We start from the raw sequence: 72,089 nt of genomic DNA on the forward strand, positions 1-72,089 counted from the left end.
AACTTAGAATGAACTTTAATCAAATGTACTTTTTTACATTTTTTTTCTAAGGCAAGCTAAAAGTAACAGCTGATAACTGACAGAAGAAAGAATGCAATTACAGAGTCACAAGCTGTGAAAAAATTTGTCAACGCCGACTATATGAAAAATCCGCAATTACTTTTTGGGCAACCCAATAACTTTCATATCTATAATCGTCCGATTTAAAATAATATTGCACAGGGGTTTCCGTTAAGATTTTTGGCATTATTAGTGAATTTGATAGAAATTAGTTCAGACTAATTTAAGTCCCGCTTTCAACATTTAAGGCCTTTACAAATGCTCTTGTCAATTGATCCTTCCAAAATTTTGCACAACGATGTCCTCTATGACTCCTTCACTATGTTTGGATTTTGGTCGAAAATCAAAAATTTTAATTTCCATGACTTACTCCACAAACTCCAATGTTGTGTAGAGTATCATAAGGTAGGCTTTGCCCGACTTTAGCCCGTCCGTACTTGTTTTTCTTTTTTCGTTTTCTTTTTTTCATTAATTGTTAATATTTATGTTTAATTTTAATGGTACAACAATATTTTCACGATTTCCACATTTCGAATTCAACGTTTAATGACAGTGATTTTCGTTTAACAAGCAGTGCTGATTATAATGAGGTATTAATGTCGAAAATTGAATATGCTGCAATTTTTATGCAACTTGGAAAAATTGTTTCTAAATTAAACAACAACAACAACAGCAGCATGAAAACAATAAGAAAACATCAAACAAAATGATATTTCCAATTGGGCGAGGTCTTAACTTGTGTAGACCATGTCAGGTACATTCAATTAAATAAAAAATATGTTTGCAACAAATACAATTGTTGCAAGGAGGCATAAGCTGTTATTGAAGTTTATCAATTAACTTTGAGCTATTGCATTGCTGTATTTAAGGAGTGAGTCATAACAGTGCAACCGTAAGACAGGTCTAACCTTATGTTCTCATTACAAAGCTGATTATGTTTCTACCGTTGATATTGACTTGTGGGATAATGTGAAAGATTGTAAATAGACAAGTTTTACAGTCTATTGTATCTATGAAACTGTCGAAGATGTATTTTTTTCAATACAATAACAGATTGGTTGAAAAATCAAAGGTTCTATACTTCTGGACTAGCAAAAGTTTCAAAGCGATTACTAAAGGGTGATTTTTTTGCCATTAACTTTTCGTGGTTTTTTTTTCACTGTCAAACATCTACAGTTTCGTCTACAAACGAACAATGCTTGCAAACTAACTGAATTTTATTACCAAAATCCATGCTCTGTTAAGAAAGTTCATCGCGCGCTTCTTCCATTCCATCGACGAAGCTCATCTTTGGCTCAATGGGTACGTAAATAAGCAGAATTGTCCATTTTGGAGTGAAGATCACCAAGAAGCATTACAAGAGCTACAGATGCATCCAGAAAAACTCACAGTTTGGTGCGGTTTATGGGCTGGTGGCATCATTGGATCGTACTTCTTCAAAAATGATGCGAATCGTAACTGTGAAAGGTGAACGCTGTGAGATGATATCCAACTTTTCTTTGCCCAAAATGCAAAAGCTTGACTTGTATGACATGTGGTCTCAACAAGACGGTGCCACATGCCACACAGCACGCCTAACAATGGATTTAGTGAGTGGCAAGTGTTTTTTTTCCAATTTTTCTCATTTTCGCGGTTTATAGGCCGTTGGCATCATTGGACAGTGCTTCTTCAATGATGATGCGAATCGTAACGTAAATGTGAATGATGAGCGCTATCGTGGAATGATACCCAATTTGTTTTGCCCAAAATGCAAGAGCTTGACTTGCACGACATGTGGTTTCAACAAGTAGGTGGACGTGCTACACAGCACGTGTAACAAGAGATTCATTTAGAGGAGAGTTCGGTGAACATTTTATTTCACGTTCGTGACCTGTCAATTGGCCGCCTAGATCGTGCGATTTAACGCCTTTAGTCTATTTTTTGTGGGACTATGTTATAGCTCATGTCTATACAGACAAGACCGCTTCAATTGACGAATTGGAAGACAACCTTGAAACAGTTATTCGTGAGATACCCGCCGAAATGTTGGAAAGAGTATGTCAAAATTGAACTAAGCGGATAGACCATTTGAGGCGCAGTCAGGGTCAACATTGCATGAAGTTATCTTCAAACATTAAATTATATGGGCTGTACTATCGATTCAAATAAAGATTTCATGCATTTTTCTGAATTTTAATTGTTTTATTTTTAATTTTCTTATAGCTCTTAAAAAATCACCCTTTATAATACCTTAAGTTCGCTTGAGGTTAGTTTTAAGTGGCAGACGAGCTTCAAACCATTTAAGTCCTCGGGCCTGTTACAATATTTCCATACCATGATTAAGGGGAGGACAACCGGCGATCTCCTCAAATACAAACAGCATGCCTATGTCGAGGTAAGTTAGGTGAAGCCTGATCTGCCCGAAGTTCTAAATAAAATACTAGAATCATTGGAACCAAAAAGTACACTTTAGCGATTTGCATTGACATCAAAGGGGGGTTTTAACAATGTACAGACCGACATATTTATCCAATCCTTAGACCAGTACCACGTGGACCGATTACTTTGAGATTGGATAAATCATATGATAAAGAGCAGGTGGATAAATAGCGAGTCCCATGATACGCCACTGGAAAAGGCCTTTTATTGCCACTCCTTTGGGTGACCAATAGAAATAAAATATTACGGTTGCTAACTAAGGAGGAATTTGAACCCGTCTGCTACGCTGACGATGTTATACGGGTACAGAATCGAATCAGCTATACAAAAGGGCCGAAAGGGTGTTGCAGATGGCACACGGCTGAGCCAGACCCATCGGTGTCAATATTAACCCAGAGAAGACATAAATCTGCCTATTCACGAGAAAGACGAAGGTGGACCAATTTGACGTAGCGCAGCTAACTTCTGCTCTAACCTCATGTCCACCTATGATGCTAAACGCATGGGTTCGAATCCTGGCGGGATCATCAGAAAAATTTTCAATGGTGCTTCTCCCCTCCTAATGCATTTGTGAGGTATTATGCTATGCAAAAATTTTTCTCCAAAGAGGTCTCGCACTCCGGCAGCCCTTTCGGACTCAGCTTTAACAAGTAGGCCCTTCTATCAATGAGCTTAAACTGGAATCGGGCAGCACTCAGTGATATATTAGAAGTATGCAACTGTCCCTTAATGGAATGTACATGGGCAAAATTTGCTTGTGCCAATTTGACGCACAACGTTTTCTCAGTAGAGCGATTTCGACATCTGACAAGGTCAAATATTTAGGGGGGATCTTGGACAGTAAACTTAATTGGAAGTGTCACATTCAGGCGCGTACTGAGAAAGCTCACAGGTGAGGGGGCTATGCAGAAATGTGAAATACAGGATCGTGTTTAGAATAATACAACAGGTTCAGATAACATGTTGCCTTGCCAAAGGCGGAGCGGCGTGGACCACGACCGCTAGAGCACTGGAGACTCGATAACTGATCCATATACATATAGATTAAGTGTGAGGCAGCCACTGCGGCTATAAAACTTAAGGCGATGGGGAGGAGTTTGGATAGAGGATAGAAGTAGGTCATATCATCGCGATATAATCAAGGTGACGATAGAAAACCCGACTGGATTAGAAGAGGTTTCCGATCGGATAACTGAGATGAACCTTGCGGTCAAGTGCACTGCTGCCACTGGCAGCAGTGCCTCGATTGACGGAACTCTAGTATTGCCATCTTCAAGATCGTGTTACACGGATGGATGAAAGCTAGAGGACAGAGTGGGCCTGGGACGGTAAGGTCACGAGGGGTCTTGCAGTATAAGAAGGAGATTAACGCCTTCTCTGAGGATGGCAAAATACGCATCGTTTGGGTGCCGGGCCATAACGGAGTAAGGGGAAATGAAAGGGCAGACGGTCGATAGGACAGCGAAAATCCTATGGGTGGATCCAGATCGTGAGAATACGAGTTTATTATTGAAAGGAAGTAAGAAAAGTAAGAAGGATGTCAGTGCACAAAGGACTAAGAGATCACTTATGTAAAATCGGTGCGGCAAGTGATAGCTTGTGTAGGGCATGCGAGGAAGATGATGAGACGTTGGAGAATTTCTTTTGTCATTGCCCGGCTTTCGCGTCTAACTGATACCGGCACTTAGGTGGATATACTATATCAGACATGAACCAACTTAGGGGAGTGGTATGGAAAACAATTAAGGATTTTGTAAGTAGCAAGGAATTCCTAAGTTAAAATTTTCTTTTTTGTATGTCCATAGTGGCATGGGGCGGATTAATATCTGCACCCTCTTTTCAACCTAACCTAACTTAACCTAAACATACGAATCAGCCATGCAGAAAGGCCAAAAGCGTCTTGCATATAGGCATACGACAGAGCCAGTCCCAGGGTTTTGAATGTTAACCCAGAGAAGACTGAAATGTGCCTATTCACGAGATAGACGATGGTGGGTCAATTTGACGTAGCGCAGAGGTTAGTATGTCCGCCTATGGTGCTGAATGCCTGGGTTCGAATGCTGGCGAAACCATCAGAAAAAATTTTCAGCAGTTGTTATCATCTTCTAATGCTGGCAACACTTGTGAGGTACTATGCCATGTAAAACTTCTCTCCAAAGAGGTGTCGCACTGCGGCACGCCGTTCGGACTCGGCTATAAAAAGGAGGCCCCTTATCATTGAGATTAAACTTGAATCGGACTGCACTCATAGATATAGGAGAAGTTTGCAACTGTTCCTTAATGGAATGTTCATGGGCAAAATTTGCGTTGCTGCTTGGGCCAATTTGACCAATATGCTCGAAATGGGACTTAAATCCGGATAGTCTACTGGAGCGTTATTAGACCAATACTTATTTACTCCCCAAGTGGATTGCGATGAAAAAAAGTTGCAAAAGAAAATACAGCAAGTTCAGCGAACTTGTGGGCTTGGAAGGACGGGGCGATGAGGACCACGCCTACCCGGACACTGAAAGATATCCCACATAGATTGATGGTACTCTGGTATTGCGATCTGAAAGTTTATGGAGTAAAGTATTGGATCAAAACTAAATGACGGCGTGGGCCTGGGGGTCGGCATTGATAACCCAGGATCTGAAATCAGTTTTCGACTTCCTGACTACAATGCGGTCTTTCTGGCAGAGATTCGGGCGATCACAGAATGCTTAAGGTTGTATGGTGTAAACGCAAGGATGTAGAGTGTGAAAGTAAAAAGGGCTTAATAAGGCGGGAGGATTATCAACAGTCTTGGAGTTTAAGAAGATAATATCCTGTTCTGTAACAGCAAAGTGGGCTACCGAAAGTGGTCTGGGTATAAATCCGTGTAAGACAAATGTAGTTCTTTTGAGCAGGAGATACAAGTTGCCTACAGTGGAACCTGTCTCCTTGGGTGGAGAGAATGTTCCATTTACAGAAAGCGTTTTGCTGGACAGGAAATTGAACTTTAAATCCAACATTTTAGAAAGGGCAAGAAAGGTCACTCTTGCCCTATACACCTGCAAGAGAGCCATTGGCAAAAGTTGGGGATTTAGACCGCATGTCATGCATTGGGTATATACTGCAGTTGTCAAACCTATTTTGCTATATGGTGTTGTGGTCCGGTGGCCGGCGCTTCAAAAATCCACCTACTGCTCAGTATTTAACCGGATCGAAAGGATGGCTTGTTTGTGCATTACAGCCGCACTAAGGACGACACGATGTGATGCACTGAATTCAATGCTACATCTTATGACTCTGGGCATTGTGGCTACCCAAATTGCAGCGACCACCGTCGTGAGGGACACTGTGTTATACTTGATACAATATCCGATGTTCCAGACAATGTGGATTACACCCTACCTGAACCGCTTTTTGGTAAAAAGTACTGTACCACTATTACTGATAGAACCGATTGGAGCTACGATATCCCTGGTAACAGAAGTTACATAAACTTCTATACGGATGGTTTCAAACTAAACGACCAGGTGGGCTTTGGGTTGTACTCTAAAGATCTAGAACTAGTCATATCGAAGAGGTTATCCAACCACTGCAGTGTGTATCAAGCGGAGATCCTTGCAATTAAGGAAGTGGTGGAATGGCTAAGATATAATGTCATTACGACGATTGGCATACATATCTTCTCAGGCAGCCATTAAATCCCTGGAAAACGTATTTCTGAACACAAAAACCGCCCTCGACTGCCTCTCAACAAGATGGCTGAACAGTTCAAAATTCATCTGTTCTAAGTGACGGGACACAGAGGTATCCCAGGGAATTGTAAAGCGGACGAGCTTGCGAGACTAGGAACTACCTTCCACCAGGGAAAGTGGAATCTGTGGATATGCCTCTAGCGACATGTAAGCTAAGCTTTCAGGACTAGGCCCAAAGGACAACGAATGATAAATGGTCATAAAGAGGGGGCTGTGAGCATTCCAAAACTGTGTGGCCTAATCTAGATTTGAAGAGGTCTACCGCTTTGCTTTCCTTGGCTAGAACAGAAGTCTCAGTCATTGTGTCCGTCATGTCAGGTGACTGTCTGATAGGAAATCATGCTAATAGACTGAAGATTGTCAGCAACGACTATTACAGATGCGGTGAGGACATCGAAGAAGAAGAGACTATAGAACACCTTCTGTGTGTGTGTCCCGCACTGGTAGTCAAAAGGAGTTCTACTTTAGGTTTTCAGTTCTTTGAGAACCTGTCTGATTTAGCAGATGTGAACATTCGCAAGTTACTGGGCTTTTTAAAGCGATCTGGATGGTTCAACGGTAGGAACTAGAAGGCATCTTCCTTCTTCTGTTCCTGTGGTATTACAATGGACAAAAACGTCTAAGTGAGTCTGATGGCAGACTGCCACTTAAACCTAACCTAACCTACCCTGCTCTGAGGATGGCAAGATCCGCATTGTTTGGTTGCAGGACCATAGAACAGTAAGGGGGAATGAACGAGCAAACGATTTGACCGTGAAGGTCAGAGCAGAGCACTGCCGTCAATAAACTTGGTTTATCCAAAGCCTTTCGGGGCAACGCTGTCTCATTAAAGGGCATGGGCATCGAGCACGCATATAGTACTTTAGAACAGTTCTTATTGTTAAAGCTATTCGAGGTAAAATTTTGTACTTGAAGCACATTTTGCTCTCGCACATCAATTTAACGCGGATCACCTTGGTGTTGCCATATGGCAACTCAAAAATTTTTTCAGTTTTTACAGCAGCAGAAGTTGGCATGTCAGCCTATGACGCTGAACGCCTGGGTTCGAATCCTGGCGGCACCATCAGAAAAAATATTCAGCGGTGGTTTTCCCCTCCTAATGCTGGCAACATTTGTGACGTACTATGCCCTGTGAAACTTCTCTCCAATGAGGTGTCACACTGCGGCACGCCGTTCGGACTCGGCTAAAAAAAAGGGGCCCCTTATAAATGAGCTTAAACTTGAATTGGACTACACTCATTGATATGTGGGAAGTTTGGCCACCGTTCCTTAGTGGAGTGTCCATGGGCAAAATTTGATTTCTCGCACCTGTTGTTACCGCAACTTTTTTCAGATTTGGATGAAATTTATTATGTGATATATATTTATGATGGGTCCAAAAATAAATATAACCCTAAATCTCCGGGCTTGGAATTACGCAACCCAATTTTTTTTCAGCTACAATAACATTCAAATATTTAGAAAAAATTTTTTTTTTCATTGTATTGGTTTTTTGTTCTTAAATTTCATGTAATGTGATTGTTGATGTTATGTTTGTGTAGTCTGGTGTTGTGTTTGCAACGGAGGCGTTAAGCAATTAATCATAAAAGTACTTTTTTTTCTCAACTTATTACAAATGCCATAAAAATCTCTAACACCACAGTGAATTGGTGGAGCAGTGCAAAACACATGTCTCTATGGTCTAAACATAAACCCAAAGGCGGCTGGCTATACACTTTACCTATTGAGTAGTAGAGCAGTAGAGCACAGGAACAGAATACCATAAAATCAATGGCTGGCGAGAAACAAGAGGAAAATGGCCATAAAAAAGATAACCAAGCTGCTATTAGCCAATGTTTGAAGATATCAAAAGCTACTGCGCTCCATCAAGAGGCATCGGCAACTTTAGCAGTGCAATACTACAACCTGGATAATATTGCTGCCATGCCTGTAAGAAGTTAGATGAGTCTTATGGCACATAAAAAATGTAACTAATAGAGAAAAATGCTGTTAAAAAGGTTAAAAAATAAAAGCTAATAATATTTATAATTGCCATAGAACATAGTGTAGGAACATTAACGAGAATGTTAAAATTGCTAAAGTCAGCAAGGACTAAGAGTCAGATCTTCACAAAGTATTTCTTAACATGTGTTATGGAACGTGGAATTCTGCGTAGCGATACCATTCATTAGAAAGATGTTTAACAAATTTAAAACATATTGTGCATAAGTATACGTATTTTCTTGTTTATATTCTATGCCTCATGTGAACAATGATAGATGTGAATGATGATATTGGGTTGCCCAAAAAGTAATTGCGGATTTTTCATATAGTCGGCGTTGACAAATTTTTTCACAGCTTGTGACTCTGTAATTGCATTCTTTCTTCTGTCAGTTATCAGCTGTTACTTTTAGCTTGCTTTAGAAAAAAGTATATTAAAGTTCATTCTAAGTTTTATTAAAAATGCATTTACTTTGTTTTAAAAAATCCGCAATTACTTTTTGGGCAACCCAATAGATGTGTTTGTTACAAAAATATCACATGAGAAGGAGATCAGTATAGCTTTAGGGCTCACTTTTACAAAATATATGCCGCAAGTGATAGAGCGTGTGTAGAGCAAGTGAGGAAGATGATGAGACGTTAGGGTATTTGCTATGTCATTGCGCCAAATTGGATAAGAATTGCGCCCTCTAGAGGTTTAAGAAGTATAATCGGGAGATCGGTTTATACGAGGGTTGCCTTTTATATTCAGCTCTATCGTAAAGCTTGAAATTTTTTAAGGTTATACGTACTTAGAACGTTTTGTCATACGAGCGCTTTTTGCGTTGTTTACATTAAATTGAAAGATTAATCTCGCCCAAAAAATAGAATTGAATCGTGAACATTTTCGTGCGATTTTTTTACAACTTTCGACGTGGATTAACCCTACAACAGTGCATCGATTAACTAAATTAAAATTTTGGCGATGAAGCGATGAAGATGGTATGTTGAACTCAACTGAGGTCGTAGTTCACTTCAAGACGAATTTCGTGAAGGTCGTCCAAAATCAGTTGTTCTTACAAACTGAACTAGGTATAACAAGTAAAAGCGTGCAAAGTTCGGCCGGGCCGAATCTTATATACCCTCCACCATTGATCGCATTTGTCGAGTTTTTTTTCCGGTATCTCTTTTTAGACATACAAAAGAATAAAAGAAAAGAATTGCTATGCTAATTGAGGAGGTCAAAAAGTAAAATAGGGTGATCGGTTTGTAGGGGAGCTTTATCAGGCTTAATACCGACTCAGACCATATATGACAAGTATATTGAAGGTCTAGGGAGAAGCCGTTGTACAAATTTTCAGCCAAATCGGATAATAATTATGCCCTTTTGAGGCTCAAGAAGCCAAGATCCCACATCGGTTTATATGGCAGCTACATAAGGTTATGGACCGATTTAACCTTACTTTTTGGGTTTCCCAAAAAGTAATTGCGGATTTTTCATATAGTCGGCGTTGACAAATTTTTTCACAGCCTGTGACTCTGTAATTGTACTCTTTCTTCTGTCAGTTATCAGCTGTTACTTTTAGCTTGCTTTAGAAAAAAAGTGTAAAAAAGTATATTTGATTAAAGTTCATTCTAAGTTTTATTAAAAATACATTTACTTTCTTTTAAAAAATCCGCATACTTTTTGGGCAACCCAATAATAACCATTGACCGTCATGTGACCTATCGTGAGATTAAGACATCTTACGTACCGATTTGAATCATACTTAGCACAGTTATTAGAAGTCATAACAAAACACTTCAGGCAAAATTTCAGCCAAATTGGATAGGAGTTGCGCTTTTTAATGTCTCAATAAGTCAGGATCTAAGATTGGTTTGTATGGCAGCGATATCAGGTTATGCACAGATTTGAACTATGCACAAATGTTGGAAGTCATACCAAAACACCTCATGCAAAATTTGCGCCCTATAGAGGCTTAAGAAGTCACGATCCCAGATCGGTTTACACGGCAGCCGTAACAGGTTATGCATCGATCTGAACAATACTAAGCATAGTTGTTAGAAGACCGAGCAAAACACATCATGTAAAATTTCAGCCAAATCGGACAAAAATTACGGCTTGTAAGGACTCAAGAATTCAAATCGGGAGATAGGTTTATATGGGAGCTGTATCAGGTTATATACCAATTTGGACAGTGCTTAGCACAGAATTTGGAAGTATTTCGATAAAACTATGAGCAAAATTTAAGCCAAATCGGACAAAACTTGCGGCTTGTAAGGGCTCAAGGGAGACCGGCCGGACGGATCATGTCCGTCTAGATCGACTCAGAATGTCGAGACGATCCAGAATATATATACTTTATGGGGTCGCAGATCAATATTTCGAGTTGGTACAAACGGAATTACTGGATTAGTACACCCCCATCCTATGGTAGTGGTTATAAAAGCGACTGAATCGATTTTGTTGAAATTTTGACAAACGATGTATTGGATTGCGCAAAAAGTAATTGCGGATTTTTCATATAGTCGGCGTTGACAAATTTTTTCACAGCTTGTGACTCTGTAATTGCATTCTTTCTTCTGTCAGTTGTCAGCTGTTACTTTTAGCTTGCTTTAGAAAAAAAGTGTAAAAAACGTATATTTGATTAAAGTTCATTCTTAGTTTTATTAAAAATGCATTTACTTTCTTTTAAAAAATCCGCAATTACTTTTTGGGCAACCCAATAGAAAGGGTACTCAATTTTTTTGATATCCGAAGATAAGCCGACGCTCCCGCTTGTCATAATAGCCACATCTTGAAATGGCAAAAAGTTAAAAGATGATCGAAAATGTCATTAATATAAAGAAATAAATTATATTTCACCTAAACATTCAATTTTTCAAGCCTATAACGTAAAATTTTTTCCAATTTTTTTTCATAGTTAGATAATTTTTTAACGAATTTAAATAACAGCAAATAAAATAACAAATTTTTATTTCATATATAGCAATGCCTCATTTGTTGTTAAAAAGTTGAAAAATGTTGTATGCATTCAGTCAAAAGTTTAAAATTTAGTATCAGCAGACAGTGTTTGCTGATATAAGCAGACAAATTTTTTCTGGGTGTATATATTCCCAATAAATAATGTTACATTTATGTTTACAACTCTGAATTCATGGATGTTAACCTCATCAAGATAATTAGGCGTTAACTTAAAAAAAAATCTTTCCACTTGTTTGAAAAATCACCGCTAAAGAAATTTTAAGCTGAAAATACAAAACAATTATCCGTTTGTGGACACACGCCCCAAGTCGTTTGTACCAAAGTTGGCCATTAGCTGTTAATAGACTTTAAATAATAAATGCAAATGGCAGTTAAGAATGCATGGGCATGAAGACACTCAGTCAGTCTGCCAACTGCCAAGAATTACTTAACCATAGATGCTGGCCACCAACAACACATCAGGAGAGTTGGAAAAAAACCAAAGAATTTTCCTACCGCTACAGGTGAGTAATGACTTAAGGGGTCATTTATGTCAGTGCTGGCAATTGTCATTAATTTCCTTAAAAGGCTTTTTACCTTGTCCGCAGTTGTGGTACCACGGCCATCACCATGTGCATATGTGCCGTAGTATCGTTGGGTGGTAGCCGGCATTTAAATAAGGATCCTGCTGTCATAACTTTTATAGATTTTTATTACTAATACGAGCAACAAACATTTTTTGCTCCACTCAGGTATGCATTAAGGGTTTTACCCACAGCGCAAGTTGAAAACGAATTACAATTAGAGTGTTTCTTCGGTATACTCCAAATATGGCAAACATTGATCATCTACATGCATCTGGGTGATCCTCTAGATATATGCAAATGCAAATCTAACCATAAAAATTCCATTAAAGAACAGGGCCAACTTCACATATATCAATGAGTGCTGTGCGATTAAATTAAAAGCTTACTGATAAGGGGCCTACTTTTATGGCCCAGTCTGAACGGTGTGCCGCGTTGTGAGAACCTTTTGAAGTGATGTTTTTGCATGGCATAGTAGCCATGGTTCTGATGTTCTCGCCAGGATTCGAACCCAGGCGTTCAGCGTCTTAGATTGACATGCTAACCTTTGCGCTAAGATAGCCTCCAGGTATGCAAATGCAAATTATGCCCATGAACATTCCACTAAGGAACAGGGGCAAACTTCTCACATATCAATGAGTGCAGTCCGATTCAATTTTAAGCTCAATGATAAGGGGCCTCCTTTTTTCATAGCCAAGACCGAACACCATATCGTAGTGCGACACCTCTCTGGAGAGAAGTTTTACATGGCATAGTACCTCACAAATGTTGCCAGCATTAGGAGGGGAAGACTACCGCTGAAAATGTTTTCTGATGGTCTCACCAGGATTCGAACCCAGACGTTCAGCGTGATAGAGGAACATTCTAACCTCCGTGCTACGGAGGCCTCCAGATATATGACACCGAATATTAATACCATATTCACTCTATATTCATTCATAATAACTCATCCCTATCCGAGGATTGCCCGCCTCATGGTTTTTCATTGGCCGGCCATCAGAATCTTGGCACCTTATTTTGATATAAGATTCGTATTTTTCTTACAAATTCTTTCAATTTGAACCCTATACATTACGAATGGCCCCATATGTCCGCTTTATGCATTTTTGGGGGTGGGGCTGACCCCAACCACTTGGTCGCAACTACTATCAGATTAGTACTCTTCTGCCAAAGTCCTTCCATTAGAAAATTCTTTGAAGCATAACAGATTGATCTTACTTTACGTACTTCAATTGGCAATGACAGAACGTTTGTCCCATTAGCCAAACTCAAAATAGCCTTCCAAGCACCTCGATCTTCTGCGCTCCTTCTATAATCTATGACACCAATTTTCGAAGTGTCTCCCACCACTTGATCTTTCCATCGGGCTTTTGGTCGTCCCGGTTTGCTTGCACCACCGTGTTTGCCTTCAAACGACTTCTCAGCTGGAGTTTCTTCATCCATTCTGACAATATGACCCAGCCAAAGCAGGTCATGTTGTCAGATACGTGTAACTATGCTATCGTCGTCATACAGCTCGTGACTCATACAAACTAATCCATATATCCTACGAAGAATCCTTCTCTCAAACACTCCAAGAACTTCATCGTATGTCTTCACAACTACCCATGTTTCGGAATCATATAGCAACACGGGTAATAGCAGTGCCTTGTATAGTGTTATCCTCGACTGGCGAGAGGTGGCCCTGTTTCTAAACTGCTTACTTAATCCACAGTAGCATTCGTTTGCCAGTATTATTCTTCGTTTAATCTCAAAACCGGAGTAGTTCGTCTCGGTCACGACGGTGCCGAGGAAGTTGAAGTCCTAACTTTCTCCACTTTCCTTATCGGATCGGTTGTACAAGGCGTTTTGGGAGTTGATATCGTCCATTTCGTCTTATCTCCACTTACTGCCAGACCCATTTTCACTGACTCTCTTTCGATTCTTTCAAAGGCTGCAGTTACTACTTCCCGTGAAGGACCTATGATGACGATGTCGTCGGCATAGGCGAGTAACATGTGTTCTCTTGTGATTAATGTGCCATATTTATTCACATCTGCATCTCGTATAATCTCCTCCACATGATAAGCTGTCTCTTTGTCTGAGTCCGAGCCTGGTATTGAATGGTTCGGAGAGATTTTTCCTATTCTTATTGAGGAACGCGCATCAGCAAGTGTCAGCCTGCAGAGTCGTACAAGATGCCAAACCCAGACATGGCTTGAAATACCTTTTGATCTGTCGAATGTGGCTTTGTCGTCAATAAAGAGATGGTGGTGTTGATTTGTCCTTCTTGGGTCTTTTCAGGGATATGACGCAGTGTCAATATCTATTGGGTTGCCCAAAAAGTAATTGTCGGTAATATAGTAGTAATATAGTCGGCGTTGACAAATTTTTTCAACGGCTTGTGACTCTGTAATTGCATTCTTTCTTCTGTCAGTTATCAGCTGTTACTTTTAGCTTGCTTTAGAAAAAAAGTGCGCGAAATTTTGTTTACATTTGTTTGTTTGGCGTCAATTTTAATATGGGTACCACATGTATTGAAAGAAATTCATTTAACAAACCAAATCAACACTTGTGATATGCACCTTAAACGCAATGAATTCGATCCGTTTTTAAAACGAAAAATGGATTGTTTACAACATCGTTAGTCGAAAACGATCATGGTCCAAGCATGGTGAACCAGCTCAAACCACTTCAAAGGCTGATATCCACCAAAAGAAGGTTATGCTGTCTGTTTGGTGGGATTGGAAGGGTGTGGTATATTTTGAGCTGCTTCCAAGAAACCAAACGATTAATTCGGATGTTTACTGTCAACAATTGGACAAATTGAATACAGCCATCAAGGAGAAGCGACCAGAATTGGTCAATCGTAAAGGTGTCATATTCCACCAGGACAACGCTAGACCGCACACATCTTTGGTCACTCGCCAAAAACTGAGTGAGCTTGGCTGGGAATTTTTGATGCATCCACCATATAGCCCTGACCTTGCACCATCAGACTACCATTTATTTCGATCTTTGCAGAACTCCTTAAATGGTAAAACTTTCGGCAATGATGAGGCTATAAAATCGCACTTGGTTCAGTTTTTTTTGCAGATAAAGGCCAGAAGTTCTATGAGCGAGGAATACTTATTTTCCCAGGAAGATGGCAAAAGGTTATCGAACAAAATGGCAATTATATATTTGATTAAAGCTCATTCTAAGTTTTATTAAAAATGCATTTACTTTCTTTTAAAAAATCCGCAATAACTTTTTGGGCAACCCAATAGTCTAGGGATTCAAAGCCGCATTGATAGGGCCCAATTATCTCATTGACTTTAGGTTTTAATCTTTCACACAGTATGCTCGAGAGGATATTGTATGCGATGGTGAGGAGACTTATCTTGTATAGTAGGCATATACTGTTTTGACTTTTTTTTTACTCCCGCACAATATGCTGAGGTTCCAATCATCGGATATACATTCTTCAAGCCATATAAGCTGATGCATACGCATTATCAACGTGTCGCCTACGGTCTTAAATAGTTCAGCGGGCAACCTATCGGCTCCTGCTGCCTTGTTGTTCTTCAGACGGGTCACTGCTACTTGGACCTCATTATGACTAGGAGGTAAACATTATATACCATCATCAGGGATGGGTTCTGTGGTATCCTCTTCGCCGACAACGTCGGATGCTATCAGTTGGGTAAAATTTTCATTCCATATCCTCAGCACACTATCTGTATCAGTTATCAGATTTCCTTTTTTGTCTCTGCAGGAGGATGTGCCTGCCCCAAAGCCATCGGTTTGATGTTTAATTCTTTGGTAGAATTTTCGGACTTCATTCTGACTCCTGTACATCTCAAGTCGCTCAAACTCACGTCTTTCCATTTCCGTATTCTTTCAACGGAATATACGTTTCTCCTCTATCCTTTTCTCTCAACCTGTCTTTCATCTCGCGCGTTGCTACTGATGGCAGGTCTGCTCTGGTTTCAGTAGTTTCCCGACTCTCTTGGTTGTACCATGGATTTCTTGGGGGAGGTATCCGGTACCCAAGTATGGAATTCGCGGCACAAAGGTGGACAAAGGTTTGACACTGCGCCATTATATCATCGGAACAAGGAGTGCTTTCATCAAGCAGTTGGGTCAGTCGAGTGGAGTATGCCGTTGCCATATGTTGTATTTGCAGCTTTTCAATGTCCAGCTTCCGTGCTGTGTCAGAACGTACTTTGCTCGCGATGTTCAAATGGGTGCGAGCCTTTCCTGCAACAAGAAAATGATCCGAATCTATATTCGTTCCTCGGATCGATCGTACATCTAACACGCTGGAAGAATGCCGTCCATCTATTACAACGTGATCAATAAGGTTTCTTGAGTTGTGATCGAGTGACAGCCTTGTTGCCGTTTGAATCCTTCGATGTTGAAATCTGGTGCTGCTAAGTACCATGTTTTTTGCAGCGGCGAAATCTATAAGCCACAATCCATTATGGGAAGCTTATTCGTGTACACTAAGCTATCCGACTGTTGGACCAAAGATATCTTCCTTCCCTATCGTTGCATTAAAATCTCCCAGAACGACTGTAATTTCATGGGCGGGGCAGCGGTCGTATTCTCTTTCTGGGCGCTCACAGAATATATCCTTCGTCCTTTTTTACTTTCGGGGCATGGGCACAAATAAGGCTGATTTTGAAGAATTTGGCTTTTATGCGGATTGGGGCTAGCCTCTCATCCACCGGAGTAAAGTTGGAGACAAGGTGTTTCAGTCTCCGACTAACCGCAAATCCAAAACCAAATTTATGCCTCTTGTCATGGAAGCTATAGTATAGTTCGTCACCATTTGGTGTTGTAGTGATTCCACTCCCAGTCCATCGCACTTCCTGTAAGGCGGTAATATCTGCCTTGTACTTCTCTTATACATCCGTCAGCGCCTATACTGCACCTTCTTTATAAAGAGTGCGGACATTCCAGGTGCATATCCGCAAATCATGGTCTTTTTTCGTTTGCGTGGGTCGTCAACGTTGGGGGGTTCGTTTTTGTAGCCTCCACCATGGGGTTTGGGGGTATACTAATTTCGTCATACTGTTTGTAACTCCTCGAAATATTCGTTTAAGTCGTACATTTTACGTCGTACTAACCATGTCCGTCCGTCCATCCGTCTGTCCGTCCGTCCGTCGGTCTGTCGAAAGCACGCTGACTCTCGAAGGAGTAAAGCTAGCAGCTTGAAATTTTGCACAAATACTTCTTATTAGTGCAGGTCGGTTGGAATTGTAAATGGGCTATATCGATCCACGTTTTGATATAGCTGCCATATAAACCGATTTGGGATCTTGATTTCTTGAGCCGCTAGAGGGCACAATTCTTACCCGATTTGGCTGAAATTTAGCATGAGGTGTTTTATTATGAATTCCAACAACTGTGCGGAGTATGGTTGAAATCGGCCCATAACCTGGTATAGCTGTCATATAACTCTTTCTGGGGTCTTGACTTCTAGAGCGTCTAGAGGAAGCAATTCTTATACGATTTGGCTGAAATTTTGCATGAGGTGTTTTACTATGACTTTCAACAACTGTGCTAAGAATAGTTCAAATCGGTTCATAACCTGCTATAGCTACCATATAAACCGATGTGGGGTCTTGACTTCTTGAGCCTCTACAAGGAGCAATTCTTATCCAATTTGGCTGAAATTTTGCATGAGATGTTTGGCTATGACTTCCAACAACTGTGCTAAGAATAGTTCAAATCGATCCATAACCTGATATAGCTGCCATATAAACCGATCTGGGGTCTTGACTTCTTGAGACACTAGAGGACTCAGTTATTACCCGATTTAGCTGAAATTTAGCATGAGGCAGTTTATTATGACTTCTAACAACTGTGCTAAGTGTGGTTCAAATCGGTCCATAACCTGATACAGCTGCCATATAAACCGATCTGGGGTCTTGACTTCTTGAGCCTCTATAGGGACCAATTGATATCCGGTTTTGCTGAAATTTTGCATGACGTGTTTTGTTATGACTTCCAACAACTGTGTTAAGAATGGTTCAAATCCGTCCATAACCTGATATAGCTGCCATATAAACCGATCTAGGGTCTTGACTTCTTGAGACACTAGAGAGCTCAATTATTATCCGATTTAGCTGAAATTTTGCACGACGCATTTTATTATAACTTCCAACAACTGTGCTAATTGATGGTATGGTTCAAATCGGTCCATAACCTGATACAGCTGCCATATAAACCGATCTGGGGTCTTGACTTCTTGAGCCACTAGAGGGCGCAAATATTATCCGATTTGGCTGAAATTTTGTAAAACGACTTCTCCCATGAGCTTTAACATACGTGTCGAATATAGTCTGAATCGATTTAAAGCCTAATACAGTTCCCCTATAATCCGATCTCACTATTTTACTTATTCAGCCACTAAAGGGCGTAATTCTTACTAGATTTGGCTGAAATTTAATACAATGACTTCTACTATGGTCTCCAATATTCAATTCAATTCTGGTCCAAAATTAACAATAACTTGATATTGTTCCAATAACATAGCAACTCTTTCCTTTCTTTATCCTTTGTTTACCTAAAAAGAGATACCGTGACAAGAGCTCGAGAAATGCGATCAAGGTGAGATTCGGGCCGGCCGAACTTAGCACGCTTTTACTTGTTGCTATTCTTTTATTTTTCATAGTAGTTCTCATAGCTTTCCGGAGGCGGGTCACTGACGGTTGGGGCGCTGAACCGCATGGGTTTTGTGGGATTGCACATGTATCCCTCGTTGTGGCGAGCCGCTTGCTCCAAGATCCGACGCTCGCCGCTAGCCGCCCCTAACCTAGGAACAGACGCTGATGTTGGCCATTGAAGGCGCCAATAGCTCGCCTTGTCATCTCGAGTCTCATTGGTAACAGATTGATCTTAAACTTAAAAAGGCCCGATTAGTTCGGCAGATTTTTGTGCCCAAACCTCGTTTGTTTTAATCATCTTTTGAAACAATGAACTTGTACAATCTCCTTACTGCAAGATGTTAGTAGAAAATCCATTCCAAACAGAACTAGACCACTATAATACAAAGCAATGTGGATTATTATTTCAAATGTTAGTGCATTTCGTATTAAACGCAATTTAATGGCGCAATGTTCCGACCATTTGTGGTCATAATGTGAGCAACAAATGAGCCAGTGATGATCAAGCATTCGAACAATTTAAACGCATGAAAAAATGTCTCTCTGTTGGCCAATGGATATGACGGTCTTGCAAAAGTGTCGTTCAAGCTTTTCCTGCGCCATCACATATGGTTCGTTACTAAGGTTATTTCATGCTAAAGATGAAGTTGGAGGTTCTTAGCATTTTTCTCTGCCACACATCTTTGGCATTTCTTTAGGCCTATCCTAGCCATCCTCCTGGTGGGACTCTAATGGTGGCGTTGGGGAATGCAACTTGAGTATGATTTATGATTGTGTTTGTTTTAGTTGCGGCGGCGGCTGTCTTTTGGTCATATCACAAGGCAACGCGGCAGAGACAACAACGAAAAGATGAAATAAAATTGGTAGAACAGTGCGCTGGCTATGATGACCAGCACACTAGCACTGAAGAGACAACGATGAACTTACTCATAAGTAAGTTGAGCTTAACTACGATAAGACGATCTAAGATCAGATTCGATATGTTGTGATATTGTGAAATGTTACCCGCACTTTATTGCTTGAAAAAAAAGAAAACAATGTGTTCACCATATGGTGAATGGTCCATACAAATAATGCCTACAATACTGCAATATGTCAATTCGCGAAGAAACAAATGCCAAACGTTTATGGTCAAAATGAACCTGATTTGGTCAAGTCTTTTGTTTGGGTTTTTGTTCCACAATTTAGCTTAATTAAAATAACATAGACGTAGTTTAAGGAAACGCATGAATAAAATCATGCATTCAATGTTATGAGCCCAGCTACATCTGCCTTCTTATATATAAAAATCAATTTGTGTTTGCGTGTTTGTTTCGACTCAAACGATTTTCTTGAAATTTTCCCTGATGGTGCATAATGATCCCGTGGTGAAAATAGGGTACTACATTTTTTGATATCTGAAGGTGGAACGGACCCTCCCCCTTACCCTAGTTTTCAGAAACGCCAGATCTCGGAGATGGGTGGTGCGAAATTTTTTGTGTTCTCTTATATTAACCTACAAACAACCCAATTGTCGGACCAAGTATTTGGGGGATCACCCCTAAATCGGACATATTTACCGACAATGGCAATATGGGACTCAAATGAAAGGTATTTGCTAATAAAATACGAACTTGATATCCAAATTTGGGACAATGTTTCTGGGGGTCCACCCCTTCTCCAAACAGGACTTATTTACTGACCATGGTAATATGGGGCTTAAATAAAAGGCATGAGTGTACACTATGAATCTGATATCCAGATGTTCGAACAAGAGTTTGAGCGGTCGCCCATCCCCGAGAACATCCCCCAAAGAAGACAAATTTACGACCATGGCAATATGGGGCTCAAATGAAAGGTCTTTGGTAGCAAAGCACGAATCTGATATCAATGTTCGGGAAAAGTGTCTATCGGGCCACCCCACCCCCATAACACAACCCAAATAGGAAGTATTTGCTGACCATTGCAATATGGGGCTCAAATAAGAGGCGTTTTAGAGTAGAACACGAATCTGATATAAATTTTCAAAGCCAAGTCACTGAGTGGCTGCCTCATTCCCCAAAACACCTTCCAAACCGGTCATGTTTGCCGACTATGGAAAAATGGAGCTAAAATGAAGGGTATTTGGGAATAGACCATGAATCTGACATCAACATTTAAGACCAACTGTCTAGGGGACGTCCCACCACCATAACAACCCCTAAGTAGGACGTATTTGCTCACCAAGACAATTTGGGTCTTCAAGACAGTGGAGTTCGTTATGCATAGTTTTTAGGGCCCATACTCTAAACCAGACATATTTGCCGGATTTTTCTATAAGGGGTCGAAGAGAATGGTATTTGAGATAAGAAAACGAATTTGATATCTAATTTTGAGGCCAATGGCAATATGGGGTTCAAATATTGGGTTGCCCAAAAAGTAATTGCGGATTTTTTAAAAGAAAGTAAATGAATTTTTAATAAAACTTTTAATTAACAGCTGATAACTGACAGAAGAAAGAATGTAATTACAGAGTCACAAGCTGTGAAAAAATTTGTCAACGCCGACTATATGAAAAATCCGCAATTACTTTTTGGGCAACCCAATATATGAGAATAGAGCACGTTGCTGATATTTTTTCACGGCTTAGTGATTGGGAAATCATGCCATTCCCCAAAACACCCCTAAGTCGGGCATATTCACCGACCATGTCAATGTGGGGCTTAAATGAAAGGAATTGGAGGTAGACCCAGAATTGATACCCACTTTCGGGACCAATTTTCTGGGGGTCTACCCCTTTCTCAAAATACCCCTCAAAGAGCTATTTTTTACTGACCATCGCAATATGGGACTTAAATAAAGGTATTTGGGAGTACAATACGAATTTGATATCCAAATGTAGGACCATGTATTTAGGGCATCACCACTTCTTCAAAGGGTTAAAATTTAAATATATTTAAATATGTGGCTCAAATGAAAGGTATTTGAGATTAGAAAACGAATTTGATAACCTATTTTGGGGCCGAGTGTTGGGGGACGCCTTATCCTGTAAACTCCTCTTAAGCCAATGGCAATATGGGGTTTAAATAAATGGTATTTGAGAGAAGAGCACGATGGTGATATTTTTTTTCAGAGCCAAGTATCTGGGGGACCACCTCTCCCTCGAAAACACCACTAAATCAGACATCATGAGAATATCGGGCTGAAATGAAGTATTTTAAGAATGGAGTACACCTTACATCCAAACTTAAATTCGTAGACCCATAAAGATCATATGGGAATCAGATAAAGACACTTATATTGTTAAACACTTAGTCAAGTTAGCATGGTAAGTCTTGAGCCCATTAAAGGCGCATTCCTCGTCTGATTTTGCCAAAATTTGGGACAGTAAATTGTGTTAGGTCTTTCGAAATCCCTCTTCATGTTTTGGATCCATAACAGACGCATTTATTGTCCGATTTCGCCAAAATTTGGAACAGTGAGTTGCGTTAGGTTCTACGACAACATTCTGCAATTTGGCCCAGATCGGTCCAGATTTGCATATAGCTGCCATATACACAGATCTCTCGATCTAGGGTCTTGGGCAAATAAAAGGCTATTTATTGTCCGATTTCGCCGAAATTTGGGAGAGTATGTTGTGTTTAGGCCTTCGACGTCCTTCTTCAATTTGGCTCAGATCGGTTCAGATTTGAGTATAGGTGCCACATAGACCGATCTCTCGATTTAAGGTCTTGGGACCATAAAAGACGAATTTATTGTCCGATTTCGACGCAATTTGGAACAGTGAGTTTTGTTAGGTCCTTCAACATCCCTCTTCAATTTGGCAAAGATCGGTTCAGATTTTGATATAGCTGCCATATAAACCGATCTCTCGATTTTAAGTCTTGGTCCCATAAAAGGCACATTTATAATCCGATTTCACTGAAATTTGACACAGTGACATATGTTAGGCTTTTCGACATCCAAGTCGTATATGGTACAGATCGGTCTATATTTTGATATAGCTACCAAAAAGACATTCTTTTCATATAAACAGCAATCATTTTCAGCAAACAGCAAACTTTTCAGCCGTAAGCCTGCTGCTCTAAATTGTAGAACTACTGTTGTAATAGCAGAACTATTGCTACAATAACAACAGCAAAATTAACTAATATTCAGCAGACAGTGTTTGCTATTTTCAGCAAACTATGAGTGTGTCCTTAAATAAACTACAAACAAATTCCGCCTAAAATACTCCTTTGAAGCAAAGATGGTTTCAAAATCGGCACTTTTTAGAAAATTTGATATGGAGGCTACAAATATTGCTAGGTGCAAAATTTTTTTTGCATGGGTTTAGGGGACATGTGATGTAAAAAAAACATGTGCCCAAATCGGGGATCTGGGCTTTGGTATTTTTGAACTAGAGGGGCTTTTCGATTTTTTTTTGTAAAAATTTTCTATTTTGAAGTACATACAGCGGTCAAAAAAAGTATTCATCATTAGCAAAATTGATAATAAATTCACTTATTTTGGGTAATTGAAGAAAATTTAAAGTAAACAAATAATGCAGTTTTATGCAATAGTTTATTTTTCGTAATATGTTTTAAAATAAATTCAAAAAATAAATTTAATTAGCGCAAAAAATGCAATTTTATATAATAACACCAAAAACATAACAAAAAAGTATTCATCTTTGTTGTGCTATCATCAAAGTCAAATTCAAATATTATTTGGGAATCCCCCTTTTCTGTTTTATTTAGTAAAGGAGGCTTTGCCCTTGACAGCAAATATTTAATTTCATTGAAAATATAGTTTTTGTCAAAATGGGTCGTAAGCAAAACGAGGTTTCTGATGAGGTAAAAGTTTTGATAATAAAACACCACAGGAATGGTGTCAGTGAAATATTAAATAGACCACGATCTACTATACAATCCATCATCAGAAAGTGGACAGAAACGAAAATTGTTGACAATAAACCAAGATCTGGTCGACCAAAAGCACTTTCAGTTGGAGATGTGCGTTGGCTAGTGCGGCAAGTTCAGAAAACTCCGAAGACAAATGCGACCATTCTTCGTAAAAACACTATGGAATATTTAGGGAAGGAAGTTACGTAAGAAGCCCTTTATAAATAAAATAAACCGAGTGAAAAGGCTAAACTTCGCAAAAATGTATGTAAAACAGCCCGAATCATTTTGGAAAACAGTCATTTTTGCAGACGAGAGCAAGTTTAATCTGTTTGGGTGCGATGGAAAGGTCATAGTGTACAGAAAACCAAATACAGAGCTTGAAGAACGAAACACAGTTGCTACTGTAAAACATGGTGGAGGTGGTTTAATGGTTTGGGGGTGTATGGCGGCTTCAGGAGCGGGAAATCTTGAAATTATTAATGGAGTAATGGATCATAAGTATTACATTGACATTTTAAAGAGGAATTTAAAAGATAGTGCTGTAAAACTTGGGCTTGGTAATAACTTTCAATATTATCAAGATAATGACCCCAAACATTCTGCTTTAAATACCAAGATGTGGATGCTGTATAACTGCCCCAAAGTCATTAAAACTCCTCCTCAAAGTCCCGACTTGAACCCAATTGAACATCTTTGGGAACATCTCGAACGCAAATTGAGAACGCGCAATTTTTCGAGCAAGAGTCAAATGCAACAGGTGATAATGGAGGAATGGACTAATATAGACCAAAATATAACCGCTAAATTAGTCCAATCGATGTCAAACCGTTTAAAAGAAGTTATAAGACGCGGTGGTCGAATAACAAAGTATTAATTTTTTTAAATTGTGTTATTTATTTTTTTGTTTTTTTGCAATGATGAATACTTTTTTTGTTTAATTTTTTGTGTTCAGCTGTAAAATGGCCCTTTTTGTTCCAATAAATACTATTTTTTTCTTTAAAAACAATGAAATTGTGTACATATATATCACACAAGCACTACTGCATCATTAGTTTAATATGTTTTTATTCCAATTGTCTTTTGTAGACTTATTAAAAAAAAAACATTGAATGATGAATACTTTTTTTGACCGCTGTATAGCACCCGTTTAAGATGCTATATCTTGTTCAAATTTCACACAATATGTCCTTTATACAAGCAAAAGAGAAAAATTTAAAGGTATTTAATTTTCAAGTTTTTTGCTGTTAGGCCGAAGATTATTTAGTTTTACAATTTTTGTGTTTCTCTTTCGAGACGAGCTCAATGATCGAAGATTGCAAATGGAAGAGGAAAGCCAGAGATAGCAACACACCACCACTCGCTATGGAACACATTTCGTCTTTGATTAGAAGACTTTTCAACCATATTAGGTGTGATGGCTTCAAGGGCCGTGCGATGAATCGGATTAATTGCGAAAACGCCACTATGATACAATTACCACATTACCCACGCTCGACAACTCTATTAGCTTTTCTTTTCCCAATGCATGTGTTTTTGTGTAATGACAGATTTTTCTGTGACAATTACACTAATTCCATGGTACAGATGATTCTGTGCATCTGTTGGAAGTAGTATTGATGGCTTCAAATGCTAGGCAACGGCAACGACTCTTGCTGTTGTTTCATGTGCCCAGGTTCGAATCCCGGCCGGGCTCTGCCAATTTTTTTTTATTTTCAAGTTTTTTCCATGTTAGGGCGCTATTTAAGTTTTTTTCAAATCAACGAAAATACTTTTTTTGACCAAAAAATGCAAAAAATACACTTTTAAAAATTTTTTCACTTTCAAACTTTTAAGCGAATAACCAGATGTGGACACTTTCTTCGGCAAATTTGTTGTAAATTTTGTCCATACAAATCCAAATCATGCATAAAAATTAAAATTATATAACAAATGCATTCATAAATTGCAAAATAAAGGGTGATTTTTTTGAGGTTAGGATTTTCATGCATTAGTATTTGACAGATCACGTGGGATTTCAGACATGGTGTCAAAGAGAAAGATGCTCAGTATGCTTTGACATTTCATCATGAATAGACTTACTAACGAGCAACGCTTGCAAATCATTGAATTTTATTACCAAAATCAGTGTTCGGTTCGAAATGTGTTCAAATTTTGACAAATTTTGTTCAGCGATGAGGCTCATTTCTGGTTGAATGGCTACGTAAATAAGCAAAATTGCCGCATTTGGAGTGAAGAGCAACCAGAAGCCGTTCAAGAACTGCCCATGCATCCCGAAAAATGCACTGTTTGGTGTGGTTTGTACGCTGGTGGAATCATTGGACCGTATTTTTTCAAAGATGCTGTTGGACGCAACGTTACGGTGAATGAACACATTTCGAACCGAACACTGATTTTGGTAATAAAATTCAATGATTTGCAAGCGTTGCTCGTTAGTAAGTCTATTCATGATGAAATGTCAAAGCATACTGAGCATCTTTCTCTTTGACACCATGTCTGAAATCCCACGTGATCTGTCAAATACTAATGCATGAAAATCCTAACCTCAAAAAAATCACCCTTTACAAAGCCAATGTCGGCCAAAATTTCAACAAACTCGTATATCCCCGAAAACCAGGGGAGATTTTGGACTATTTTAAAATTTTTGAAAATCGGACCGTAAATGAAGATTTGGCAGCCCGCACAATGTTTCGAAACGCTGAGATGGCCAACTTTAGAGGCCTGCCAGAAGGCGCCCGGACCACCTAGGTCCCTTTGCACACGATATCGCTAGCACCTCAGCTCAAACAATTTTAAATTTCAAAGAGAGACCGCTACCCGTTGTGACACGGCATATTTTTTAAAAATTTTTGTTTTTTCGATTTTCTCCCACAGTTTTCCATGATTTCGGAATAAAAACGACCTCTATGTCTCTCCATCCCACAGGTACGTACAACATCCTGGTTCAAGCCGGGTATATCTCCCTAAGACACAGCTTTTAAGACAACCGGTTAAATATCATCAGGGCCTGGCGATTTAAAGGAGTCAAGACTTTTGTCCGCCCAAAAGATTTTAAATTCAAATACAATTCCCCCAAGAACATCCGACGAATGTATATTAGTGACACCCTCTTTTGGCGCCACATTGTCCGTTGGAGAATTTCTCGGGAAATGTGTATCAACGAGTTGTTCTAGTGTTTCCCCACTAGACATTGTCCATACATTTTTTGACTTCTGAATGTGTACTACCGTAATAGTTTTCGACGATAGGAATTTTTATTAGCCTACAGGCCTCAGATGTATTCTCCATGGAGCTGCAGAATTCCACCCAGGGTTTGTTCTAAGCCTACTTTAGCTCGTCCTTGTATTATTTAATCTCATCTTATAGAGGTCCCAGTCGTGTGATGCACTTGCGCCTTTCGCTCTGTTGAAGAGTTTTCTGCAAGCCTACCTTAGACCAACCAGTTATGTGGTCTATCATGGCGGTCGATGTTTGTTTCTGGAACATGCTGACACAAGCGAGACATTCAAGGCCTTTGTGGTGCGCTTGACCATTGTGGGTATATCCTACGCAGTTTTCATTTCAGGTCTAGTGGAGATAGTCGTGCAGAATGTGTGCCGAAATTTATCCCAATCCGCCTTTCTTCTGTTTGGCCGAGGGACCACTTCCGCAGTATTATCTCGAAGGCTGAAGCTTATATAAATATGATCAGAGAAGTTGTGGTCATCCAACACTTTCCAGTCATATCCCTCGGCAAACATTCTCTAATGCAAGGGTAACATCTTGTACTTCCTGCGAGTTCCTGATAATAAATTTCGGTATGTTTCCTTTATTACAATTCGCCAGATTGCAACTTATAATGTACGTGCAGAACTTGTGCTGAAATTTATCCCAATCCGCCTTTTTTCTATTTAGCCAAGGGACCTTTTCTGCAGTATTTTCTCCAAGGCTGAAACTTATATAGCGATGATCAGAGAAGCTGTGGTCATCCAACACTTCCCATTCGCATATTCCGCTGTCTAAGTAAGTCTAAAATAGACTATAACATACGATTATGATGACCAAACTAGCGGGGGAACTCTACGAGTTCCTCCAAAAAGTTCATAATAGGCAAAGCTTAATATTTGTTGCTTTACTTTGAAGAGTTTAGACTAGATGTTAATTTAATTTTGCCTTGTACAATTTTTCATCCTCATCATTAGCCGCCTACGTATGCTATGTGACGGGCAGTAGGCCTTTGACGAGACTGATGGCAGCAATGTTGTTTGCGTTGAAGAGTTGAACATACAAATGTCATGATTGCAATCTTTCGATTCAGTGTCTGACCTTGCCAACATAGTTTTTCAAGATTGGTTGATGGTTCTTAGATTCAGTAAAAAGTTTGATGGCCATACAATTTAGCGAAAACGCTGACCATTCCTCTCTAATACCGCTGCGGCCGAGTATTGACTTGGATGCATCATTTTCTATGCCAATAGAATGGTTTGATGGTCTGTCTTGTCTGGGCCATTTAAAACTTTTTTTTTGCTCATAGGTTCCTCTTTGTGATTCCTCCACTTGATCATTTTAATTCAAAGATTTATGTGGCATTGCTGTCATTTTTAAGTTAATGGGTTATTGTCGTGCCCCAAAGATCGCAGAGATTTCTCAAAGCCATTCGACTTTGTTAGTCGCATTGAATTCTTTTGTAGAAATTTATGCACTTGTGTATGGAAATTTTTATCGATTGTCGATCATTTGTGAAAATCGATGAAAATCAGGTTGTTGCCACAGATAAGCATGAAATAATGAATGCTGGCTGACATTAGTAGAAAAATACAGGTGAATTATGGACTTTTCTCCTTTGAGCATGATAAAAATCTCAAGTGCAGCAGTTTTCTTTGCAATTGCAAAATTGTTTGTTTGCCAACTAATCAAACACAAATGATTAATGCTAATGGCTTTTCCGAGATTTAGGTGATTTATTTCAAATGTAGGTTTGATCAGTCTTCATTATTTTATATGTTAGCTTCAATAGGAGAAGAGTTAAACTACTCTACTCTGAGTAGTTTTGCCTCAATAGTCGTCACTTACCTTAAGGCTGTCGTTTACACTCAAGGTTTTATGGAAATTGTGCTTTCTACATAACACTGTTGAACCATACTATTTTAGGAAATTCAAAGTGAGAGTAATGGACGAAGGACAGTGGAGCAAAACAACAAAAAGAAATTCGAATTATTTGGCCAAGGAATAAGAGTTCTGCGGAAAACTTGAAGATTTTGTACTTGAACTAAGGATTTTGTTAATGAATACGAGTCAAAGAATCCAATCTTAAAAAACAGATAGTAATTTAAAATCTAAGTTCCGTAGGGTTGTCAACGTCGGATGTAACAGTGATGAGACAGGGAGACGATGGAGCATACCTGTCATCACTTTATCTACTTTTCGACACCGCGGTCCCACTTCGGAGCTGCAACGGCTGGTGAAAAAGGCTAAATAGAGAAAACGAGGTTCTCAAAGGGTGCTATGCGAACTCTCACCACATTTCGTGGGGTAATACCAACAATAATAAGCAGGGCCAAGCCCTGGCAGAATTCTTGAATACTAACGACCTAATATCACTTAATATTGGTAACACCGCTACCTTTGTTAATAGAATAAGGGAGAAGGGTTCTAGATGCGACAATATGTTCGGAACATTTAATCGATGATGTTCAGATTTGAAGGGTCTTCATGGATGACTCTTTCTTAGACTATCGCTACTTTAGGTCTAGAATAGTACGGCCACCGCCGAATCCGATAAGCTTCCGTAATAAATTGAAAACCCAATTGGAGACAATTCGGAAGAATTCTCAGAAGAAGACCTGGGCAAAATAATTTGGATTGTTTAAGCTTTGAAGACATTGACGACAATGTCAACAGATGTACGACTGCAATAATGGTATCTTACAAAAGCAGTTTTCCCCTTCGAAACATGAAATCAATAAAAAATATGCGTCCAAAGTTCGGCCGGGCCGAATCATATATACCCTCCACCATGGACCGCATTTGTCGAGTTCCATGCGCAGTATCTCTTTTTAGGCAAACAAAGAATATTGAATGCGGACTGTTGTGCTATTGGAGCTATATTAAGTTATAGTCCGATTCGGACTATAAATGAATGCTGAACATTGTATGAGTCATTGTGTAATACTTCATTTAATTCGGACCACCCCAACCACCAAAACTCCCCTAAATCGGACATGGTTACTGACAATGGCAATATGGGACTCAAATGAATAGTATTCGCGAGTAGATTATGAATTTGATATCCAAATGTAAGACCAAGTTTCTGGGGGTCCACCCTTTCCGGAAAACACCCCCCAAAGGGAAAAATTTAAAAAAATTTACCGACCATGGTAATATGTGACTCAAATGAAAGGCATTTGAGATTTAAAAACGAATTTAATAAACAATTTGGAGCCAAGTGTCAGGTGGACGCCTCATCCCATAAACTCCCCTTAAACCAATGGCAATATGGGGGTTAAAAAATGGTTTTTGAGGGTAGAGCACGATGCTAATATTTTTTCAGGGCTGTGTCTGGGGGACCACCTCATCTCACAAAACATCCCTAAATTGGACATACATATCTACCGATCTTAACAATTTGGGGCTCAAATGAAAGGTATTTGGGAGTAGGGCACGAAATTCATACCCACTTACGGGACCACGTTCTGGGGGTCCACACTACCCCCTTATGAAACCCATTTCCACAGGATACGACTCACGGAGACACCGGAATCTTAGAATAATGAGGTTGGTCGAAGGCTTTTCATTGCGGAATTTATGGTCAAGGAAGCCTAAAGGAGTTTCAAACCATTGAAGTCACTCGGACCTGATAAAATATTTCCGGCGTTACTACAGAAGGAGGCAGACTATCTGGCGCCCCACCTGGTCAATATTTTCACTGGGACTACCATATACTCCGAAAGCCTGACAGCAGATAAAGGAGGTATTTATACCCAAACCCGACAAGGCAAGTTATGCGACACCAAAGGCCTACAGACCCATAAGCCTTACGTACTTTCTCCTCAAAACCATGGAACGTATTGTGGATACCATGATCGAGAGTAGGACATCGATGCCAAAACGTACAACCTGGCGGTATGCATTGACATCGAGGGGGTTTCTAACAATGTGCGGATCGACCCACTGATCCAATCTTTAGACCAGTACCGGGTGGAGCGGGTCCTTAGGACTGGATAAACCATATGCTAAGGAACAGGTGAAAAAATTGAGGGTTCCATGATATAAATATAAGGAAAAAAAGGCTAGGGGCACGGCACAGGGGGCATTTTCTCGCCATTCGTATGGGTGACCACCATAAAAAACCTATTACGAATGCTGACTGAGGAGGGGATGTGCCATGCAGACGATGTTATAATGCTTCTGCAAAATAAGGATACAAATCAACTATGCAGAAAGGCCGAAAGGGTCTTGCATGACTGGGCTAGACCCAGAGGTCACAATGTTAACCCAGAGAAGACTGAAATCTGTCAATTCACGAGAAACACGAAGGAGGGCCAATTTAACGCTCCACGTTTCCTCAATAGAATGATTTCGATATCTGACAAGGGCAAATACTTGGTAGTGATTGCGAACAGGAAACTGAGTTGAAAATGTCACATTTAGGAGAGTACCGGGGCTCACTTATGTTGGCTATTATGTAGACGGATCGTTGGCTCGTCTGAAGATAGTGCACTGACTCTACAGGAGCGTGATTAGACCAATACATACTTACGCCTCAAAAGATTGGTGAACTGCGATGGAGACAAAGTGCAACGAAACATAATATAACAGGTTCAGAGAACATGTAGTCTTGGCATAGGCGAAGTGATGAGGACCATGCCCACTAGGGCATTGGAGACTGTTCTAGATATCCGATGCATAGACATACATATTATGTGTGAGGTAACAACTACGGCTATGAGACTTAAGGCGATGGGAGAATGGAAGTAAAGTTCCCAATCAGCTATGCAGAAGTACCGAAAAAGTCTTGCAGATGGCATGAGACTGGGCTATACCCATGGGTCTTCATGTTAACCCAGAATAGCCTGAAATCTGTCAGTTCACGAGAAAGACGAAGATGGGTCAATTTGATGCACCACGTTCCTGAATAGAACGATTTCGATATCTGACAAGGTTAAATACTTAGATGTGATCTTGGACAAGAGACTAAAGGCGAACCGAGGCTCCTGAATGTGACCACTCAATGTCCAAGCCGAACTTGGTCCAAATCGGACCATATTTCGATATAGCTCCTATAGGGGTATAAATTATGCATTTTTCACTGGACTATGACAAAAGGTGTTTACATATATACCCGAGGTAAGTGGGCCCGGCCGAAATTAACGCCTTTTTACTTGTTTTTTTATACCCACCACCATATTCATTCCCTTTGTGACACCTCGAAATAAAGGACCCTATAAAGTGTATAACTTCTTGATCGTGTTGACATCGAGTCGATCTAGCCATGTCCGTCCGTCCGTCTGTCGAAATCACGATAGCCATCGAACGCGTACAGCTAGCGGCTTGAAATTTTGCTTGGATACTTAATATTGATGTAGGTCGTTGGAGATTGCAAATGGGCTAAACCGGATTAGATTTGGATATAGCTCCTATATAAGCCGAACTGCCGATTTGACTTCTTGAGCCCCTGGAAGACCCAAATTTGTCCGATTTGGCTGAAATTTTGCATGTAGTGTTCTGTGCCATATTCTGGGTCCAAATTGAATTTGAATTTTAAGGCCCTGGAAGCCGCAATTTTTGTTGGTAAAGATTTGTTTTATTAGTTGTTGCTTTCGCTTTTAGGGAGTGATATCGGAACCATTGCCCTGCGTTGGAATTCATTAATCTCATTTTCAAAACTTATGTTCGAAAGTTTGACATTCTTACTCATACGCATTGGATATGTTTAGCAAACGTACGATTTTTATACCCACCACCGACGGATGGGGGTATATTCATTTTGTCATTCCGTTTGCAACACATCGAAATATCCATTTCCGACCCTATAGAGTATATATATTCTTGATCAGCGTAAAAATCTAAGACGATCTAGCAATGTCCGTCCGTCTGTCCGTCTGTCTGTTGAAATCACGCTACAGTCTTCAAAAATTGAGATATTGAGCTGAAACTTTGCATTGAGCTGAAACTTTGCATTGAGCTGAAACTTTGCACATATTCTTTTTTTTTTGTCCATAAGCAGGTTAAGTTCGAAGATGGGCTATATCGGACTATATCTTGATATAGCCCCCATATAGACCGATCCGCCGATATAGGGTCTTAGGCCCATAAAAGCCACATTTATTATCCGATTTTGCTGAAATTTGGGGCAGTGAGTTGTGCTAGGCCCTTCAAAATCCTTCGTCAATTTGGCTCAAATCGGTCCAGATTTGGATATAGCTGCCATATAGACCGATCCTCCGATTTAGGGTCCTAGGCCCATAAAAGCCACATTTATTATCCGATTTTGCTGAAATTTGGGGCAGTGAGTTGTGCTAGGCCCTTCAAAATCCTTCGTCAATTTGGCTCAAATCGGTCCAGATTTGGATATAGCTGCCATATAGACCGATCCTCCAATTTAGGGTCTTAGGCCCATAAAAGCCACATTTATTATCCGATTTTGCTGAAATTTGGAGCAGTGAGTTGTGCTAGGCCCTTCAAAATCCTTCGTCAATTTGGGCCAGATCGGTTTAGATTTGGATATAGCTGCCATATAGACTGATCCTCCGATTTAGGGTCATAGGCCCATAAAAGCTACATTTATTATCCGATTTTGCTGAAATTCGGGAGAGTAAGTTGTTCTAGGCCCTTCAAAATCCTTCGTCAATTTGGCTCAAATCGGTCCAGATTTGGATATAGCTGCCATATAGACCGATCCTCCGATTTAGGGTCATAGGCCCATAAAAGCTACATTTATTACCCGATTTTGCTTATGCTATGGAGCATAAGGTATGAATTTTGCACAGGATTTTGAGGAAAGGTGGTTCACATATATATCCGAGGTGGTGGGTATCCAAAGTTCGGCTCGGCCGAACTTAACGCCTTTTTACTTGTTCTATTTTGAATGGTATATTCACAAATGCTGAGTCATCTGCTGGGGCAAGCAAATAATCTCCCTCCTGATTGAATTTAAATTCTTTAAAAAAAGTGCTCTTTAACAACATTCACAGAAACTTCAGCCCCTTCGTTTCCAGAAGATATTCAACTCATTCATACATCCTTAAGGGCGTTATCTCTTTTCTTTTTTTAAACAAATTCTCCTTCCAAGAAATGCATCGCCCCATAAGCGAAAAGTGATTGAACTCAACGTTTTCCTGCTGCAAGATATTAATCTACATTTCATAGATCGCAACCATTTAATGACTAACAATGCAAACACAACAAGACGACAACAACCTATTACGACGTTGCTATTTGTTAAACAAATCCATGGCACAGCAAGACTCAAAAGCAAATATGTTAATTAAATCAGAACAACAACTGGCCGGAATGCATCTGCAGCAGTCCATGCCGTCCGAGGGTAATGTATAAAAATGTGACTATACCATTCCAAACTGAAGAACCGTACGTTTGCTCAACATATCCAATACGTATGAGTAAGAATGCCAAACTTTCGAACGTTAGTTTTGAAAATGAGATTAATGAATTCCACCGCAGGGAAATGGTTCCGATGTCACTCCCTAAAAGCGAAAGCGACAACAAATAACAAAAAAAAAACATTCTTTACCAACTGTTGTCAATTGTGTTATCTAAGAATCTGAACCGGTGGTACGTAAACATTGGCTTTCTTTGAATTTGAATACGAATTTGAATGAGATATTTGCCTGTTGGCACAACTGTCAGCAGTCCAACTGTTCACTTACAATAGCCCCACCAAAAACATTACTTGGCACAGAACATGGGATCACATCTGAGATTTTACACAAAAGTGATTCTGTTGAGAGTGGAAAAAGGTGTACATTTAGAATTTGAACAATTTCAAAGGTTATGTAAGTACTTTGCATAAATGTCAGTGATCTGATCTAGTTCAACCTGAGGACTCCTACAACGAGAGTCACGTGGAAAGTTTAACCACTGAATTGAATTCTAGATGACGCACATTGTAATGTGAAGATTTTGGCGTTATACAACATCCTCTGCTTATTTTTGTGTATCACTTTGGGGAAACAAAAACAACTCAAATGAACGCGAATGTGAAAATCGTTCTATTCTTTTGAGTAAGGTGACAAAACAAGTGCTCAATGGTAATCATTGTGAGGATATCTTGTGATTGTTGCCATAGACACTATAGCATATTGACTGTTTATGACTAATCCATGTGCTCAAAAAGCCCAATCGGAAGATTGTTTCATATAGGAGCCCCTAAAGACATTTGGATAGGTTAGGTGAGGTTTAAGTGGCAGTCTGCCATCGGACTCACTTAGACGCTCTCATCCATTGCGATACCAAAGGAACAGAAGAAGGAAGATGCCTTCTAGTTCCTACCCTTGAACCAGCCATATAGCGAACGTTTAGAACCACTAAATCAGACAGGTTCCCAAGCCCCTCCACCGCACGTTTTATTACACTCACAGTAGTGATGTAGGGTACAGTTCATGCTTTAAAGATAAGTGTCACATAAGGTTAGGTTAGGATTAAGTGGCAGTCTGCCATCAGACTCACTTAGACGTTTTCGTCCATTGTGATACCACAGAAACAGAAGAAGGAAGATGCCTTCTAGTTCTTACCGTTGAACCAGCCATATAGCGAGAGTTTACATCCGCAAAATCAGACAGGTTCTCAAAGAAATGAGAACCTGAAGTGGAACTCCTTCTGACTGCTAGTGCAGCACACACACATAGAGGGTGTTCTGTAGTCTCTTCTTCTTCGATGTCCTCACCGCATCTGCAATAGTCGTAGCTGGCAATCTTCAGTCTATCACTGCCTGGCTGTCTGAGAAGATATTTTGCCAATCCTCGTAATTACATAACATCTGAGCCATTCCACCACTTACCTTAATTGCAAGGATCTACGCTTGATACACACTGCAGTGGTCGGGTAACCTCTACGAAATGACCAGTTCTAGATCTTTAGAGCACACCCCAAAGCCCACCTGGTCGTTTAGTTTGGAACCATCCGTATAGAAGTCTATGTAACTTCTGTTATCAGGGATATCGTATTTCCTATCGGTTCTATCGGGAATAGTGGTACAGTACTTTTTATGAAAAAGTGGTGGTAGGGTGTATTCCATACTGCCTGGAACATCGGATATTGTATCAAGGATAACACAGTGTCCGTAGCCGCCACATGACCAATGTGAAAGCTCCCTTAACCTCACGGCAGTTGGCGCTGCAGTTTGTCTAGCCACAATGTCCGTAGCGCAGAGGTTAGCTTGTCCGCCTATGACGTTGAACGTCTGGGTTCGAATCCTGACGAGACCATCAGAAAAAATTTTCAGCGGTGGGTTTCCCCTCCTAATGCTGGCAACATTTGTGAGGTACTGTGCCACGTAATACTTTTCTCCAAAGAGGTATCGCACTGCGGCACGCCGTTCGGACTCGGCTATAAAAAGGAGGCCCCTTATCATTGAGCTTAAAACTTGAATCGGATTGCACTCATTGAAATGTGAGAAGTTTGCCCCTGTTCCTTAGTGGAATGTTCATGGGCAAAATTTGCAATAAGCAATTTGCATTACAATGTCCAGAGGCATATGATGTATCAGATGGTGTCGTTCTCAGTGCGGCTGTGATGCACAAAACAAGCCCTCCTTTGGATCCGGTTAAATACTGAGCAGTAGGTGGAATTTTGAAGCGCCGTCCACCGGACCCCAATACCATATAGCATAATAGGTCTGTCAACTGCGGTATATACCCAATTCATGACGCGCGGTTTAAACCCCCAACTTTTGTCAATGACTCTCTTGCAGGTGTATAGGGCAAGAGTTACCTTTCTTCCGCTCTCCAAAATGTTGTAATTGAAGTTAAATTTGCTGTCCAGCAGAACACCCAGGTATTTTGCACTTTCTGTAAATGGAACATTCTCTCCTCCCCAGGATACAAGTGCCACTGAAGGCAACTTGTATCTCCTGCTGAAAAGAACTATTTCATCTTGTACGGATTTATACCTAGACCACTTTCGGTAGCCCACTTGGCTGTTGCACGTAGAGCTTCCTGAAGTATATCTCTTAGAGTGCTGGGAAACTTTACCCGAACCGCAATTGGCACATCGTCAGCATACGCGACCACTTTTACACCTTTTTCTACCAAAAACAATAATATATTAATAATGGTTATATTGCAAAGTAGAGGAGGTGCTACTCTGCTGACCCATCTTTTTAGATCCACAGATCCCAAGCCTACTGTAATGCATTTTTTAGTAAGTAAGTTATTAATAAACTTTCTTACGGTAGAATTGATGCCTAGAAGCCCTAACTCTTTCATGATTGACGTCGATTTTACATTATTGAAAGCACCTTCAATGTCAAGAAATGCTACCATTGTATATTTCTTAACAGCCAGATAACCCTCTATGTAGCCGACTAGGTCGTGAAGGGCTGTTGCCGGGGATTTGCCTTTACTATATGCATGCTAATGCCGCGACAGGCCATCTCCAGGGATCTTTGCCCTAAGATATGTTTCTATCAACCTTTCAAGAGTCTTCAACATAAAGGATGACTGACTAATAGGACGAAAATCTTTCGCCTTCGTGTGGTAGGGTTTTCCTGTTTTCGGAATGAAAATGACCTTTGTGTCCCTCCATCTCACAGGTATATATGACATTCTGATACAAGCAGAGTATATCTCCCTTAGCCAAGAGTCTTCAATATAAAGGATGACAGACAAACAGGGCGAAAATCTTACGCCATCGTGTGGTAGGGTTTTCCTGCTTTCGGAAGGAAAATGACCTACGTGTCCCTCCATCCCACAAGTATATATGATAATCTGATGCAAGCAAAGTATATCTCCCTAAGCCAGGGAACCAGTCTATCAGACACAACTTGTTATTCAACAGGTGATACATCATCAGGGCCTGGCGACTTACAGGAGTCGAAACTTCTTATCGGCCAAAGGATTTTCGGCTCAGACCCAAATTCCCTAATGGCCTCCGACGATAGCATATCAGTGACAACCTCTTCTGGCGCTACGTAGTCCGTTGGAGAATTTCCTGGGAAATGTGTATCAACGAGTAGTTCTAGTGTCTCGTCACTAGACATTGTCAATACATTCTCTGTCTTCTGAATATACCCCACCGTAATAGGTCTCGAGGACAGAATCTTGCTTAGCCGAGAGGCCTCAGATGTATCCTCGACGGAGATGCAGAATTCTATCCAGGATTTGTTCTGAGCTTTTCTCAGCTTATATTTTCTTAGCTCAGCCTTCTAGATGTCCCAGTCGTGTGGTGCTCTTGTGGCTTTTGCTCTGTTGAAGAATTTTCTTCCTTAGACCAACCAGCGCTGGGGTCCACCATGGCGGTCGCTGTTTGCCCCTTGGCTAGGCGCTAGGACATGCTGACACAAGAGAGTCATTCAGGGCCTTCGTGACCCGCTTGACCAATATGTCCATAGCCTCCGCAGTTTCCATTTTCTTTTCTGGTCAATAAGGGATAAACGTGCAGAATTTGTGCTGAAATTTATGCCAATCCGCCTTTCTTCTGTTTTGCTGAGACACCACTTCTGCAGTATTTTCTCCAAGGCTGAAACTAATATAACGATGATCAGAGAAGTTATGGTCATCCAACACTTCCCAGTCGCGTATTTTTCCACTTATATCTTTCGATACAAAGGAGATAACCTTTTGCCTGTTGCTGGTAATAAAGGTTGGTTTATGCCCTTTATTAAAAATCGTCGGATTAGAATTCGGTGAGCCCTTTCGTTGACATCCAAACTTCCCATATCTGGTGAAGTGCATTAGCATCATTTCCTACAATAAGGCTCTTCTTCCCAACAGAAGCGGCTTCAACCAGCGAATTTAGGTTAGAAGGCGACATCTCTGAATCATGTGCCATATATAGGGAAGCCAGCCAGTAATGAGACTTATCTATTTCAAGGCTGGCTACTACAAAATCTTCAGTGCTTAGCGACGGAAGAAGAAAAACATTTAGACTACCCTTTGCAAGAATACAGGCATTCCTCGTACCCTTGCGAAGTTTAAATCCCGTAATTCTTAGTCCACGAATCATTCCTCCACACAACCATGGTTCCTGGATAAGAACCACGTCAAATCCCCCTGCCATCAGGAGGACCTTTAGTGCCGCTGAAGCGGCTTTACAATGGTGGAGATTGATCTGTAGAAACCGGACCATAGTCAGGGTTCAGAACACTATAGGCAGATTCCAACTTCTAGTATTTTCGATAAGCAGATGACCCCTTTCGTTGACATCCGAACTTCCTCATATCTGGTGATGTTCATTAGCATCACTTCCTACCATGAGACTCTTCTTCCCTACAGAAGCGGCTTCAACCAGCAGCTTAAGGTTAGAAGACAGCATCTCTAAATAGTGTGCCATATTTAGGGAAGCCAGCCAGTAATGAGACTTGTTTATTTCAAGGCTGGCTACTACAAAATCTTCAGTGCTTAGCGATGGAAGAAGAAAAACATTTAGACTACTCTTTGCAAGAATACAGACTCTGTGTCTCCCATTCCTCGTACCCTTGAGTAGTTCCCGGAATTCTTAATCCACAAATCATTCCTCCACACACCCATGGCTCCTGGATAAGAACCACGTCTAATCCCCCTGCTATCAGGAGGAACTTTAGTGCCGCCGAAGCGGCCTTACAATGGTGGAGATTCATCTGTAGAAACCGGACCATAGTTAGGATTCGGAACTTCCAACACTGTTGTGTTAGCCTCGTCTTCTGATTCCACAAGGAGTTCATCTTCACAAGATTCGTTAGATCTTGTCATGAAGAGTTTCAGTACCAGGGGTAGGTGAGAAAGCTGTGGAACCACTCTTCTTCAGGACACTGGACACTTGCGGTGTGGACGATTCCTCCTTAGATGCTTCACTAGCTGCTGCTGTCGAAGTTCTATTTAAGTTCCGTGTCTTCCCGCTAGCGAACACCTTGAGCCCAGTCCAACCGGATGACCCACCCACCGGGCTTGTCGGGTCCCGCTTCGATGCCATCCCCTCCTGTCTCGATTGTGGCAGGGGGATTTTCAGTCTCCTGCAATCCGTCAGACTTTAGCTATGTGGTCGATAGTTCCTCAGGCAAGTGTTCAGCAACAACTACTGAGTCGTCTCCTGATTCCCCAATCCCCACTGCTTCTATAGACCTTCAGTTTCAACTTGTTGAATCCGTAGGCTTCAACCCCTTCGGAGGTGAGGTCTGCGGAGTTGAGTACGAACTAAAGGCATTTCTCCCATGACAATCCTATTTAGTTGCTGCTATATGATAAATACATATCTAAGAACTGTTGACGTTCTGCGGACTACTATAACTAGAGGGTTTCGCCCCAAACAAAAGACCATGGAAATTGAAACTTCGACAGGCATCCTCGTAACAATGTACCTTTTCTAAAAAGAGATTTATGCAGGGAAAATGTTCATTGAACTTTTATTTTCTAAACAGATCAATTGATAAATGTAATGAAACATAAAAAAAAAATGTATTAAAATTTTCCAATAAATTTGAATATTTATTCATTAAAATTAAGTTAAACCATACGAAAATATATACAAAATCTATATTATTCATATACATTTATGCACTTAAGAACCGAAAACAAAACCAAAACATCAACATGTACTTGAAAGGTTATATTGCATTTTAACGGGGGGGTCGTATCGTTTAAATCTAGAATTTGAAATGAGAACAAATTTTGTTGACACTGTCACTCTGGCTTTTGATGCGATTGATACTCGTTGAGTGATTTCAAGCAATCTTTCATTCATTAGTAATACAAGACATGTTATTAATTTGCATTCTCAATTAACTGATTGTCCATATGGAGGCTCAGATAGCTAACGGGTAAACAAATGATTACGTCGGGGAATGTCCGTCTGTGGTGCATATTTCTTTATATTCACTTAGGTAAGCACCATAAGAGATAGATTTAACGTCACCCATTTAGACGTTCAATACTCGGTCATTAAACCCTTTCTATGAAGAATTACAAAAACCATGAACTTATGAATTTAATTATTTGCGACGGCTAGTATGTCTATTTATATTCCACATTAAAAAAAAAAACTTTCAGCAACAATAAGGATTGCTGTTATGTGATGAGAGAACAACCTGTATGATTAAAAAAAATCGCATAAAAGTAATACAGCCCTATTCTGGATAACAATTCCCTGATAGTTTATTCCCTACTCCCTTTTCGCCTATTCTGAATAACAATTTACTGGGAGTTTTTTCCCTAATCCCCTTTCCCTTTTATGTTTTTATTAAAAAAATGGTACCACTTTTTATTACTTACGAACAGTTTAAAATATATGAACATTATTTTTCACTTTTTCATCAAAAACAAGTACAAATTTTGTTAGGTTCTCCCGGTTAAAATAAGTCAATGTACACACCATAGATTTTCTTAAGATTTTCAATTTCATTGGCACTCCCTTTTGAATCGGATACTTAAAGGAGGTCCCTTATCATTGAGCTTAAAGTAGAATCGGAGAATTTCTTATCACAACATACTTAAATTTTGTCGAAATTCGATCAAATATGTGCCTTTTATAAATATGTGTGTCAAATATGTGCCTTTTATAAAGACTGGACTATACACAATTGAGATTTTATAGTGATCAAAATAAATTGGTCCCATAGGGACCAAAACTGTACCTCACCATGGCGCAGAAGTTCGCATTTCCCCCTATTAGGCTGAAGGCCTGAGTAAGAAACATGGAAAGAACTTGAAAAAAAAAAAAGTAAAAAGGCGTTAAGTTCGGCCGGGCCGAACTTTGGATACCTGAAAATCCGGTGCAAAGTTCATAGCAGCTATGTTCCGATTTGGACCAGATACTAATAAGTAAAAGTAATTGTTCAATTGTATATAACAAAATATTGGTCTTTTCAGTAGTTATATCTAAAAATAAACCGATCTAAACTATATACCACACGGATGTCGAAAAGCATAACATAAGTCAGTGTGTCAAATTTCAATCGCAATCGGATTAAAAATGCGCCTTTTATGGGGCCAAGACTTCAAATCGAGAGATCGGTTTATATGGCAGCTATATGCAAATCTTGATCGATCTAGACCAACTTGAAGAAATATGTGAAGGGACTTAACTTAACTCTTTGCCCCAAATTTCGGCAACATCGGACAATAAATGCGCTTTTTATGGCCCCAAAACCTAAAACCGAGAGATCGGTCTATATGGCAGCTATATCCAAATCTGGACCGATCTGAGGCAAATTGACGGAGGATGTTGAAGGGCCTAATACAACTCACTGTCCCAAATTTTCTTAAAATCGGATAATAAATGTGGCTTTTATGGGCCCAAGACCCTAAATTGGAGAATCGGTCTATATGACAGCTATATCCAAATCTGAACCGATCTTAGCCATATTGACGGACGATGTCGAAGGGCCTAACATAACTCATTGTCCCAAATTTCAGCAAAATCGGATAACAAATTTAGCTTTTATGGGTCTATGACCCTAAATCGGAGGATCGGTCTATATGGCAGCTATATCCAAATCTGAACCGATCTGAGCCGTATTGACGGAGGAAGTCGAAGGGCCTAACACAACTCACTGTTCCGAATTTCAGCAAAATCCGATAATAAATGTGGCTTTTATGGGCCTAAGACCCTAAATTGGACGATCGGTCTATATGGCAGCTATATCCAAATCTGGACCGATCTGGCCCAAATTGACGGAGAATGTCGAAGTGCCTAACACAACTCACTGTCCCTAATTTCAGCTAAATCGGATAATAAATGTGGCCTTTATTGGCCTTAGACCCTAAATCGGTGAATCGGTCTATATGGGGGCTATATCAAGATATAGTCCGATATAGTCCATCTTCGAACTTAACCTGCTTATGGATAAAAAAAGAACCTGTGCAAAATTTCAGCTCAATATCTCTATTTTTGAAGACTGTAGCGTGATTTCAACAGACAGACGGACGGACATGTCTAGATCGTCTTAGATTTTTACGCTGATCAAGAATATATATACTTTATAGGGTCGGAAATGGATATTTCGATGTGTTGCAAACAGAATGACGAAATTAGTATACCCCCCATCCTATGGTGGAGTGTATAAAAAAATGCACAACGTTGGTTATTTTCATCTCGTTTGTGAAGTACCATGTAAAAATTTCTCCCCAAAATTTGTAGCTATGCGACACGCCGCACGCCGCCTTATACGACCAAAAAAAAAAAACCCAATGAATACCTCACTGGTATTCATTCATCGCAAGTTATTAGAGAAATTGTGTCTGAGCCGAAAATCCTATGGGCGATAAGAAGTTTCGACTCCTTTCAGTCGCCAGGCCCTTACGATGCATCGGTTGAATTACAAGCAGTGTCTGATGGACTGGTTCCTTGGCTTAGGGAGTACTCTGCTTGTATCATACACCTGTGGGATGGATGGACACGAAGGTCATTTTCAATCCGAAAGCAGGAAAACCTTACCATACGAAGGCGAAAGGTTTTCGTCCTATTAGTCCGTCATCCTTTATGCTGAAGACTCTTGAGAGGTTGATTGAAACATATCCTAGGGCAACGATCCCTGGAGATTACCTGTCGCGGCAGCAGGATGCATATAGTAAAGGCAAGTCCACTGAAACAGCCCTTCACGACCAAGTCGGCTACATAGAGGGTTCTTTCGCTGTCAAGGAATATAAAATGGTAGCATTTCTTGACATTGAAGGTGCTTTCAATAATGTAAAACCGACGTCAATCATGAAGGAGTTGGAGGCATCCACTAAACCGTAAGAACGTTTTTAAATAACCTACTAACTAAAAGATGCATTACGGCAAGCTTGGGATCTGTGAATCTAAAAAGATGGGTCAGCAGTGGAACACCTCGAGGAGGTAAACTGTCTCCTCTACTTTGGAATATAGCCATTAACAATATAATATTGTCTCTGGAAGAAAAAGGCGTAAAAGTGGTCAGGTATGCTGATGACGTGGCAATTGCGGTTAGGGAAAAGTTTCCCAGCATTCTAAGAAATATACTTCAGGAAGATCTACGTGCAACAGGGAAGTGGGCTACTGAAAGTGGTCTAGTGGCGTAAATCCGTGCAAGACATAAGACGTTCATTTCAGCAAGGCATGCAAGTAACCTAAGGTGGAAGTTGTCTCCTTGGGAGGAGAGAATGTTCCATTTACTGGAAGGAAGTAATACCTGAGTAATTTGCTGGACAGGAAATTTAACTTCAAATCCAACATTTTGGAAAGGGCCAGACACGCAACTCTTGCCCTATACACTTGCAAGAGTGCCATTGGCAAAAGTTAAGGGTAAAGACCGCCGGTCATGCATTGGGTAAATATTGCAGTTGTCAGACCTGTAATGCTATATGGTGTTGTGATCTGGTGGACGGCGCTTCAAAAGTCCACCTACTGCCCAATACTTAACCGGATCCAAAGGATGGCTTTTTGTGCATCACAGCCGCACTGAGGATCACGCCATCTGATGCACTGAATTTAATGCTATATTTTATGCCCCTGGACATTGTGGCTAGACAAATTGCAGCGACCACTGTCGCGAGGTTAAGGGAGCTTTCTCGTTGGTTATGTGGCGGCTACGGACACTGTGTTATCCTTGATACAAAATCCGATATTACAGGCCGTGTTGATTACACCCTACCTGAGCCGATAGATAGAACCGATTGGAACAACGATATTCCTGGTAACAAAAGTTACATAGATAGGTCCAAATCAAACGACCGGATGAGCTTTGGGGTGTACTTCAAATATCTAGAAGTAGTCATATCGAGAAGGTTATCCAACCACTACGTTTGTATCAAGCGGATATCCTTGCAATTAAGGGAGTTGTGGATGGCTTAGATGTAATGTCATTACGACGATTGGCATAAATATCTTCTCAGACAGCCAGGCAGCCATTAAATCCCTGGAGAACGTATTTCTGAACACAAAAACCTCCCTCGACTTCCGCAGATCACTCAACGAGATGGCTGAATATTTCAAAATTCATCTGATTTGGGAACAGGGCCACAGAGATATCCCAGGGAATTGTAAAGCGGACAAGCTTGCGAAACTAGAAACTACCCTGCACATTCCAGGGAAACTGTAATCTGTGGGTATGCCTCTAGCAGCATGCAAGTAAAGTTTTCAAGACCAGGCGCGAGGGACAAGGAATGATAGATGGTCACAAAGAGTGGGCTGTTGTGAGCATTCCAAAACAAATCTAGACTTGAAGAGGTCGACCGCTTTGATGTCACTGGCAAGATCAGTCATTATGTCCGTCATAACAGGTCACTGGCAGTCAAAAGGCAGTTTAGGATCTCACTTAAGTTCCATTTCCACTTGAGGTTCTCATTTCGTTGAGAACCTATTTGATTTAGCGGATGTGAACATTCCTAAGTTTTTGGGCTTTTTAAAGCGATCTGAATGGTTTAACGGCTGCTGTTCCTGCGGTATCACAATCGACGAAAACGTCTAAGTGAGTCTGATGCCAGACTGCCACTTAAACCTAACCTTACCTAACTTTTACCATTTGAAAACAATAGGAAATGTTTGCTGTTTTAGCAAAAAATTACTCCTGTCCCATTTCGGCAGACTTTCTGCTGTTACAGCAAACATTTTTGCTGTTTTTACTGAAAAATTGCTCTGGATGTATTATTTCGATCAAATTCATATAAAATATACACATATTCCCGCTGCAGTTATCTAAAGTTAGGCTAGTTATAAATGACTATGGCAACTCCATGTCTACTCATATCGATGGCCTTGGACTTAAAACAAGATTTTAACATTTTGCTCAAATCTTCTGCCGACTGGATTTTATATCAAGAACATTTACATATGTATATTTCTGAAAGAAAGGAAATACTCAATGAAACAACATTACCTTCACTTTTCCGCCATTCATTCAACTTTAGCGTCTTCTTCCTGAAACAGGTTGCCAGTTCAATGATACCTCAAAGAAAGGGAGACTCATTTGAAAACCAAAATCGAAAAACATCATTTTCCTCGTTGGGTGTTGGTGGGGAGACGATGAACTAGTTCATTGCCATATTCATGATTTAGTGTCTGGGGGCATCATCAGGTTTACATTGGGCAGAATTCTTAAGAATCATTTGAATATCGTCTGCCTGCAAAAATTGGATGAATGAACTCAGAACTCAGACTGAAAGAATTCACTATATATGTATACGTGATGAGGAATAAAGAAGTTAGAGGTAAGCAAAGAGAGTTTTCTTTGCTGGCATATGATATTGCTAGTGTAGATTAATAGTAAAATTATCATCAAATTTTTAACAAGTTAATTAAAAACAGCACCAGTGCGGTGGCTGTGAGTTAGTCAATTCCTACTACGGTAGGTTTTACGTAATGCAAACTACCAAGGATCATTCTTGGCTATCTCTTTTGATAACTGTTATACAAAGCATTTGGCAATATATGCCATTGACATTACCAATGGCTTCTTGCATCCTTAGATTAAAAGTTTTGAATTTGTTGATGTTTTAAGGTAACCGTAAGTTTGCAACCGTATCTAAGTCCTACTTAACTACTTTTTACATAAGATCAAAAAATCACCACAATTCTAAAGTTTTACACAAATACATCACATTCTACCATGAGCCAGTGTTTTCTGTTAAAAGTGCCCTCTTCAACATATTCAATACTGTAAGGATTAAACATCCATCAAATTCAAGAGTTATGTCAACCAATAGCCACTAAAAATGTTTCCCCATAGTATGCGTCAAGATCGAAATATTTATGTATTGATATGTTGGGGTCAAGTGAAAGCTTAAATAATTTTTAAATCATTCTGCCCCGGAACCGAAAAGGAAAATTGCACCAAAGAATTGGCTTTCATCTCTCTTGTTTTTTATCAGCAAACAGTAACCCTTTTTGAAATGTTCGTACCTTGTAAGCACACAGTAAGGGAGATGAAATAAAACGCAAAAAATATCGGTCACCGTAAGTAATGGGCGTAGGGCGGCCACACTGACATACTGCCATTTATTATCAAATCGAAATGAATGCTCCACTTGAATGTATTCCCTGCTAAACATTCAAGTGGAACAATTCACGTATAAGATTCCAGCTTCAGAGCCTTCCATTTCACAGACCTCTTTAGTTAGCAGTAAAATATTTTCGCATTGAAAAATAAAGACAAGAATTGAAACTAAGATGATCAGTTACAAAAAAAAAACCAAAAGGGGGAACAAATATTTTAAATGTTTTATTTCATTGATTTTATTTTGAGACCTGCAGTGAATTTAATACAAATGTGGTTGAAAAGTATTTAATGTCATTTTGCAGATTTAAGCTATAAAATATGTTTAACCAATCATATACAGGCTGAACAAAAGTATTTCTCTTTCATCTTGGCAACTCAAATATCTTACACTCAAAGAAATTGGCCTAATCACAGTGATAAGCAGTCTTTGCGATTTTTCATAAGAGAAGGTTCGTGGATAAAAAAAATGTCACCTCAGCGTAGCATTTGAACCAACCAAGTCCATTTTCTCTGCCAGATTAATACATGGACTTTATGTGCTCGAAGCGACGCGCAAAGAGTCATATCATCCGCGTAGTCGATGTCTCCGGCCAACACAGGATAACTATGGGCACCACACAGGCTGGAAATTTGAGCTCCGAATTGTGTGGTTTTCATCGTTATCACGGGAAGCTTAGCTGAAAGCTACTGGGCGCGTCCACAGGTTCCGGATGGTGGAAAGCTCTGTTTTTATGCGGAGTAGCTGCAATTTCGGCCGCGGGCAATCAGCGATTTTCGAAAGGAGAGTCTCAGTGAGGAGTCAGGTGGCACTGGTTCTTAATTAAATACTGAGTGCCAATGATACTCGAGATGACAAGACGAGTTATTGGCGCCTTCAAATAACCAATGGCCAACATCAACGTCTGTTCCCAGGTTAGGGGTGGCTGGAGGCGAGCGTCGGATCTTGGAGCAAGCGGCTCGCCACAACGAGGGATACGTGTGCAATCCCACAAAACCCATGCGGTTGGGGCGTTGGTCCAGTAACCCGCCCCCAAAAAACTGAGAACTAGTATGAGAAACAAAGGAATAGTAAAAACGGACCCCCCAACGTAATGGGTTGAGGCTGATAGATTGCACCACGGCAAAAAACTTGGTAGTTAGTACCATCACATTTCAACACAAAAATATTCACAAAGCCACATGGCTGTCACCCGATCAAAACACGAGAAACCAAATTGATCAAGTTGGGATAGATGAAAGGCAGTCATCTAGCGTGTTACATGCACGAGATGGCGAGGTCCTCATCGCTTCGCCTATGCCAAAACAACATCTTCTTTGAACCTGTTGTATGGTCCTTATGCTTCACTTATTCTGCACAACAATCCACCAAACTACTGAGACGTAAGTATGTATTGGTCTAATCACGCTCCTGTAGAGTCAGTGGACTATCCTAGGATTCAGGCCCTATTTCGAGCCTACGGCCCGTCTACATAGTGCCCAACATCTGTGAGCCTTCACAGTACGCTCCTGAATGTGACACTTCCAATTCAGTTTCCTATCTAAGATCACACCTAAGTATTTGATCTTGACCAGATATCAAAATCGTTCTATTGAGAAAACGTGGGGCTTTAAATTGGCCGCCTGTGTCTTCCACCTGAATAAGCCGACTTCGGTCTTTTCGGGGTTAAAATTGAGACCTCTGGGTCTAGCCACGTCATATGCCATTTGCAAGACCCTTTCGGACCTTCTGCATAGCTCGTCCGGATCCTTACCCCTTAGAAGTATTATAACATCGTCTGCGAAGCAGACGGCTTCAAATCCCTCCTCAGTCAGCATCCATAATACATCATTTATGGTGGTCAAACATAGGAGTGGCGATAAAATGCCCCCCTGTGGCGTGCCTTGTGTCACTTTCTCCCTTATATTTATGCTATCGGACACACAATTTATCCACCTGTTCCTTAGCATATGGTTTATCCAGTCTCTAAGGACCGGGTCCACCCGATACTGGTCTAAGGATTGGATCAGTGTGTTAGCCCGCACATTGTTAAAAGCCCCCTCGAGTCAATGCATACCGCCAGGGTGTACGTTTTGGCACCGAGGAATTCGTATATTTGATGCACAACCTCGTGCATGGCAGTCTCCACCGACCTTCCCTTGACATAGGTATGCTTTTTGTGTTTGAGCAGTTCGCTGGATGTTCTACTCTTTATCATGGTGTCCACAATACGTTCCATGGTTTTGAGTAGAAAGGACATAAGGCTTATAGGTCTGAGTGACTTGCCTTGCCGGGCTTGGGTATAAACACCTACCTTGCAGCCTGTCAGGTTTTCGGAGAGTATGCAAGCCCTAGGTGAAAATATTGGCCAGATGAGGCGCCAGATAGTCTGCCTCTTTCTGTGGTAACTTCGGAAATATTCCATCAGGTCCGGGTGACTTAAATGGTTTGAAGCTCCTCAAGGATTCCTTCACCATAAACTCCGTAAATATAAACCTCCAATCAACGTCATTATTCCAAGATTCCGGTGTCTCCGTGAGTCCCTTCGTATCCTGTGGATCATCAAAAGCCTCAACATGTCTTCCGTTGTCTCTGCTCTCACTCCCATGTCGTCTACTAAAGTTTCAGTTTGGACATGGGTTTTTGAGAGAAACTTTTTTATCTTGGCGGCGTCATTAACGCTATCGACCTATTCGTAGAAAAGCTTTAAGGAGGCACATTTTGCCGCTCTGGTAATCTTATTGTATTCCTTGAGCCGTGTGTAATACACATCACAACTTCCACACACAACTTCCGCTTAAAAAGTCTGCGGACCTCTTTCCCAATTTTGCGAATCTCCCCGGTCATCCAGGGTTTTTCTTGGGCTGATTTCCTTTCCCGAAGAACACAACTATCTTCGAAGGACCCCACCAGTGCAGTCGTAATCCTCTTGACATTTTCGTCAATGTCTTCTATGCTTGGACAATCTAAATTATCTGGCCCAATTCTTCGTCTGAGTAGCTTTCCGAATTTTGTCCTGTTGGTTTTCAACTTTTATCGGAAGCTTATCGGATTCAGCGCTGGCCGTACTATTCTAAATCTAATGTAGCGATGGTCAGAGAAAGTGTGTTCCATGGCGACTCTCCAATCCTGAACCTCACCGATTAGATTTTCCTAGGTCTAGCCTAGTGTGTCATCTGCAAGACCCTTTCGGTCCTTCTGCATAGCTGGTTTGTTTGTATTTGTATTTCATATTTCATACTAAAAATTGGGTCCAATTAACTGGGGGGCCGCCCCAACCCCAAAACCCCCTAAAATAGGTTTTTTGGACGATCATGACAATATGGGACTCACATGAAAGGTATTTAGGAGTAGATTGCGAATATGGTCAGGAATGAGAAATAGACTTTATAGTTTGTTGATTTCGGAAGGGGGCGGACCCTCCCCCTTTGCCTAAAAACAACATCCAAAATCAAAAGTGAACCGATCGGGACAATATGGGTATCAAATGAAAGGTATTGGAAAATGCAATACGAATGTGGTATTAAAATTGGGGTCTAAGTACCCATCGGGTCGCCCTAACCCTAAAATTCCCCCAAACAGACATTATGGGTGTTTATGTCAATATGGGCCACAAATGAAAGGTATTCGGGAGAGGATTACGAATCTGGTATGCAAAATCAGATCGAAGTATAGGGTGCCCCCCTACACTCCAAAAATGGGCATAGGTTTTTTGTTTGTGGGGCTTTTTGTTTGTTCCGCTGAATCAAAAACGACTGAACCGATTTTCTTCAAATTTTCACAGATTGTATATGGTTGTCTGGAAGGAAACGTAGGCTATATCATTTTTAGAAATCGATGGAGGCGGTCACTCCCCCTTTACCCAAAAACAACATCCAAAATCAAAAGTGAACCGATCGGGACATTATGGGTATCAAATGAAAGGTATTGGAAATATCAATGGATGCGGTCCCTCCCAATTTCCCCAACAACGCCATCCAAATTCAAAAGTCGACCGATAGGCACTATATGGGTATCAAATGAAAGGTTTTAGAGACTAGAAATCGAATATCGCATTAAAATTGGGGTCCAAGTATCCAACGGGCCTTCCCAACCCAAGAACTCCTATAAACAGATATATTCGACGTTCCTGTCAGTATGGGCCTCAAATAAAAAGTATTCCACAGTAGATTACAAATATGGCATAAAAAATTAGGTCCAAGTAATGGGAGGTCGGTCCTACCCTAAATATCCCCAAATGGGCATATTAGCCGACCCTGTCTATATGGGACTCAAATGAAAGGTATTTGGGATTGGTTACGAATATGATAGATCAAGTCTAGGTTGAGCTTTTCTTTCCAAAAATAAGTTAAAAATGTTGATTGACCCATTATGACAATATGGAACTCAAATAAAAGCTATTTGAGAATAGAAAACGAATTTGATATCCAATTTTGGAGCCAAGTGTTTGGAGGTACGCCCTAAAGCGCCCCCTATACTGAACTTAATTTCCGATTATGCCAATATGGAGCTCAAATCCACAGTATTTGGGAGTAAAGAACGAATTTGATATCTATTTTCATGGCAAAGTGCCCGTGGCCGCCCCAGCCCTAAAACACCCTCCAAACATTTCATATTTACTAACCATGGCAATATGGGCCTCACATTAAATGGATTTGGGAGTGCAGCACGAATTTGATATCCATATTTGAGTCGAAATGTCTGAGTGCCATCCCTCCCCTAAAAAGCACTTCTCATTACCCTAATTTTCAAAACCACTACATCTCGGAGATTGGTAATGCGATCGTTCGAAATTTTGTTTGCACTCTCTCAGTCAAAACAAATTATAGTTTCTATTGTTGGGGACGGGTGCCTCGGGGGCCGTACAATACCCGCCAAATGGGTATATAGACGAATCACGACAATATAGAGCTCAAACGAAAGGTGCTTGAGAGAAAAAAAACGAATATGATAACCAATTGAAGAGCCATGTGGTTGGGGAAGTGCCCGACCCGAAAACACCTCCCTATTATATAAAAGCTATTTGATGTTTATATTGATTGGTCTTCGGGAGATTGATACTCTTTTTTGGGAAAAAACACCCGGGTCCATCCCAACCTCAAACAGAATTTATTTACCGATCATGACATTATGGGGCTCATATAAAATGTATTTGAAAATAGAGCACAAAGCGTATATTTACACTAACACTTTACACACTTACTAATACGAAAATTGCCGCAATTTTTGTACGGTTTGGCTGAAATTTTGCCGGTAGTGTTCTGATATGACTTCCAATCACTCTGCCAAGTACTATCCAAATCGGTATTTAACCTGATATAGCTACCATATAAACCAATCTCCCGATTAGATTTCTTGAGCCCCTGGAAGCCCCAATTTTTGTCCGTTTTGGCTGAAATTTTGCAGGTAGTGTTCTGTTATGACTTTCAATAACTGTATCAAGTACGGTCCAAATCGGTCTATAATCTGATATAGCTCCCATGTAAACATGTCTCTCAATCATCTTTGTTCGGTTCCTAGAAGCTTTAATTTTTTCTGGTTTGACAGAAGATTGGTATGTGGAATAAAATAATCGTGCTGGGTTCCCAAGGTTCGGCCCAGCCAAACTTAGCACGCTTTTACTTTTTTAAATTTAATTTTGAGCGTAGCAGTAATTCCATTGTTTTCGTATGGTGGAAAAAAAAATTCACCAATAAATGATTTGTTTAATGGGATTTTTATTAATACGGCATTGGTTAGAGCATTTCGCCCATTTGTGCAAAGGGAAAAACTTTTTCGTTTTTCCCTTTTATTTATATCCGCCCTTCCAATGACCACCAGACAAAAATGTACAAGGCGAGTTCCAGAAAAAATATGAGACTAAGAAAAAGATTTACTGTTTGCTATCGTTTTGTATCTGAATGAGGAGGCAATATCAGTAACGCCCATAACATACTTCCGAATTTTTGGTGGTCAAAAGCCGGCAGCAATGGTAATGCCAACAACATTTACCATCTCATGCGGTCACAGGACCACAAGGTTGTGTTCGATTGCTCAACAACATTGGCTCATTGGTAGTTGGACAGAAACGAATTTTTTACATTTCGATGAAACCATAACTGGTGGTGTTTTGGGCTTGTGATAAAGAAAAGGAAACAAATATCCCCCAATATATGCGTTATGTCAACATTCAATAAACAATAAATTAATTAATTTTGTGATTTAAGTGAACATTCAGTGAACATGTTGCCAAGCAATTCATGAACATGCTGCACTTATTCACTTTTGCATTGAATATGAAAACTGTGTCTCCGGGCCACTTGGATCCCGCAAGGACTAGGGGTTAACAGAAATTTGCCATTTGTATTTTATTGTACAAATTTCAGATTTCACTTTTAATTTCAATTATCTCTGGTGCTGGTGACCAATAAAACCAGGAAAACAAGCCATGGTGATTTTCTGTAATTTTTTTTTACAAAATCATCTACCCACAGGCGCACGCAAGAAAGAAAACAGCAAAGACGAATATGTGTGTTTGTTAACTCTTTATCACCTTTGTTTCTTCGATTATTTTGCTACCACTTTATCACATTTCAATTTAGTTTTGTGCTGGTGTTCAAATACAACTCACAGTGATTTAAAAATTTTCTAAAAATAAAACATCTAACTCAATGGGTCGTCCCATACTAGCGACTAAGGTATATTGGTCAACCCTGCAGTATTACAAGACAGGCAAGAAGAGACAAATGCTAATAGAGAACTATTTTGTCAAGTGCGGCATTAGAGTTTTCAGCATCAGCTGAACTGCCTACTTAGAGGAGAATTTGAGGTAGGACGACTTCTTTTTGGCGGCTTTCTTGGACATATGAGAGACTTTTAATAATGTGGAGTTGAGTCCTAACGCTCTGGTCCCCTCTTTTGGTGAACTGGGTTGATACGATGCTGAATGGTTGTATGAAGCGTAGATACCCCACTGGCAGACGGCTCTATAACGAAGATTGTCTTCAGAAGAAATCTGCAAGGATGGGTTTTAATCTCCACTCTTGTGGCATCTGTTAAAAAATTGGAGCTCTTTCAAGAAGGAGTGGTTAAAGGGTGGGATCCTTCGAGGAGGGATTAAAAATCGTTGCCTACGCAGAGGACGCCTTCATCTTGGTGGGATCTTTCGAGAAGGTGCGATTAAGGTCATTGCCTATGCAGACGACGTAGCCAAATTGGTGAGTGGCTGTTTCTTCCCTGTTAGTTTAGTCCTCGTTGTGGGGGCTTTGAGATCATTCTTCACAGATGGATCAAAGATCTTCACTCTTGTGGCATCTGTTAGGAAATTGGAGAGCTTTCGAGAAGGGTGGGATCCTTCGAGGAGGGATTAAAAATAGTTGCCTACGCAGAGGACTCCGTCATCTTGGTGGGATCTTTCGAGAAGGTGCGATTAAGGTCATTGCCTATGCAGATAACTTCGTCAACTTCGTAGGTGGCTGTTTCCTCCCTCTGTTATTTTAGTCCTCGTTGTGGGGGCTTTGAGATCATGCTTTGCAGATGGAGCAAAGATCTCCACTCTTGTGGCATCTGTGAAGAAATTGAAGATCTTTCGAGAAGGAGTGGTTAAAGGGTGGGATTCTTCGAGGAGAGATTAAAAATCGTTGCCACGCAGATGATGCCGTCAACTTGGTGGGATCTTTCGAGAAGGTGCGATTAAGGTCATTGCCTATGCAGATAACTTCGTCAACTTGGTAGGTGGCTGTTTCCTCCCTCTGTTATTTTAGTCCTCGATCATGCTTTACAGATGGATCAAAGTTAGAGGAAAGATTAGACCTGGGGTCTACAATGAGAACCAAGAGACTGATATCTGTTTTCGTCTGCCCGTCCATATTACGGTCCTGCAGGCTAAAATCTGGGCGACCACGGAATGAGTGAGATGGTGTAGGGACGTAAAATGTGAACATCTTTATGGACAGTATACTGGCCATCAGGGCAATAACAACGAAGACGGTAGGGTCACAAACAGTCTTGGAGTGTAAGCAGATTAACATCTTTTCTGAGGATGGCATGATCTACAAAGTTGGTTGCCGGCTCATAGCGAAGTAAGAGGCAATGAAAGAGCAAACGATTTGGCAATGAAGGCCGGAGGACTGCCGTCAACAAACTTGGTTTATCCGAAGCCTTTCGGATCGACACAGTCTAAGTTAAAGGCTTTGCGACGAACGCGCATGCAACATTGTGGAATAGCGAAACGGTCGGTAAGACTACGAAAAATTTAAGGGAAGATCCGGATCGTGAAAAGCCCAGGCTACTGCTGAAAGGAAGTAAGAAGAAGATCAGTACAGCTGTCGGTATCATAACGGGAGCCATAGGTCTATGAACTCATTTATAAAGGGTGATTTTTTAGTTATTATCTTTTTGCCAACAATGGTTTAAACAGCTCACGCAAGATTCGTGTTTGTTTCACTGTCAAACATCTTCAGTTTGATCTATAATTTAACCATAAATCGGCTTACAAACGAATAAGGCATGCAAATTATTGAATTTTGTTATCAAAATGCGTGCTCTGTTAAGAAAGTTCATCGCGAGCTTTATTGTGTTCACGCGACGAAGCTCATTTTTGGCTCAATGGGTATGTCAATAAGCAGAATTGTCCATTTTGCAGTGAAGATCGGCCAGAAGCATTGCAAGAGCTATCAATGCATCCAGAAAAAGTAAAAGTTTGGTGCGGTTTATGGGCTGGTGACATCATTGGACCGTACTTCTTCAAAGATGATGCGAATTGTAGCGTAACTGTAAATGGTGAGCGCTACCGTGAGATGATATGCAACTTTTTTTGCCCAAAATGCAAGAGCGTGACCTGCATGACAGGTGGTTTCAACAAGACGGTGCCATATGCCACGCAGCACGCGTAACAATGAACTTATTGAGAGGTGAGTTCGGTGAATATTTTATTTCATGTTCGGGACCGGTCAATGCTCATGTCCATACAGACAACCCCGGTTCAATTGATACATTGGAAGACAACATTGAAGCATTTATTCGTGAGATACCGGCCGAAATGTTGGAAAGAGTATGCCAAAATTGTACTAAGCGGATGAACCATTTGAGGCGCAGTCACGGTCAACATTTGCATGAAATAGTCTTCAAACATTAAACTATTTAATGAATTCTGAAGCTTATGTGTGTATTTTTTTTTTGTTTTTTGAAAAACTTTCCTATAGCTCTTAAAATATCACCCTTTACAATATCGGTGCGGCAAGTGATAGCATGTGTAGGGCATGTGGGCATATCGGACCATATTTGGATATAGCTGCCATATAGATCGATCTCCCGATATAGAATAGAGGGGTTCTAAAACGCACTGTTTCAAATTTCATTAAAATCGAAGGAAAAGTACGAGTTTTATGGGCAAAATACCCAATATAGGGAGCCGGTCCATATGGCAGCTGGACCGGCCATATGGACCACATTTTATTTACAAGAATGGGAAGGGGTCTACCAAAACTCACTATGCCAAATTACTTTGAAATCGGATGAAAAATGCTTCTCTTATGAGCTCAAAAATAAATATAAAACAACAAGTGCAATGAAAAAAAGTATTTTGGTATGAAAACAAAAACATTTGATTGCTGTCAAATTTCGCTCGTGAAACAATTAAATATTTCGGCGACTATTTACGCCTAGACGATTTTTCTGTCGTACTCTTATCTTCCTGAAGTATATCTCTAACAGTGCAGGGGAACTTTCCGCTAACGTCAATAGCCACATCATACGTGACCATCTCAGCGCTCCTGTGATCCCGACGCAGGCCAATCTCTGGACCTTCGCGAACTCCTTCGCGCGCGTCTTCTTCCCTACGGCGTCCCACCATACCACTGCTCCATAGGCCAGTACTGGTCTCACGATGGCCGTAAACATCCAATAAATCATCTTGGGAATTACCTCCCACTTCCTACCGAACATTCTCCTGCAAGAGTAAAAAGCGCACAGTACTTAATGGCTTGTTTACTTGGTATTCCTCTTCCAGGACAGTTTCGAATCGAGGACTATGCCTAGGTACTTCGCCTCCTTCGACAGCCGCAGGGTGACCACGTCCAAGGACGGAAGTCTAAACTCCGGTATCTTATATCTACGCGTAAAGAGCACCAGCTCCGTCTTCCCTGGGTTGGTCCTCAACCCATTTCTGGTAGCCCATCGCACAAACCTCCTCAGTGACCCTTCCATGATCTCGCTGATTGTCGACAGAAACTTGTCCCGGACCAACAGCACGACGTTGTCTGCATTAGCGATAACTTTCGTGTCGTCCCTTCCAAGATCCACCAGAATTTCATTAATCACAAGGTTCCACATCATCGGTGAGAACACCCCTTCTTAGGGCGTTCCTCTGGTCACCCGCCTTCTGACCACAAAATCTCCCAGGTTTGCATTAATAATCCTGCCATAAAGCAAATAATTTGTCCATTGGGAGATTAAGAGGTGAATCCCAGTGCGATCCTTTTACTGTAACCTCCTCCTCGCTAACCTCTTCAGTGCCCCTTCCATGATCTCGCTGATCGTCGACAGAAACTTGTCACGGACCAGCAGGACGACGTCGTCTGCATAAGCAATAATCTTCGAGCCGTCCGCACCTAGATCCATCGGGATTTTATTAATCACGAGGTTCCACACCATCGGTGCGAACAACCCTGCTTAGGGCGTTCCTCTGGCCACAAAATCTCCCAGGTTTGCATTAAGAATTTTGCCATAAAGCAAATCATTTCTCCATTGGGAGATTAAGGGGTGAATCCCCGTGCGGTCCTTTTACTGTATGTTGGTTGGAATTGCAATTGGGTCATATCGGTCCATTTTTTGATATAGGTCTCATATAAACCAATCTCCCTATTATGCTTCTTGAGCTCTAGAAGGTGAAATTCCTACGCGATTTGGCTGAAATTTTGCACAGTGACTTTCTCTATAACCTCTATAGTGCCAAATATGGTCTGATTCGGTCCCTAACGTCATATAACTCCCATATAAACCGACCTCCAGATTTTATTTCTTGAGCCTCTAGAGGGCCTGTAATATACGTACCAAATATGGTCTGATTCGGTTCATAACGTTATATAGCTCACATATAGAGCGATCTCCCAAGAATAATCCTTGATAGGTCGCAAATCTTATCAGATTTCGGACAATACATTTTCTGACTTCAGAATGCATCCTAACAAAATAGGTTTCGGGGATAGGACCTATTTTGTCTAGAGGCCAAGATGTATTCCCCAGGAAGCTGTAGAGTTCCACCCGGGGCCTTATGGACAACCAAATCGTGTGGTGCTTTTGTGGCTTTAGTCTTGTCAAACTTTCAAAGGAGTAAAGCTAGCCGCTTGAAATTTTGCACAAATACTTATTATTAGTATAGGTCGGTTGAGATTGTAAATGGGCTATATCGGTCCAGGTTTTGGTATAGCTGCCATATAAACCGATCTGGGATCTTGATTTCTCGAGCCGTTAGAGGCCACAATTCTTATCCGATATGGCTGAAATTTTGCATGAGGTGTTTTATTAGGACTTCCAACAACTATGCTGAGTATGGTTGAAATCGGTCCATAACCTGATATAACCGATCTGGGGTCTTGACTTCTTGAGCGTCTAGAGTGCGCAATTCCTATCCGATTTGGCTGAAATTTTGCACGACGTGTTTTGTTATGACTTCCAACAACTGTGTTAAGAATAGCTCAAATCGGTCTATAACCTGATATAGCTGCCATATAAACCGATCTGGGGTCTTGACTTCTTGAGCCACTAGAGGACGCAATTATTATCCGATTTGGCTGACATTTTGCATGAGGTGTTTTGTTATGACTTTCAACAACTGTGCTAAGAATAGTTCAAATCGGTTCATAACCTGATATAGCTGCCATATAAACCGATCTGGGGCCTTGACTTCTTGTTTCTTCCTTAGTCGAAGGACCAAATCTCTGCAGTATTTTCTGCAAGGCTTTTCAACCGTTTTCACCACCAATAATTTTATGTTTAATTTTTTGGAATTTGTCCTATTGCTACCACTATGCTATGTCAGACCACGCATTACATTATAATACGCATGCGGTTTTGCCAGCCCCTTGAATGCTCTGATTTCAATTAACACGCATGTTTAACTTGCTGTGCCATTTAAAATCTCTCACTGTGCTAACTTGGCTCTAAACAGTTTGTGTGCTATCTCTGTTTTTTGTGTTTCTCCTTCCTTGACTGTAGTACAGCTTGCACATGATTCATGTGTTAGAGCCAAGGAGCGATTGCATGCGGTGGCAACACTGTTTGCGATAATTAATTTCCATTCAGGTGACAATTGTAGCCGACGACAACGACGACCAGGAGGCTGACCATAGGCCCATACCAGCGGTATACTCTTCTAATCAGGCTAACACAAAGGAAGATTGTATGTCACAGTGAGTGTGTGTGTGTGTTACATTATTTAGTAATGGTGCATAATCTCTATTTTGGCAAAAAAAAAAGTAGATTTTTGCAGGCTGCAGCTACAGTGGCCGAAATATGGTAAATGTTTATTTATGATAGTGGTCACAGTGTGAGTCCGTCTTTGGATTGCATAAGTTTGGCAGTATATGGTTTCGTTTTTGTTGTACAAATATAAATTATTAGAATGGTGTTGTTGGGATTTTGGGTAATGGGGATAATGTGTCAGTCAGCAGTGCAGAGTATGCTCTACGATAAACAACTAAAAGGAAAAGTATCCATTACATTTGCAACTACATAGTATGGGACTCATGTTGTCCTTCAAAGTGTAAATGAGGACTCGTATCAATAGATAATGAAAAGATCATTAGAAATGTATTTTTTTTTTTAAATCTTACTAAACAGAATTGGAAGTGTCGCATTTAGGAGCGTACTGAGAAGGCTCACAGATGTTGGGCACTATGTAGACTGGCCGTAGGCTCGAAATGGGGCCTGAATCCTAGGATAGTCCATTGGCTCTACAGGAGCGTGATTAGACCAATACTAACTTACACCTCTGTAGTTTGGTGGACTGCTATGGAGAAAAAGTGCAACATAAGGACCATACAACAGGTTCAGAGAATATGTTGTCGTGGCATAAGCGGAGCGATGAGGACTACGTCCACTAGGGCACTGGAGACTATGGGCGATGGGAGAATGACTTGAGGATGGGAGCAGCTCATACCATAGCGGTATAATCGATGATCGGATACCTGAAATGAACCTTGAAGTCGAGTGCGACGCTCTGCTGCCATCGGCACAGTCTTGGATTGACGGAACCCTAGTATTGCCATCTGGAAGATTATGTTACGCGGATGGATTAAAGCTAAAGGACAGAGTGGGCCTGGGGGATTTACATTGAAAACCCAGGGACTGACATCTTTTTTAGACTGCCGGACCATAAAGCGGTCCTGCAGGCGGCGGTGTGGTGCTAACGCGAGGACGTCCATTGTGAACATCTTTACCGACACGAATGTTGAGTTTTACGCAGATACCTGCCATCACGGCCCAAACCTGCGAGGCCCAAGGGTGAATACAATGCGTCTACCAACGCCCCCACATGTGGTAACCCACACATGAGTACCAATTTGATCCCACGTATTTGGACGTGTTCACCTCCTTGGTTAGGAGCGGAGCACTACATAAAACTCCTTCCGATATATGGGTCACGACACCCGGTTGAAAACGCAACTCCACGCTGAGCTTATGCTCTACCCGCGATTTGGGTACAAACCACAGCCAACACGTAGCTCCCCACTGGGGCCTCACCATTGTCAGGCTGGAACCAAAGATCCAGGGGCTCCTGACACCCGTGGTACCAGATTAAAGTCTCCGGTCAGACTTCGTAGCCTTAAAAGACTACTACCAGTTGAACCCCAAACAGTTCCGGACTGGTCACCTGAATGGGAAAAACTCGCCCTACGCTGACCTCAGCCAGCATACAAAAGTATGCATCAAACATACAACCAGACGATATACACAAAACACAAACAGGTCACGGCAGCCCTCACGGGCTACGCCACATAAATCAGCAACAACATGGGACTTTACAATCAACGCGGCCACCCTCACGGATGACCGATCACAACCATAACAGCTAAGGGAATCAACAATGGGCAAACACCGCTGCATCAACATGGGCAAGGCAGGTGCCAGGCCACGCCATGCGCAGCACCGAATCACACAGTCGCGTCAGCACAGCAACTCCTCGTTATGGATAACTAGCGTGCATTCATGCCTCCACTAAGTCTAGTCCGCCTCCTAAGAAATATTTCCCGGGAAAAGGTGGCCAGCCTTGCAACAGTCGTCTCGTCCTCAAGGGCCCTACTAAAATCCCACACCGCCTCGCTAATTCCCATCGCGCCTAAATCTCTAATGTCTGCATAGTACGGGCATTCTGTCAGTACATGCCTCCAGTCCTCAGGTCTCCCACAGTCGCACAAATCAGTCGCGGACAGGTTCCTCTGATGCAAAAATGCATTAAAGGAACCATGTTCCGTCAGTATGAAGCCCAGACTTAGGCCGAAGCCAAAGTCCGGGCGGTCTCGTACGAACGTCGCGTCACGAATAAAAGTCAACCGACCATTGTCACTGTTCGTCCATCTAGTCCTCCACCTATCATCAAGACGCTCCAAAAGGAGTGTCTTGAGCCGCCTAATATCCACATCTGCAAGCTCCGAAGCGGTGAGCCAATCCTTACGCACTAATGGAATTCCCTTTTTCACATTATACAGAACGGCCATGTAACTCACGGATAAGTCAAGCGGGGGCGCGCCAAGCAATACCTGTAGTGCATCTGTCGAAACAGTCCTGCACACAGGCAAGCAAGCCAGTTTTGCCACCCTCTGACAAGAGAGGATCTTCTTCCGTCCTAAGACAGTCGCAGCAATTCCGTGCCATACAGGCGCTCCATAAGTTGCACAAGCAACAAATAGACCACCATATATGGACCGAACAGCGCGACGACTAAGACCCCAATCACTTCTCAGAACACGCTTAACCATGCCGGCTACTCCAGTCATCTTCTCCTTCACCCGATCCAAATGGACCAGGAAACCCATTCTCTCCGAAACAGTCACTCCCAGATATTTGACGAGTGCTTCGTTCCTGATGCTAGCTCCACCAGATCGAATCGTAGGTGGAGGATTGCGCGACAAGATGCCCTTGAGCAACATTGTCACGGTTTTGTCCTCCGCGACGTCAACACCAACACGATCGCTCCATTCGCGCACAATGCCCATGGCAAGCTCACCACGAGTTTCCAGAGCAAGTCTGGAATTTCCTTCAACCAGGATGAGCAGGTCATCCGCATATGCGCTGATTTTGAAGGGCTCAGCGAGACGTCCCAGCAGGGGATCCATTATGAGGTTCCATATATATGGAGCACAGATGGAGCCCTGAGGGCAGCCACGCTGAATATCCTTCCAAATCGTATCGCTAGCACCAACCGACAGTAAAATTGCCATAAGGGCAATAACACCAGGACGGCAATAACAACCAGGAATGAAAACCCAGGGACTGACATCTTTTGTTAGACTGCCGGACCATAATGCGGTCCTGCAGCGGAGATCCGGGCGATCACGGAACGCGTGAAGTGGTGTGGTTCTAAAGTGCGGCCGTCGAGTATGAAAATCTTTGCGGACAGTAAAATTGCCATAAGGGCAATAACAACCAGGACGGTAAGGTCACGAATAGTCTTGCAGTGTAAGAAGGAGATTAACCGCCTTCTCTGACAATGGCAAAATACGCATCGTTTGGGTGGCGAGCCATAACGGAGTAAGGGGAAATGAAAGGGAAGACTATTTGGCGGTGAAGGCCAGAGGACTGCCGTCCATAAACTTGGTTAACCCGAAACCTTATGGGGCGACGCAGTTCGAGTTAAGGGAGTGGGCATTCAACATTGTGGAACAGCGAAACGGTCGGAAGAACGGCGAAAATCCTATGGGCGGATCCAGAACGTGAAAAGACGAAGCCATTACTGAAAGGAAGCAAGCTGGAGGTCAGCTATAGCCATTGGTATCATAACGGGACACATAGGACTACGAGCTCACTCATGTAAAATCGGTGCGGCAAGTGATAGCATGTGATGATGAGACGTTGGAGCATTTCCTTTGCCATTGAACGGCTTTCGCGTGCAACAGAAACCGGTACATAGGTGGAGACACAATATCAGACATGAACCAACTTAGGGGAGTGGTATTGAAAACAATTAAGGATTTTGTAAGTAGCACGGAATTTCTAACTTAAATTTTTCTTTTAAAAGGTTAAATTCTAGTTCTTAGAGCGCACAACAAGCCGATTACTGGCTTAGGTGTTTGTCCATAGTGGCATGGGGCGGATTAATATCTGCACCCTCTTTTCGACCTAACCAACTTGTTTTCACTTAGAAAAGGAAATAACCTCACCGAACCGTTCCATACCACACGAGGTTTCCGATAGGGAGTAAGCTGTCGTTTGATCTCTCAGGCTTGCCAATACTTAACGTGTTTAAGAAAGAGATTCTTCGTATCTGAGAAGAATATCGGTGTCGCATAAACTAAAAGCTGTATGAGCGGCATGACGAATATAGCATAATCAAACGTATCAATATATATGTATGACGTTGGCTAGGACATATTCTCGGAATGAATGAAGAAGCCCCAGTAAGACATTTTAAAAATTAAACTATGGTACACCCAGAAGGAGACGACCAAACCTCCGGTAGAAAGAACAAGTGGGGAAAGACATCTCGAAACTATGTGAAAGAAATTGTGAATAAGTGGAGATAGCTATCTCGAAACTAGCTCTCAGATATTGATGGAGGATGTAGAAGACCATGGCGCTTGTATATCTATACTGAATTCGGCTAGTTCTTAGATGGGAACCTTCTGAAAAAGCTAACTGAGTTCCAGATGATGGTATTTCTAAAAATTCTTTTTTTTCAGATCAAATATTTTTTGAGTAAGCCAACATCAAAAGCTACATTATATTCGATTTTCCTTCTAAACCAATAGCACCAGCACCCCACTTTGATTCTATTTTAAATTGCGAAATACAACAATTTCGACTTGTCATTTGGCAATAACATTAAAATGATAACAACTTTTACTACTTTTATTAGTACTTGGCTGCTCTGCACTTGGGCAACTTGCAACTCATGCCTGCATTCCATTACCAAACAGAAGAAACTAAAGCGCCACATGACCACACAGTTAAGACCAACACAGGCAACAACAAAACAACGAACCCCATCAAGGGGAGAGGAGACATTTGAACAATGAAATGACAACCCAGAAATCACTGTCCACAACATTACATTGTTTGGTGGTGTTTGGGTTGCTGGTTGCCGTTGGTGGTGCCATTTGCCAATATTGGCACTCATTGACAATGACATTGCCTTGACGTCTTGTGGCAAATTCAAAGTCAAATGTTGAACGTATATGACCAAAATGGAATACGATGGCAAAAAAAAATCAATACTCTTTCAGCTCAAAAACACATGTAAAATGTCTTCGGACAAAATAAGAAAAAACGAAAGACGCAAAAAACTCCAAGCGCAGATTTCTGAACTGTAAGGTTTTTATATGCAGCTCTTTTCCTCTGTCTGTCCGTCATCTTTTCTTTTTTTTTTGTTTTTGGTGGCCACACATTGGGCCAGCTAATGTTGTGGTCGCAGATATGAAGGTCCTACATTGCTCCCAGCACAACTCGTACACATCACATTAAGATAATTCTCCTCTATTCATTGCCATTGTTTTTACCTCTTTCCAGGTTAAAGATTTCCTTTGCCAGCGTGCATGTAGTACCACATATAGGCTGTGTTGCAATTCAACTTTTTGGCTAGTATGTCGGACAATGTTACCAAAATTTTAACATGTTAATACTGCATCATTTGATGGACATTTCTCGTTATGGGATTTCTGTTTTGGCTTGGCATTTCTTTTTGGCTTCGTTAATGGCCCATAATGGTGGTTGCGGGAGGTAGCTATGGCATGGAAAATGACTCTTTTCATATCTCTCTGGTGAAACAGTAATAAAAATTTATGATCTTATAGTGCAATTGACATTCCAACGTATGTGCTTTTGATTTTGCGCGATATTAGAAGGACATTGTTACTTGCGAATGGTAGACATCGATGCAATGTTTCAAAATATAAAAGTTCAATCAAAATGGCTTGGTTTATATGAAAAAAAAAAAAACAACAACAGGGAAAGTGATTAAAAAGTCAGGCAGTGCCGGCTATATAGTACCCTACACCTACCCTGGAAAGTGGAAAGTTTCAAGGCCCTACGTTGTCCGAGCGCCTTTTGGCAGACTTCGGTATTTCGAAAAATTTTTGGGGCTGACAATTCTTCTTTTGTGGTCCGATTTCAAAGACGATGACAAACAATAAGACGAATGTGAAACGGATGCCTTTATTCGACTGCTTTTGTGATTTCCGGGTGAAAGGACATGGCTAGATCGATTTAGTATGTCAAGACAATCAGGAATATTTATAGATATGGGGTAGCAAATCAATATTTGAAGATGTTACAAACGGAATGACTAGATTGGAGGTAGATATAAAACTACATGCATACCAGTAAAGAGTCGGGAAGGTTTCAAATATAGGTTTAACTAGTATCCCGGTGGTCCGCTTCGACAGCTCTGTTTTAGATACCATCTTTTTAATGTAGGACTTACAAAAACCTAGGTAGTCACTCAGTTTATAAGATTATGAAGTTTTGTAATAATTCTGCATACATTTTTTTGAAATCTGTCCCCTTCTGTAAAGAAAGTATCAAAAAGTACCAAGAATAACAATACATCATTAAGTCGCCCAATATATATTGTCAAGGTATAAATGTATTTCAATTTTGAGCGCTTTAGCTGAATTCGTAAATAAAGTACCATTTTGTATGTTTAGTACCTAAATGTACGATTTTTAATAATCTTCTGGTCACTCAAAACCTACAGTCAAGGTGTGCTTTTATCCCAATTTTGATAACTTCAGCTCGCTCCGTTAAGAAAGTAAGTACCTATTTGTACCTAAATAAACATATTAATAATATCATTTAGTTGCCCAATATATTCTTATAAAGTACCAATTATACCACAATTAGTACGTTTTCTTCCACATGTCGTATTTTTGTCAACACTACGATAATGTTTGTAAAACCAAATTTTAGCAGTCCCCGTTCGCCGTAGGCGAAGATAAACTATTTCGTACTATTTTGCACTTTTTGCTACAAAAAAGTACGAATTTTGAATTGATTATTATATCACCCATTATGCATTTCCTCTTTGTTCGAATTGTGAAAAAATCATTTCGTCGTCCATCATATATTTTTAAGTTTTACCTACGTGCCACATATCAGACCTATAGCTTCATCTGCGCAGAAAGCACCAGATCATAGTCAAACATCATATTTTCCTAGTTGAACCTGCAAGCTAAATTTCAGACTACTAGCTTCATCTGTAAAGTGAGTACCAAATGGTACCACTTTTGGTAGCAAAATTTACAAATTTTGAGTAGATCATTTAATCACACAACATATATTTCCTACTTGTACCTACATGTTAAAGTGCAAACCTCTAGCTCCATCTATGACAAACGTACTAAATGGTACTAATTTTGGTGCCAAAATGTACAAAGTTTAAATTCATCATTTATTCATCCATAATTTTTTTCTTAGTTATACCTATATACCAAATTTCGGACCTCTAGCTCCATCTATCAAGAAAGTACCAATTTTGGTACCAAAATGTTCAAATTGTGAAAAAATCATTTAGTCGCCCAACATGTATTTCTAACTTTTAGCTACATGCCAAATTTCAGACCTCCAGTTCTATCTACACCTACACAGAAAATACCAAGTGGTACCAATGTTGGTACCCAAATGTACGAATTGTAAAAAGAACTTAGTCACCCATAAAAGTTTTCCAAATTGTACCTGCATATTAAATTTTAGACATCTATCTCCAACTGTAAAGAAAGTACCAAATGGTACCAATTTTAGTACCAAAAAGTACGAAATGCGATTAGATCGTGTAGTCACACATCATATAATTCCTAGTTGCACCTACATGCCAAATTTGAGATCTGTAGCTCCATTTGTAAAGAAAATACCAAATGATACCAATTGCGATAGTAAACGTCCGTTTTCTCCGGTTAACAGTACTATTTCTCCCGTTTTGTTCTTCACCGTCACGCTTTGCACCAGATGTCTTTTAAGTCGAATTTCAAAATAGCTCAATGCATTCGCTATGTACAAAGTTCACCCATTTCGTACCTTTTTGGTACGTTTTTAGCACTTATATGTACAAATTTCCAAAAACACTTATAGCCACACTTCAACCAACTAAGGTTGCCATAGTGTACCTAAGTTCCAAGTTTAGAGCTGTAGTTCAATTTACAAATAAAGAAAATGTTTTTACCAAACCTTATTTTTTCGAGACGCTCTTTAATTTGAGCCCAATAACACAATTCTAGCCTTTTCCGTTAGCGCTGAGCAAATGTGTACCATTTCGTACTTTTTGGTACTTTTAAGTAACTAAACGTACGAATTTCACCAAATCCAGCTTTATCCCGTGCCTTTAACCCAAGACCAACATTCGTGCATGATTCTAGCTTTAGCCGTTTAGTCTCACAAGGGCCCTTAAGTAAAAGAAATGAGTGACTAATGGGTCTGTGGTCCATAGGCATGGAATTACAGGGGTTTTCGGATGAATCTGTTGGCACGTAATTCAGCAAAACTCCTTAAAATCACCTCTAGGTGTAGTACACTCCTATCCTGTGCCACATAATGGGCTGTGTACCATCCTCTCCAGCTGCTTTGTAGGGTTTAAAACATTTCACCCACTACACTATCTTGCCTCCGCTATTAAGTCCTCAATCACAGTGCCTCGACACTATGTATCCGAAAGACATCAATACCTTTATGTAGAGCAAAAGTCCCAGAGCTAAGCTGTTTTAGGTTCTGTCATCATTGGGGTCTCTTCCAAGGCTTTCGGTTTCTTAGAGAGCATACCAGTAAAGAATCGGGAAGGTTTCAAATATAGGTGTCAAAAGTCTCTCCAGGGCCTTTAAGTCAAAGAATGAGTGACTAATGGGTCTGTGGTCCTTAGACATGAAATGACAGGGTTTTTCGGATGAACCTGTTGGCACGTAGTTCAGGAAAACTCCTAAAAATCACCTCTAGGTGTAGTACGCTCCTTATCTGTGCCACATAACGGGAAATAAACCATCTTAGTCTGTTGCTTTGTAGGGTTTAAAACAATTCAGTCTCTAGACTAGCTTTCCCTCTGTTATCAAGTCCTCAATCACAGAATGTGCCTCGGCACTATGTATCCGAAAGACATAAAAAACCATCACGTAGAGCAAGAGTCCCAGAGCTAGACTGTCCCAGGTTCTGTCATCACTGGGGTTGCTTCCAAATTTTTTGGATTCTTAGAGAGCATACCAGTAAAGAGTCGGGAAGATTTCAAATATAGGTGTCAGTATCTCCAGAGCCCTTAAGTCAAAAATTAAGTGGCTAATGGGTCTGTGGTCCTTAGGCATGGAATAACAGGTGTTTTCGGATGAACCTGTTGGCACGTAATTCAGCAAAACTCCTTAAAATCACCACAAGGTGTATTACACTCTTAATCTGTGCCACATAACGGGCAGTATGCCATCCTATTCTGTTGCTTTATAGGGTTTAAAAAAATTCACCCACTACACTATCTTTCCCTCCGTTATCATACCTCAATCACAGAATGTGCCTCGGCACTATGTATCCGAAAGACATAAAAAAACCATCACGTAGGGAAAAAAGTTCCAGAGCTGGACTGTTCCAAGTTATGCCATCACTGGGGTTGCTTCCAAGGTTTTTGGATTCTTAGAGAGCACGATGAGGAATCCTCTATCGATTCGTCAAAACAGAACCTTGTGAGGCCCTCTTAGCCGACTTAACTTCGCTTTTGTACTCATTTAGTTCCATTTTAGGATCCCATTTCAATTCGCTTTTGTACTCATTCAGTAGGATCCCATTTATTTGAAGGACTGTCTACAGTAGTAACTGGAAGGGACCTTTCAATTTTGTTTCCAATGATATCACATTGAAATAAAATGTTTAAGTGAATCATGATCTGGAGAGGCTGAACAGGTTACCTTAAATCTGAAAAACATAACGTTTTAAATACTTCTTAGTCCAGCCAGAAGGAAAATTACATTGTACCAAGAAAATTCAATTTTGAAAACTTCTTAAACCTACATCACACCGCACTGCAAGCTCCTCTCAGACAAAGCCCAAGAGTTGTGCATAAAATGAGTGTTAAGCAATTTATGAAACACCATTGGACATATTTTAAAGCTTTTGCGAAAATTGTCTTTTCATTTTTCTTCTCTCCTCGAACCTGTCGCCTTATAGCCCAACGCGTATCCTGTGCCGCCACCACTGAAGCCGTAGAACATACTCGACTGCTTGTTATACTCTGTCAACCAAATGTGGAGGTGCATAATGTTTATAGCACTCACAAATTCGTACAACCTGGTCAAGATACGAGTGCACTTCTTCTATCTCTGAGTAAGAGTCAAGCTAAAATCAAGCTTCCAAAAAAATAAAAGGAAAACAAGAGCAAAAAATAATTTGCCTTATTTTATTTAGATGCTGTTGCTGCTGCTGCTGCTGTTGCTTCAGTTGTCCATCCATTTGCCGGGGCTGAATGTTATTGCTCCTGCGGCTGCTGAAAGCCAAAAAGGTGACCCAATGTTTATGTGACATGTTTCTGTTTCGACTATCTGTGGCAGGCTGTTTGGTCCATCCACACGATTTAAGCTCTCTGAGTATGTTGTGCCTAGGACAACATTTTTCTCTATGGTGGCCGTAACCATGGTGTGGGGGGGGGGGGAGGACCAGAAAATGCGAGCTGTTAAATAAAGATATCACCTTAAATTACGAGCTAAAATTTTGAAAATGTGGTACAAACAATTTTTTATTGCATGTTAAGTGTATGTTTTAGCTGTGTTTCCATTTCCAATTTTATTGTTGTTGCTCTTATTTGTCGCCACGACACCAAAGAATTCATTTGATGCCATAATTTGTCTCGCTTTGCGTAAATTTTGGATTTTTTCCACGTACAGATGAAATCGGTTGATGTACAACATTGTGTTAAAACTCACATGGGGATAGCTATTCTATGGAAGGAATAGAGAGTTCCAATAGAAACATATAGACGAGTATATAGCCATAAAATTAGGCCATAAAGTATGGCTTTCGTGAAGAAAAATTGTGCAACATTTGAACCAAACCGAATAAGAACAGCGCCCCATAGGGGCTCAAGAAGTGCAATAGGAAGATCGGTTTATATGGAAGCTATATCAGGCTAAAAGGCCACTGTGGCGCAGATGTTGGCATGACCGCCTATAGCGCCGAACGCATGGGTTTATATCCCGGTGTGAACATTAGAAAAAAATATTCAGCGGTGGTTGTCCCCTAACAAGGGGTGGCGACATTAATAAGGTATCCAACCATGTTAAAACTTTTCTAACCTGGGCTGCGGAGTCGGAGTCGAGCTAATCTTCTCGCCTCCGGAAAAAGAAGTAAAAAATATGCCAAACTTTTGTTTGTTTCTTCTTCGAGACGAGCTCGGAAATTTTCTTTGCAAATGGAAAACAAGAAAAAAGCTTCAAGTTCGGCCTCATTGTCCCAAATTTCGGCGACATCGGACAATAAATGCGCCTTTTATGGACCCAAAGCCCCAAATCTTGAGAACGGTCTATATGGCAGCATTATCCAAATCTGGACCGATGTGTGCCATATTGCAGAAGTATGTCGAGGAGCTTAAATTAACTCAATGTCCCAAATTTCGGTGACATCGGACAATGAACGCGACTTTTATGGACCCAAAGCCTTAAATAGTAAGATCGGTTTATATGGCATCTATATCCAAATCTGGACCGATCTGGGCTAAATTGAAGAAGGATGTCGAAGGGCCTAACACAACTCACTGTGCCAAATTTTTTTAAAATCGGACAATAAATGCGCCTTTTATGGGCCTAAGACCCTATATCGGCGGATCGGTCTATATGGCAGCAATATTCAAATCTGGACCGATGTGGGCCAAATTGAAGAAGGATGTCGAAGGGCCTAACACAACTTACTGTCCAAAATTTTGGCAAAATCGGACAATAAATGCGCCTTTTATAGGCCTATCGGCGGATCGGTCTATATGGCAGCTATATCCAAATCTGGGCCAAAATGCAAAAAGATGTCGAGGGGCTCAACATACCTCACTGTCCCAAATTTTTGGCAAAATCGGGCAATACATGCGACTTTTATGGGCCCAAGAACTTAAATCGAGAGATCGGTCTATATGGCAGCTTTATCCAAATCTGGATCGATCTGAGCCAAATTTAAGAAAGATAGGGCCTAAAGCCCTAAATCGGCGGATCGGTCTATATGGCAGCTATATCCATATCTGGGCCGATCTGGGCCAAAATGCAAAAAGATGTCGAGGGGCTCAACAAACCTCACTGTCCCAAATTTTTGGCAAAATTGGGCAATACATGCGCCTTCTATAGGCCCAAGACCTTCAATCGAGAGATCGGTCTATATGGCAGCTATATCCAAATCTGGACCGATCTGTGCCAAATTGAAGAAGGATGTCGAAGGGCCTAACACAACTCACTGTTCCAAAATCGGATAATTAACGTGGCTTTTATAGGCGAAAGACCCTAAATCGGCGGATCGGTCTATATGGGGGTTATATCAAGATATATTCCGATACTTAACCTGCTTATGGACAACAAAAGAATCTGTGCAAAGTTTCAAAACGGAATGACAAAATGAATATACCCCCATCCTTCGATGGTGGATATAAGGAAAGCCATAGATCGCAACACACACCAACCACTATGGGAAGCATTTCGTCTTTGGTAAGAAATAGTCATCAGCCATATTGGGTGTGAAGGCTTCAAGGGCTGTACGTGGGTATGTTGTTCTTCTACCGAATTTATTGCGAAAACGCCTCTATAATATAAATACCACATTAACCACGCTCGATAACCATGTCTATTAGCCGTACTTGTCCCAATGCATGTCTTTTTGTGTAATGGCAGATTTTTTGTCTACACAATTACACTACTCCCATTGTATATACCTGATTCTGTGCAACTGTTGGAAGTTGTATTGAAGGCTTCGAACGCCAGACAACGGCAACGGCTCTCGCCGCTACTCCGTGTGCCTAGGTTCGAATCCCGACAGGTCTCCGCCGAACGTTTCATTTTCTGACTGTTAGGACGAAGAACATTAAATTTTACAATTTTTGTTTGTTTCTCTTTCGAGATGATCTGTTTTTATACCCTTCACAACTACTGTGGTACATGGTATTATAACTTAGTGCATTTGTTTGTAACACCCAAAAGGACCCGGTATACTTATCAATGCGTCTACGCACCGATCGACTCAGAATCACTTTCAGATTCGATTTAGCTATGTCCGTCTGTCTGTCCGTGTGTCCATGTTAATTTGTGTACAATCTACAGGTCGCAGTTTTCATCCGATCGTCTTCAAATTTAGTACAGGCATGTTTTTCGGCCTAGAGACGAAGCCTATTGAAATAGGAAAAAATCGGTTTAGATTTGGATATAGCTCCCATATATATGTTCATCCGATTTGCAGTAATGCTACAATAAAATGGTCATTTGTTAACCAAGTTAAGCGACACCAAAGGCCTACAGACCCATATGCCTAACGTCCTTTCTACTCAAAACCATGGAACGTATTGTGGACACTATGATAAGAGTAGGATATCCAGCGAACTGTTCAAATACAAACAGCATGCCTATGTCAAGTGAAAGTCGGTGGAGACTGCCCTGCACGAAGTTGTGCATAAAATAGAAGAATCCTTCGATGCCAAAACGTACACACTGGCGGTTATGCATTGAC

This window comes from Stomoxys calcitrans, chromosome 3, assembly GCF_963082655.1.
Source record: "Stomoxys calcitrans chromosome 3, idStoCalc2.1, whole genome shotgun sequence".
Classification (NCBI taxonomy): domain Eukaryota; kingdom Metazoa; phylum Arthropoda; class Insecta; order Diptera; family Muscidae; genus Stomoxys; species Stomoxys calcitrans.